This window comes from Acanthopagrus latus, chromosome 17 (genome assembly GCF_904848185.1).
Source record: "Acanthopagrus latus isolate v.2019 chromosome 17, fAcaLat1.1, whole genome shotgun sequence".
NCBI lineage: Eukaryota > Metazoa > Chordata > Actinopteri > Spariformes > Sparidae > Acanthopagrus > Acanthopagrus latus.
The window spans coordinates 11,107,239-11,165,940 of record NC_051055.1 but is presented as its reverse complement, the minus strand read 5'-3'; the positions used below and the strand labels follow the sequence as shown (position 1 = coordinate 11,165,940).

General features: G+C 41.3%; 3 protein-coding genes and 1 long non-coding RNA gene across 4 annotated transcripts; 2 read left to right on the top strand and 2 right to left on the bottom strand.

The window, feature by feature from the left end:
* Window positions 1-9,248: 9,248 nt before the first annotated feature.
* LOC119006849 lies at window positions 9,249-13,077 on the bottom strand. Its single transcript, XR_005070909.1, has 5 exons — window positions 12,976-13,077; window positions 11,841-11,979; window positions 10,492-10,801; window positions 9,993-10,088; window positions 9,249-9,449 (listed from the first exon to the last, which is right to left on the bottom strand). It is a non-coding gene; the product is annotated as an uncharacterized LOC119006849 (long non-coding RNA).
* On the top strand, window positions 10,795-16,375 carry LOC119006848 (eomesodermin-like). Its single transcript, XM_037075997.1, has 7 exons — window positions 10,795-10,975; window positions 12,337-13,046; window positions 13,175-13,329; window positions 13,676-13,797; window positions 14,225-14,383; window positions 14,674-14,735; window positions 15,035-16,375. Exons 2-7 carry the CDS (start codon window positions 12,523-12,525, stop codon window positions 15,819-15,821), a joined length of 1,809 nt encoding a protein of 602 aa, XP_036931892.1. The 5' UTR covers window positions 10,795-10,975; window positions 12,337-12,522; the 3' UTR covers window positions 15,822-16,375.
* Window positions 16,376-17,463: 1,088 nt separating this feature from the next.
* ankib1b (ankyrin repeat and IBR domain containing 1b) lies at window positions 17,464-49,376 on the top strand. Its single transcript, XM_037073363.1, has 20 exons — window positions 17,464-17,697; window positions 20,208-20,492; window positions 21,582-21,882; window positions 23,142-23,324; window positions 24,075-24,192; window positions 26,814-27,022; window positions 30,892-30,980; window positions 31,078-31,222; window positions 31,810-31,976; window positions 33,291-33,379; window positions 34,144-34,274; window positions 37,152-37,286; window positions 38,186-38,272; window positions 38,630-38,696; window positions 39,334-39,479; window positions 40,013-40,191; window positions 40,339-40,390; window positions 44,125-44,236; window positions 45,004-45,047; window positions 46,047-49,376. The coding sequence occupies exons 2-20, from the start codon at window positions 20,305-20,307 to the stop codon at window positions 46,965-46,967; spliced, it is 3,363 nt and encodes a 1,120-aa protein (XP_036929258.1). The 5' UTR covers window positions 17,464-17,697; window positions 20,208-20,304; the 3' UTR covers window positions 46,968-49,376.
* zgc:110410 (uncharacterized protein LOC553618 homolog) lies at window positions 47,761-57,647 on the bottom strand. The gene is made up of 11 exons (XM_037073364.1): window positions 57,499-57,647; window positions 56,459-56,604; window positions 55,945-56,113; window positions 55,415-55,493; window positions 54,875-54,928; window positions 54,497-54,587; window positions 54,322-54,359; window positions 53,603-53,690; window positions 51,786-51,875; window positions 51,103-51,150; window positions 47,761-50,499 (listed from the first exon to the last, which is right to left on the bottom strand). Exons 2-11 carry the CDS (start codon window positions 56,561-56,563, stop codon window positions 50,347-50,349), a joined length of 915 nt encoding a protein of 304 aa, XP_036929259.1. The 5' UTR covers window positions 56,564-56,604; window positions 57,499-57,647; the 3' UTR covers window positions 47,761-50,346.
* Between the last annotated feature and the right edge of the window lie 1,055 nt (window positions 57,648-58,702).

Here is a 58,702-nt window from a genome sequence, read left to right as displayed (position 1 = left end):
TTTTTCTTTTCTTTTCTTTTATTCTATTTTCTTCATCGCAAAAGAAATTAATGCTTGAAGAAAAACGGCTGAATCCTCATTCCTCTCCGTCATCCTTAGAGAGAGATGTTGCTGTTTAATCGGCTGTCAGCGATCTGTGTGTGTGTGTGTGTGTGTGTGTGTGTGTGTGTGTGTGTGTGTGTGTGTGTGTGTGTGTGTGTGCATGTGTGTGCATGTGTGTGGGTGGGTGGGTGACCTGCTGACCTGGGAGGAAGTGTCATCTCGCGCTGTAAATGGCCTGTAAATATTTTCACACGTTCACGGGGGGGAGAGAGGTAAAGCTGGGACTGCAGTATTCCTCTCGTCGTAAGGCCATTCACACCTTTAAAAAATACACGCGTTGTTCACACAATTAGAAATGTGTGTTGCACAGCCTGGACATAGGTTATTATTTCAATGTGCATGTTAGCGAGGGGACACAAAACCTGGGTTCTTGTAGACGTGTGCAGTTCTAACTGTTTGATTGACTCTGTCTTTTCTGATAAGCAAAGATCAGTGCGCAAAAGATTTGCATTTATACATCTGAAAAATGTGCTATTTTATTATTTTGGAATGTCAGCAGTGAGCTAGCAGATCACAGCCAACTGAACACCAGTCATCTAACCCTGCTCTGCCAAGCGTGTAGGATTACCTATGGCGACCACGAAACTCACAGATAATGCAAAAGTCCCCTTTAGTGTCACTGTTTGGTTTGTCCTTTCTAGGAAACATGGTGGGGAAACATAGAAGACTAAATGGGAGACGACCTGCTCCCTCTGTAGATTATGACCTCCTTTGGAGCTGGATACAGTGACGCTGCTCAGACTTGAACCAATTATGCGCCAATCAGCAACTGTCAGGGCACATACTTCCACATAATGTTTCTTTCTTGCAGTGCAGTTTGGGAGCGCCCGGTCAAAGCGCTAGTGCAGTAAGTGAAAAAAAAAAAAAACCCCTGCATGTTGGTTTCAGTTGACTTTAGCTGCTGCAGTGGTAACAGAGAGCTGACTATACACCTAACAACAAGCTGTCTCTGTTTCTGATTGTTCCTGTCTGATAAAGCTCAGGATAATAATGATAATAACAATACATTTCATTTAAAAGCGCTTTGCTAAATACTCAAAGACACTGTACAGATAAAGAACAGCAAATCAGCAAGATAATATAAAAGAGTACACTAAAAACACATTAGACTGAGCTAAGCTTTAAAAGCCATTTTAAAGAGGTGTGTTTTTGTCAGTGGTTTGAATGTTGGAGGGTCGGTACAGTCACGGATGTGTTTTGTCTCCCCAGGTTCGGTGCTTGGTCCTGGGAGGTGGAGTCAGGAGGTTTGCATCAGATGAGCGGAGGCTGTGGGATGGATTGTGGCGATGGAGCAAGTCAGTGAGGTTAAACAAACAAAGTCCTGCCCTACCTAAGGTGTGATTGATAGCCAGAAAAAGACTCACAGTGATGACCCTAGCACCTTTCTGAAAAGTCCCGAAATGCGCTCAGAGCAGCCACACAAAAAGGTGCTGTACTCTGAAAATAGACACCAGGTCGAGGACTTTTTCTGTAGGCAGCCACATGAAACCCAGTGATTCAACATAACCACTGGGAATAATGATGCTGGTGCTCAGTTCTCTAATAAGTCTTTGCTGCAGACACTAAAGGGTCACGTCAAAATCGGGCTGTTCGAATCATCTCCTCCCACAAGTGTTTGCCGTTTTGTTTCGCAGTCTCATGTTGCTAACGCTAGGTAGCTGCCAGTATACTCAGATCCAGATTCAGAATACTTTAACCAAATTTAACCAAACTGTTTTGGTTCCAAATGCTCCCTGCAAAGTAAAAATAGCAATATAGCATGAATGGAAACAAGAGATAAAGATAAAGATATAAATAAAATTGTGAAGTAGACAATAAAAAAAAAATAAATAAAGCAGACAGTCTCGAGTGTAAATTCAAAATGTGTATTCTCCTAAATCCTACGTACTGGACCTTTCAAATTATTGACTGCTTAAATGACTTGAAAAGATTCATTAAGTCAATTCAATGCTATATTCACAGTGGATGTAATACTATCCAACCCCAATCATGGAGGACACACATATTACACATACCTCATCGCCACAGCCCAGTTTTATTTTTTCGATGATCCTCACTGAGAAGGTGACTGGCACAGAGCTTGTGAGCAATTGACAGTGCTTTTATAGGATCAGTAGGTGTGTGTATGTCTGTAACAAATTACGCTAAAAATGGTGAAAAGTAGACCTAGCAAAGGATGATGCAAATCAGGACAACAACCTAAAAGCAGCATGTTTATTCAATATGGGCTTGTTGATTCAACGCTGTGTGTGTGTGTGTGTGTGTGTGTGTGTGTGTGTGTGTGTGTGCGTGTGTGAGAGAGAGAGAGAGAGAGAGAGAGAGAGAGAGAGAGAGAGAGAGAGAGAGAGACGGGGACAAGAGTGGGGGTACGGAAGAACACAGGCCTCACACCGGGGATAGGTGCTAAAATATACAGTGAGAAAAACTCAGTGAGAATGTGACAGCTGAGCAATAGGGAGGAACAGGGCGGGTATGGAAGAGTTGTGTTTTGTAGACAATAACAATCTATTTTTACTGTCAGTAGTGGTGTATATTTTCATCGGAATACAAATGTATGGTCTGAAATGAAGAAAACAGATGATGATTTTTTATTTTGCTCTGAAGGCGCTGCAGCATTTTGCATTTCTGTTTCATTAAGCATAGGCCTTCGGTATAATCACAGGAGACGTGTGAGGGTATAGTGAAGTGTGAAACGCAAGTGTGGAATGGATGAAGTTAAAGCAGCAATAGTTGAGTTGAAATACTCTGCTACAAGTTTAATAAGCCCTGCATGTAAATCTGATTTAAAAAATTGTACAAATTCGTGACATCTAAATACCTCAAGGATCAAAATTAAAAGTATACATTTTCTAAAATCCAGCAGGCAAAGCTGGAGCTAATTTTATATATTTTATATATTTTTCATCAAGCAAAAAGTAACATTTTTAGTCTAGACTACTATAAGATGCTTATGCTCAAGTAAAGTACCTCAAAATTGTACATAAGTACAGTATTTGAGTGATTGTACTTAGTTGCATCCCCCCCATTGCTTACATATGTATACTGTAAACAATTTTACTGACATTTCCAACTTTTTGGAAGATTTTGCTTCTTTTTTATCATGTCAGTTTCTCTACAGTTCATTAAATAAGCATACACATAGACATGCACACACACAGATACACATGCACACACACACACACACACACACACACACACACACACACACACACAAATGCACACACACAGCACAGGGAGCACGGAAGCAGCCTCTCAATTATCAACCTCTCTCCACTCCTCTCAACACCTCATGTTTCTCTGTTAATGACTGGATTAAAGCTCTGATTAAGATGCACTTAACCCATAAACAGCAGTCCCCATTCACATACTGTCGAAAAGCCAATTAAAGCAAGCTGGGACTTCAGTTATGACCGACAAAGGCCAAGCAATATCAGAGGTGTTTTATGGGTGAGGGGAAACGGAGACGGGTGTGTCACTTTTAGCTCCAGCCATGAGCACAGATTTGGGTCACAACATAAACGTGGTATTATTAAATTCTGGGTTGATTGTACTTCAGTCGAGAGGAGGAATACTTTTGACTTTTTTCAAGCTGCGGCTGACACGAGAATAAAAGCGCACACTCAGTCTAGGTGTGAGAGCACACTGCTTTTGGTTGTAGTTATTGTAAAATGTTGCAGAAGTTTTGATTTAAAATCTTCACTGCATGTCAGTTTTATTTACAATCTAAACTGATTTGGTGTTAATGTGTCAGCGTGTAGTTTGTGTTTTGATGGGGTTTTTTTTTGATTGACTGATGACTTTTAATGCCGGATTTGTAGCTTTTACCAAGACACCATAGACTGTGTCCTCTGACACGTGACAAAATCCTAAATTTGCATTTGACAAGAAGAAAATTAACGGGGGAACAGATGAATCAAGATAAATGCAAAAGACCCAGAAATCATCCAGACATAATTATGTCTGTTTACCTGCTTAGTTTTGAGCTTTTGCGGTGGTGAACACGGGTTCGTTGTCACAGGGACCGTTGCCTACCCGGCGGTTACCAATTCAGACGGGCCCTTCCAAACTTCTAAACAAAGCCGATTAATTAACTCTCGGGCTTATACCTCTGAACCATAAAGAGCTTACAAATTACCTCTGGGGAAGTGATTACAACCATGGAAAACAATAAATCAATCAATGAATCTAATGAAGCCTGCGTGCCACTGCTGGCATTTCGCTCTTACTCTCAGTCATCTGTGGAATAACAATGGGAAAGAAGGGGATCATAGTTAAATTGTTAATCACAATGTGATACCAGAGTCAGCAGATTCCCCATATGAGAAAAAAAAAAAAACATGCTCGGGGTCCTGCCTATCGGCTCAAAGAGAGGACATAATGCAGAAAATATTCTTTCCACCCCAGTGGAGAGAGGGCCACTCTTCCAAACAAAAACAGAGAATGTGATTGTTCTTCTGCCATTGCTGGGGTATTATTATATTGATGCATTATTACTGCTGGGTCAATATATAGATCTATTAAACCTCCAGGGTGGGGAGAGGCATATTCAGAATTTGAATACAGCGACTGAGACATAATGTGTCCTCCCTAAATCTCATCTTTATATGTATGTTTACAAAGCTTATGTGACAGGGATCGGAGAGGGGGAGCAGTTGTATATGACTGTCATGATAACAGAATGTGATGCTCAGTTGAAGCCTATACATTTGATCGTCCCTTAAGTAGGCCTTTCATATGATCACTGCATCAGTATGTTTGATATTACGTTCGACTTATATGTAAATGAGTTTTCTCATCAGGGGGATGGAACACCAGCTACCAGCCAGGCATGATAAGTGAGAGGCCACTGTTTGAGACAACTTTAAGACCGCTGTTCGCTTCCTGTTTCAGCTGACCATACCGGGTAATTTTAGCGAGGCGTCAGGACATTTTATAGACGTGCTCGCGGTGACAAACTTTCAAGTGTTTGTGCAGAAAATTATCCACACATTAAAGCTGACATTGTTATTGCTGAGGGTCCTGTTCTCTGCTTGTTCACGAGCAGACAGGACCGCCTCTTCGTGGAGTTATTTGTCCTGACTGGATAAACCGGGCAGGGATACCAAAAAATGTATCTGCCCCTTTACTGCATGAGTGGAGAGAAGACAGACGTGGGTTATGACAACAGGTTCACTATAACAACAGCAATTACAGTTGGAATAAAAAGCTATTTAACACTTTAAAGAAAAATCTTAATCACTTACAGCAGCTTTAAGCTCAGGTTTTAACATTGAAAAACACTGTAAAGTTTGCCAGCATTCATCCAAGTGATTGTTTTGTGGATATGAGCTACAGGAACTACAGCCTGTGCTCATGCAAATCAAGTAGAGGTTCATTTAGGAGTCAAAGGAATTCTTATTTTCCATTTTGTTTTGTAACTTAACCCACGCACATGTTCACAGCTCTTCACGGGTGTGTGTTCGTTGCCCTTCTCCCTTGTTATATGCCCTTAAACGTATCACTTTACTCTGAGGGTCCTCTTGGTTTTTATCGACGCATCGGCTCAGTACTGTGACCTGAGATGGATTTGTGAGTTTGGGGACAGTGGCAGATTGGTGGGCAGGAATTCTTAACAGTACAGATTGGGTGATAACGACTAAGTGCTCTGAGTTGGCCCTGATTGGCCCAAGACTTCTATAACTTCCCCTTCACATCCGTGATTTTGGGAGTCATGGGTCTTGGCTGAGGAGGGCTTCTGGGAAGATGAATCTCTCGTGTGAAGTTGTGATCAGGGTGAACTGCTGAGGGCAGGCGCACACACTTGGTCATCAGTCAAATGGTACGCTCTCTAGTCGTGAAGACAGAGAGTAAAAAAAAAAAAAACAAGAAAGAAGAGTTGTATTTTTGGTTTGAATACATTTCAAAGACAGCATGATTGCATCAACCTGTCCTTGGCCTGCATTGAGTGCCAGCATAAGAGCTTCAACAGTATTACTGTGAAGTTGTTACAACTGTTGCTCCACCAGTGACTCAGTGTAGATGATACTCCAGGATGCCAATGTGGGTCCCGTACTATATCAAATTTGATGATCCATAGCAAAAAAGAATGTCAAAACAACTCACAAATACCTACAATTTTCCTTTAAGTGTTTTATTTTTCAGCATGTCATTGGCCAAACCTCACTTTAAAGAGACGCCCCTAATCTCAACGGGACTAATTGGTTGATGGGGGTTGAATAAATAGGACTTCCTCCTCCTTGTATATTTGTAAAGAGATATTCAGAGAGATAGCCTTCTTGTATAAAGTCATGCAAACAGGATCTCATTAGCAAATGCAAATGAGAAAACACCAAATCTTCACGGAGAGGCAGAAGTGTATCTCCATGGGATAGCTGGAACATGACAGCTCACCAACCGCCCCCACGCTGAGCACCAAATGTGATGGTCCGCTCCTGCTGCTACTCTTAACAGGATGTAGGACCAAACCATAAATGTAAGCGTGGGGGGGGGGACAAGGAAGTGGGTCACAAGAGGCCTTTACCTTCTGCCGTTTAAAAAAGAAAAAGCTCACTGGTGACTTTAAGTCTGTGGAATAAGGATCCCAGTGGTACTTGTCATATCAGCTATGTTTTCAAATGATACTGCACATTACCGTTTCCATTTTTGGCTCATATATAAACTTCATTACATATCGCTACACTAGATTCTGCATCGTCTACTGTCCCTACCAGTCTCCAGCGTTAAAAAACTATTCTAATTCTAATGTTGTCAATCGCAAAACTCTCACAAGAAAAGTTTAGTTTTGATCTGGCAAGAAAACCTTTGCCGAAAATGAAATCTGCTCTTTATGCACTGGTAACTAATTAACAAAAGGAAGTAAAAGATGAGTTGTAAGAATTTTAATCAAGAGCGGTCAAATCGTGTCAGAAAAGGGGGCCGATGTGTCGCTGGTTGCCCGCGTGACCTGTGGACGCAGCTCATTGGCCATGAGGGGCAGAAACGTGAGATCCCATTCAATTAAAGGCTACTAATTGTTAATTAATTAGGTTTGTATGGCTGTACATTGTTGAGAGGGCATTTCCCAGGATGCAAGAAAGGCGAACCCTCACAGCCAATCGGGAGTCCGGTTCTGAGCGCGTGTCTGTCGTGACATCACAAGCTGCGGCGGGCAGAGTTCCTGGCATGGCGTCAGACCAACAGACCTTCTGCTGCCAGCGGGGCGGCAGTGGCCTAGGGCAGGGCGGCGATGGCCAGGTCACCAGCTTTTCCTCCTGCCTGGCATGAGCGCGGCGGGAGGGGTGGCCGGCAGGATGGCAAGATGTCAGAAACAGCCCTTTAGACGTGTCAAAAAGCAGGCACAGCTAGGGGAAGCTGCTCATCGAGCGTGATAGAGTGAGGAGAGAGGCCATTATACAGACCGGCTGCCCAATAAACACATGAGAACCACACAGCATTATGCGATGGAGGAGCTTTCCTCTCTCCTTGTTTTTGGTAATGAGACAAGCCAGCTTATGAAAGAAAATGCATGTTTTCGTCACCACTGAGAGCGACGGCATATAATCAGTGAGGCAATGACTGCTTGAACCAAATAGCACTGGAAATGCTGGAAAGTCTGATTTAAAGATCCCTTCCAGACATGTTTAAATATGCGTTCAAATGCTCTGCTGTGAATGAGTTGTACCTGATATGTTTTTGTTTTTTTAAATTACACCCTGTTAAGATATCTTAAATGCACATTTTATAATGTCTGCTGCTAGGGGTCACTCAGTCAAGACAATTAAAACAGAAGAAGTAGATTTAATGATGTCATGGCGTAATGTGGGATCATGGGAGTCGGTGTCCTCATTGTTAAACAACCACCAATGCAACTGGAAATCTATCTGACATTACTCAGGCAGCACGGGGTTATGTATTGAAGATTTATTGATGTGTGGGCTTCTTTCATCTCTCTCTGGTGCACCACCTGAGCAATAGGTGACCAAATTAAATGCACAAGTTCCCCTGAGTAAAAGTATGGAAACATTTGTGGCAAGTATACAACATAACAAAAAATATGACAAAGGTCTTGTTGTTTTTATACATATCAATGCCAAAATGTTACGTATACTGTCTTTAAATCACATGTATTCTGTCCTCCTCATAGAAAATCTATGAATCTATGAACACATATATTGTTTTATTCACATATTTGTTACAACCTAGACATTAAACAAAGGACTAGTTGTTCTTAGACATACTGATGCAACATTTTTACATATTATATCTTTACATTACATCTCATACAATTGCATCTCTCTCACTGAACAACTGTGAATGTTTTATTACACAGATATGGTTCATTACAGAGGTTGGACTACCAGACACAACATGTCTCCTGAATGACAGAATCTTTCTCAGTGCGTGCACTGGCAGGTTATAGGCCCTCGTGTTGTACTCGTGTGAAGTTGCATGCTTGCCCCTGATTGCCTCTACCAACTTGTGATGAAGAGATCGTGCCAGTAATGCTAGTAAATTTGAGTGATAAACAAAAAAATTCAAGGTGAGCAGAGGGAAACTTTCCCTCCTTCTGCCCGTGCATCATTCTGCACAGTGACAGCCTAACATCCACGAGGCGCCACTTAAAAGCAAAATGCATTTCTGAGTGGAAGGGGGACTTAAAGATATTTCGAAAAGGAGAATGTGAATGCAGCAAATCTTGCACAGCGCCTGACGTGTGAGCGAGTGTGCGAGCCCCTGCGCCGCCGGGGCAAACAGAAGCTTATATAGACACTTTTAGAGGCTCCACCAGTTCACACTTCTGACTCACTGGTTTTACCATGAAAAGCACGTGACCATATGTGTTTGTGTGTCAGAATGGAAGTTCGCTAAAAAAAGAAAGAGAAAGTTAGATGAGGGAGGGGGGGTATAGAGTTTAGCGTGCTTGATACTTGAAAGCGAGTCTTTTGTTATATCCTCTTGTACTCACATGCAGAGGCAGAAGACTCACTGATAAAAGAATAGCGGTGCAAACAAACAAATGAAAAAATTGTCTTCAGTATAATGTGGAAAGAAAAAACACTTGGAATCAAGAGTAAAAATGTTAGGAGCACCGAAACCTCGTGTGCACACACAGCTCTGCAACCCATTACTCTACATTCATGACTTCCTGAGACGATCAAACAACTCAATCAGTTTATCTGCGCAATCAGCAGAGGTGTATTAGCTTTAGACTGTTTGCCCATTCAAACAGTTTACCCAAACAGTTGATTTGTCCTGTTTGATGTGCAGCGTGTTTATTTGAGAGGTGGCGGCCCTGCTCCATTAATCCTGTCACTGTCTTTGTCATGCAAACCGGTCTGCAGCAGCAAGTAGATGAGTGTCGTCTGGCCCTGGAGGAGAAGAAGAAGAAGAAGAAGAAGAAGAAGAAGAAGGTCTTTAAGCTGTTGAGAGGCAGCCCATCAACACAGGTAATGCAGCACAGTTAAAATCTGAATCGGCTCGGCTTTGAACTGTGGAGGGAGAAAGACTGAAAGAGGAAACGGGCTGAAATGGGCCCTTTTAAGAGTCAAAATCATCTGTGGATTCTTTGTAGTTTTGTGGCCAACGTACATGCATATTGAGTCAACTGGGGTGCAACATTCGTCACCCTTGAAGAAGAAAGTCAAGTAATATAACAGTTTGGATGTCATTTCAAGAGCTAACTTCTTGATTTATGTAGGCATCATATATGTTATGTGAATGAATGTCTCTGAAGTGTCAGTGATGATGAAGACACATCTGTTTGCTTTTGCCCACTTCAGCCAGCTATGGCGAATTGGCAGAGCAGGCAGCGTAACCATCTTTTAACGGCAGTCCCTTTTCATGCCTTGGCTTCTCACTCTCGACAAGCCATTAGCACGGATATGGGAGATTCATATTGATTGTATAGCTACCTGCGCTAGTCAATGACCGGGACTACAAAGACAGGGATGCAGCCCAGATTCAGTGGCGACAGGTTCCATCCGCAGGGCCATTGTGGCAAAACTGACCTGAAAATTAAAGAATTGTGTTTATTATTTTTTTATTTCTGCGTCTTATTGTCGGCGAGGTACATTTACTCCACCAAGCTCTTATTCCACTGTCTGCCACATTTTGTACAACATGTTATTGTGGGTAAAGGATCACAATGAGTCTCCATCTCTCTGAGTTATTAGGGTTCATCTTGAGACTGAAATTAGCAGCAACTTTTTATGTGGTTGATTTGATGGATTTTGGAAGATGACTTTGTGCTGAGAGATTTTTCTTTTTTTCTTTTTTCTTTCTTTTTTTTTTTTTTTTTCTCTTTTTAAAGTAGGCAGGCAAACCCCAGATCTGCACCACAGGGACGACTTGATATCTAACAATATATAAGGGCACCATCAGATCTGCACTATTGACCCCCCACAGACGCACCTGGATGGGACTGTGACTCTGCTGATGTCTCTGAGAGGTTGATGAGATGCAAACGACTCACAGATGGATCTTTGGGGGGGTGGGCAGCCCCTCTCCCGCACACCTTGGCCGTGATGCCGAGGATCCCCCGCCCCTCCCCTGGAGATCAGTGGAGGATCTGATAATAGGCTGCTATCTGTGCGTCACGGCCACAAGGAGAGAGCAGCGGTGGAAGCGGGAGTGCGCTTCTACACCGCGATCGGTCCGCCTCCACATGGCTCAGGCTTCTTCTTCTTCTTCTTCTTCGTCTACTTCTTCTTCTTCGTCCCTCCTGAACCCAAAACACAACATGATGTCATGTGCTGGTGCAGGCTCATCCTCGCAGCTCACTCCGCGCGCTGATGTTGTCTGAGATAGTTTTCATTTAGTTGAATTATAATTTTTTTTCCCCCTTCTTCTTTCTTGAACTTGTTTTGCAAACGGAGGCATCAGGGAGAATCGCTTGGTGAGTTGATATTTTAAATGTAAACCTTTTTATTTATTTATTTATTTTTACAGTATCAGATAAAAAAAAAATGTTTTGTTTAATTTCCCACTAAAACTAAACATTACTCGGCACAAATTCAACAAAAAACAAAACAAAACAAAACACTGCATTAATTATTTCAGTCAAATGAAAAACGAGAAATCATTGTGTCGGTACACAGATTTAAATGTCTCTCTCTTTAGATATGTTTTTTGTCAATGTAGAACCGATTAGATGTGTTTGTCTTTTTTTTTCCTTTTTTTTTTTTTTTTTTTTTTTAAATCGGACTGTCTGATCCAAGAAACATCACAGGTTTCTTCAAACGGAAAAATAATTGGCTATTTCCCTTTTTCGCGTCCGGGATCCCGTTGGGACCCGGAGCCGCATCACAATTGAACGAATGCAAATTCATTATCTCTGAATAATAATATCGGATTAACGGCCACGAGAAAATTACTTAGAAAGTAAGTACATTTGTTCAGTTTTCATTCAGATTCTTCCTGATGTATTTGTAAACGATGAATGCATTGTTAAACTTATTTTTAGCATTTTGGGGGATTTTTTTTATGGGGGGAGGGTGAAGATGGGGTTGCCTCCTTGCAAAATATGTAAAGCAAAATAACGCAGTTTGTTTTCACCGAAAACGCTGCGGTTTACCTTCGATTGTTGCAAAAGACGAAATTAAGAGTCGTGGGTGAGCTTTCATTTTAGTTTGACACCGCGAAACTATCCCCCGTAAATCAGTGCCTTGCTTCAAGTTTGTCATATGATTTACAAGAAATTGCAGGCGATTCCTCCTCTAATACCACCACAGTGCTCCACCTGAGGTCAGCACTTCACTTACTTTTTTGTTTTGATCATCGGCAGTGACTGGGCCAGAGATCCATTCAGGTGAAATTATAAATCCCACACTGTTATTTCTGACATCACGCCGCCTCATTTTCTGAGGCTGAATTAAGTGGAATGATTCCCCCTCGGCTGATCTGAAACAGAGAAAAATGAATAAAAGAGAAAGAGAAAGGGACGCTTGTCGAAGATGACTTGTTAAGTTACAGTAAAGCCCACTTTTTTTTCTTTTCTTTTTTTCTTAAACACCACAATGACTGAGATGTAGCAGTTCAGGTTTGATAAGCGTCAACGCCACACCTTGATACGCCTACAAAGATTTTCGGCTTTGATATGACAGACACTTTCCACCAGCATCTCAGTGCGTCTTCGTTTACGCACAAGTTGCCGGCTCGCCTCCTGCGTCAGGCCTTTCAGGTGCTGGGGACTCTGGTAGATATATGGTCCAGGCTGCCCTTATTAACCATAATCTTTCCTTTTTTTCTTCCTCTCAGTAATTCAGACCGCAGTGGTTGCTGGAAGAAGAAGTTTTTTTTGTTTTGTTTTTCATCAGATATAAAATCTCCTTTGGTGACTCCTGAGGGGAAGGGGAGAGAAAGAAAAAAAGCAGTCTCAACTGCTGGATCAAAGAAAGTGATCAATTTCTGTAACGAGACTGAGTAAGGACGAGAAGAGCAGTCATGCTGGGCGGTGAGGGAGAAAGCAACACCTTCTCCTCTACGAAAGAAGCAGCAGACGATAGGTGCAAGTCTCCGGCTGTGGATGGGGACGACCCGGCGGCAGGCAGCAGGTACGCAGAGCACGGGATGGGTGCTGACCGGTACTACATCCCCCCCACGGTCAGCAAGCAGAGCCCAGAGACAGCGAGCCCCTGCTCCTTCATCCCTTATAACCCCGGTGGGGCGGTGTACACCCCGGCCGGCGCCGGCAGGTACCCCTCATCTCTCCACCTGAGCTCCGTGCTGCCTCCCGCGGGATTCTCCCCCTCCGCCGCCGGCCGCAGTCACTTCAGCTCGGCGTACCAGCTGGGCCAGAGCCCCGGCTGCATCTACCCGCCCTACACCGGCTCTGGGTCGGCGCTCGGGAACATCTCCCTCCCCACCGGCGGCCCGGGGATGAGGGCCCAGGTCTACCTCTGCAACCGGCCGCTGTGGCTCAAGTTCCACCGGCACCAGACCGAGATGATCATCACCAAGCAGGGCAGGTGAGAAGACACGACTTATTTTCATTTCCGTTGCTCTGTAATAAAATCTCGTTCATATTCCAGTGTTTTGTTTTGTTTTGTTTTGTTTTTTTTCTCTATGTGATTTTTTTTTGTACGTGTGCCCGCAGACGGATGTTCCCCTTCCTCAGCTTTAACATCGCCGGTCTCAACCTGACGGCGCACTACAACGTGTTTGTGGAGGTGGTGCTGGCCGATCCAAACCACTGGAGATTTCAAGGAGGCAAGTGGGTCACCTGCGGGAAGGCGGACAACAGCAGCCAAGGTACTGAAACTATAAGCCACCCGTGTACATTTTTTTTTCTTAACATTTGTTTTTCTCCATGATTTAAATTAAGTGTCAATTGAAGAAACATCGAAACCTGAACTGAATAACTGATGGGAAATAGTATGATTAACTAAACGTCAGTTTTTATTTTTTATTATTATTATTTTTTTAATTGAGATGATGAATGTGTTCAATACAAAATATTTGCACGCGTATTCCTTTTCGAAATATATGAAGTCAAATATAAAGTGTGAAATTTGAAACGCCCCTTTTATTCCCCATCCTAAAATGTTTTGTTTATCGTTTTAAAATGTTTTTTTTTTTCTTTAATTATTTATTTCAGGAAATAAAGTGTACATCCACCCGGAGTCTCCGAACACGGGGGCCCACTGGATGAGACAAGAGATCTCCTTCAGCAAATTGAAACTCACCAACAACAAAGGCACCAGCCACAGTACTTCACAGGTGGGCCACACTCATACATGTAACCTCACCATGAATTGTTTATAAAGAGCTTTTAATAATCAGTACCAAAATAAAAAATAGCCTCTCATGGATTTTTATTTATTTATTATTATTTTTATTTTTTTTTTGCGAATGCGTAAAAGTGCAATAACACGATTTGGAGGTAATTGTCTTTCTTTCTTTTCATGTTTTTCTAAATTATTTTTGGGTTTGAAATTCAATTAATGCTCACATGATGCTCTTATCGTCATCGCTTATTCAAACGAACGCTTGAATAAGCTAAAGTGAAATTGAAGACACTACTGATTAAGCTAAAGGCCAAACCACTGGCAGAAATGTAACCAATTTGCACAAATTGCACAAGCTAAAATTAAAATCACTATATATATTTAATATATTTAACTAATGGGTGATTTCTTTGGTGCAGATGGTTGTCCTGCAGTCGCTGCACAAGTACCAGCCGAGGCTGCACATCGTGGAGGTGACGGAGGATGGGGTGGAGGACATTGGCAATGACCTAAAGACTCAGAGCTTTAACTTTCCAGAGACCCAGTTCATAGCTGTCACTGCCTACCAGAACACTGATGTAAGCACTGTGCCACCATATGGTTTGAATCCACAGGCCTCTATATATTATCATGTACTCAGACAAATATCTCTTTTTTATGCAGTATTTAGATTTGCATGTTATCTCATTTTGATTCCATTTGGATTTTCCATCCATTTAAATGCATTCAACAGAACTGAACAGTCATTTTCAATGGTCTATTAACTTAAACATGCATGTGGTTAATAGTTGTGTAACTGCATGGTGCTTCTATTCATTTGTTCTATCTGCATCTTCACAAAGCATCCCTCCATTTTTCTGTGTTTCAGATCACGCAGCTGAAAATCGACCACAACCCTTTTGCCAAAGGCTTCAGAGACAATTATGATTCGTGAGTATTCTGTTTCATTGTCCTGCATTGCTCCCCTCGTTTTACATTCAGCCTGAATAACAAGTGAGGAATAATTACATTATAAGCATCGATTGCATCAGCAGTCATACTATGTTGCGATGATCTTTCTTAATTTACCAAAGTAAGAAAGCCTTGTGTGTGTGTGTGTGTGTGTGTGTGTGTGTGTGTGTGTGTGCATACTCATTCTGAAAGACATTTTCACACACCTTTTTTTTTTTTGTCATTGACCTTCCTTGACCTCAGGTTCACAAGTACATGTATTTTTATATTTATTCCAGGATGTACACAGCTCCAGAGCATGACCGCCTCACCCCGTCTCCCACCGACTCTCCCCGGACCCACCAGATCGTCCCCAGCGCCCGCTACACCATGCAGCCCCTCTTCCAGGACCAATTTGTCAACAACCTCCCCCAGAATCGCTTCTACAACAGCGAGCGAGCAGTGCCGCAGACTAACAGCCTCCTCTCACCTCAGGCAGAAGACGGAGCTTCACAGAGGTGGTTTGTCACCTCCATGCAGCAAGGGGGAAACGGCACTAGCACCAGCAACAAGCTCGATCTCACACCCTATGAGGGGGACTACTCGAGCTCCCTGCTGCCTTATGGCATCAAATCCCTTTCGATGCAAACATCTCATGCTCTCAGCTACTACCCAGACTCTCCTTTCACCACCATGTCTGCAGGGTGGGGGTCCAGAGCAGCGTATCAGAGAAAGGTTACCCCCAGCTTGCCTTGGTCTCCCAGGCCCAGTCCCACTGCTGGTTTCCCAGAAAACTCAAACAAAGTCAAACCACAGATAGAAGAGGAGGTGAACGGCGGCGGAGGCCTGATCTCCTCCTGGACAGAGGCCCAGCCATCAGCCCTGTCTCTAGAGAAGGCTGATTCTTATTCCACGGCCTGCAAACGAAGGCGCTTGTCTCTTAACGGTCCCAGCACAGAGGACTCACCTGCTGACATCAAATGTGAGGACTTGGCCTCGGCTGCCACCAACGGTAGCCCATATAGCAAAGAAGCCCCCTCATCCAAAGGCATGGCAGCTTACTATTCCTTTTACACAAACCACTGAATGTGTTCTCTCGCCACTGTTTTGTAACTCATTTTGACCCTTTGGTTGTTTTCATCTACAACTGTGAACGAGACATATTATTTAGCTTTTTGTTATTGTGTGCACACCCAGAATTTGTCTTGGTGGTGATAAATGTTCTCCCTCCTTTGTTTTTGTTTTTTTTTTTGTTGCTGACACAGGACACTTCAAGGACACATTAAAATAATGACATCAAGTCATGGGGCATGTGACACACAATACGCATTATCAGCCTGAGACTTTGACTTATTCCATCTGATGGACTATTTATTGTTTGAACACCCCGTTTATGTATCTCTGTATTTTGAATTTTGAAAGTGCCAAAGCATTTGTTTAAATTGCCCCATTTCTTTGAACAGCTCTATGTATGTGTCAAGTGCATACATTGCTGTACAGCCTCCACACTGAGGTTATGTGTTTACAGATTATTTATTGTTGATATTACATTCGTGCACTCATAAATGCGTGATCATTTGCTGTAAATACCTTCATGGCGATGTTCAGATATTTGATAATAAAAGGCATTATGTGTTCTATTTAGTATCTGGGTGGTTGTTTCAAGGAAAGACTCTTTCGTCCATGTTTAGATACCTTATACATGACAGGCTAAGTTTCATATGAGCATTTTTGATTTGTGAATCAACCTGTTAAAGATTGTGTGTGAATACTCACAACGTTCAGAGCTTACATACATCAGAACCACATCATGCACAGGATGGGGTGTTGAGCCACAAATCCAGCTGACCCACAATCTGCACTGTACAACACATGCAAAATGAAAATCGATTAAAGTCAGATCAGGAATCGATTGTTCAAGCGATAAAAAAAAAAAGCACAACTTCACGTCCGGAGAAAAGCATTATTTGTTTTGTGGACTCTGTCGCACTCTAGTGGCGTCTTATTGTACTCACAGCTTCCAGACCAGTCACTACAGAAGCCTGTTGAGTTGAGATGGAGATCGAGTGCATATAACACTGAGCTAAATCTCTTTCATTCAACAGTTGGATCCTAACAGTCTCAAATCCAAATAAGTTTCTGTCATTACTAACTTAACTTACATTCTGTCTACTCTCACCAACTTACTGACCACTTACTTTCCTCGTCAATCAATCCGTTGATTGATCAATTGATTATTCGTTTGGTCAGAAAATGGTGAAACATGTTGATCTGTGTTTCCCAGTGCTCACGATGCTGTCTCATGTGTCGTTTTGTCCACAATCCAATGGCACTGAGTTTACGTTAACAGAAGAAGTAAATTAATAATACATTTTCACATTTAAAAGCTGGAATAAGTAAACGCTGATTTAAAACTAAACTCCTAATATATCAGAATATTTGACAACTAATCGATTAATCGATCGATTATTGCGGCTCTAGATGGTATTTCCTTCATACTATCATATTGCACCATAGATAAACACAAATCAGATGCTGCGTCGGGGAAAGATTAGTGAAAGACAAAAAAACACAAATTATGCACTTAGTTGGCCAGTGCACGTCTTCAGTCCAGAAATATGACAACGTTAAAGCTTAACAACTGACGTGTGTGTGTGTTAGTATTAAGTTCAGCACGCACGCACGCACGCACACACACCGTCTATACTACCCCAAACAATAAGCCACGTTCTTCTCAGCCAGTTTGGTGGGTTGTGCTGAAACCTGGCAACCCGGCCATGTAGCAGTCAGCGGAGAGTCAGCGGAGAGTTGACATGAACAACATCACTGCTCCGCGCTGAGCGCACAGTATTAATGGACCGCCTCACCTAACAAGGAAAAAAAAAGCCTCGGTTTATTGCGCTGACGAGTTGGCAAGTGAATTTACAAGAGCGGCTCTTCAACAGCGAGATGTGCCATCTGTGTAAGTCTGAGTACTTGTTACTCATTGTTTACTGTGAGTTTATCAACTGTGCTAGCTAAGTTGGCTAGCAGCGCTGCTCGCTTGCTAGCTGACCCGCTAGCGTATGCACTGACGTCTAACCAACGCAGATGGTAGCGTCATGATGTTTTTATGTTTTTGAATAACACAGCTAGCAAGCAGGGTTGTGTATTGTGCTCAACACAGACCCTGCCGTTAATGGTGTGCAGCTCGCGTTATCTAAGGTCAGTTGGCTGCTGAATGTTTTCATGAAGCAGAAATGTAACAAAGCCTTGTCGCGGACTGGTTATTAACACAGCCCAGTGCAGTCGGCTTGAGCTAGCGAGGACGGTAAACAGCACACAGCATGGGGAAAGGCCTGCATGGAGGAGTTTGGTGACAAGTGGCAAGCTACGGATACAAACTGTTAACATGTTTATATCCTTAGCTGATCCTGGCAGACAGCTAGGTTATAGTTAGATGTTTTTGGCGCAGTCGTAGACAAGTGTCGTTAACTATTGTCAGGTAGGTTAATAAGTTATACATTTATAGCGTAATAACTATGTGTTACCAGCTATGAGGTTATATAATCCAAGATAAGGTGTTTGCAAGTGTTCAGAAAGGTGGGACACGGTCTGCCTTTCCCCCTTGACTGTGTAGTTTTGAAGCTGTCGCATGGCACATGCCTGACACAGATTTAGTGATGCAGTCAAACTGTCAAAGGTGTGTGTGTGTATGGCTCCTATTGCTATAGTAGGTGGTTTATGTTATATTCTAATATTGGCAATAGTTTAACAGTTTTGATTCACATATATGTGTACTATTTATGTTGGCTGAATATTGAACAAATGACAAATGATCCATGTAAACTGACTTGTTACAAGTTGTTACAGGAATCTTTGTCCCACTCCACTCCGGTCCAGCCTCTGTTCCACTCACCTCCAGCCCATGATGGAGGGCTTCTCTCATCGATCTCCCTAAACAGTTGAACATGATAGTGTTATTATGGTCATATTTTTAATTCAATGAATATCTGTTTCTATACTCGATTTTCAGCATGTGAGCACCTCATAGCTTTATTCCACTTTGTTATTAAACAGTTTCAGCAGAAACTGAACATTACAACCTCTTAAAGGAGAGTTATGTCATGGCTGTCATATTAGACTGCAATCATATGCCAATTATACTGGCAACTGAATGTGTTAAGATTAGGGTTAGCAACAATAATGAAGGCAATTAATGATAATTACTTTAATTATTAATCGTCTAGACTATAAAATGTCAAGAGATTAGGAAAAATGCTCATTAATGCTTGAAAATTATCTGATCAGTCGATTATCAAGTAATTGGCAATGAATTTTCTTTCAGTCGACTAACTGATAACTGATGATGAAACATCTAGTTGTTGCAGCTCTACTGTTTACATTCATGTATGCATGTCTGTGTTTATTTATTTTATCCTCGGCTACTTATTCTGTACATGTTGTTTGGTTATGAGGATAACACTTTTTCCTTGAAAAGAAAAAGTACTTGGTATTCCTTCCTTTTACATTCCTATTAGGCACACAAATGATGATGCTTATGTAGTTTTAGATTACTGATATTGTGTAAAGATTAGATGAGTGAGTCAGATCCATCCACAGTTTTAACTCTGCTCATGTAATCTGCAAAAAAAATCAGTTGTCCTGCAAATGGTATTTTGAAACATTTGATGACCCATTACATTTTCATACTAAGGGCAGTTGGGCATCTGGTACGTACCTGAAAGGTGTTCAGGAAGCATTGTTTTTCTTTCTATTATAGACATACAGTAACTTGCCTACACCAAGGCATCACTTTGCAAAGGATTTGCAGGTTGGAGAAAATGAATCATGAATACGTTTTATGATCATGAAGTAGGAGACCATCCTGTGTTCTGGTGGTTTGTGCTTTAGCTGACCAAAAATACATAAAGCATCATATTGCACAAACAGTCATGACCATATGGTGCTCTGGTGGAAGCGAAATGCTGACGCTCTGCATGTTGCTCTTGAGTTGACGATGCCTCGCTTCACAATGGCTCCTGGCCTCAGTGGGATGGTCAGCATTGGCAAGGAGAGGCGGAAGCTCCTGGTGATGCCAGAGGAAGTCTTGTCCTTCTCACTGTTTGAGCTTTGTTGGCCCTATGTTTAGTTATTCAAAACAAAAAAATAAAAAGAGAAACACAGGGAGGTGGTTTACAATGCAGTGGTGATGCTGACACAGGGGCTTGGAGCAGAGCAGTCTGAGCATCCTTGGAGATACAACTCTCACCCTTGTGATTTAGAGGGAGCGGAAGCAATATATACTCTTGTGACGCAGGGCTGCTTTTTTCTTTGAAGACTTGTGACAATATGTCTGGTTTATTGAGAGAATCAGTTTGAGTTTGTATGACAGACAAGCTCAGTCACCTTTTTTCTTTAGTTATCAAGGTGTCATTGGACTTGGACATTGCCATAAAGGAATTTAACTCCAATTATTCTTATTTTCTTCAGGACATTCAGTATGCCAGCCTGTTGGACTTGAACAGATTGAAGACGAATTAAACGGCTGTGGTGTCAGTCAGAGCTTGAACCTACGTCAGGGGAAGAGATGGGGAACACAGCGACCAAGTTCCGCAAGGCTCTCATCAATGGAGATGAGTTGCTGGCCTGCCATCTGTATGAGAGCAACCAGCAGTTCAAGGAGGCTCTGGATCCCAACGCTACATATGGAGAGTCCTACCAGCACAACACTCCACTGCACTATGCTGCCCGGCATGCCATGACACGCCTACTCAGGTCAGGATGTGGCTCAGATAAAATCAAACAAACAAGGTAGCATGCAGATAGAATGTACTCTTGAGTGTCCGAGTGGCTTATTTTTGGATTGTTTGCCGTTGGTGAGGGAAAAGCAGATATCCAAGGGTTGGTAGATGAGAGACCAATGTGTTGTGTTACAGCTTTTTGATATGCAGCAGCTGATTAATTAATTGGATTATTGTTAATTGATTTCATATGGTCTTATGGTGATAAACATCAAATGTTCTTTGAGCACTTTTCTTATTTCTTTTGAGCACTGTTACCGATCAACTTGTCCTATTTAGTGCTATACTGTTGTATCGTATGAGAAAAATGTTCATGTTTTGTCTCTATACGTCCCATCTGTCTCTCCACATAGCCATCTGTTAGCAGCTCTCAGGAATGCAACATGCTGGGACGGAATAGGAAGGGGCTCCAAGAGCTTCCCATCCCACGAGCTACCAACCTTGCCTGTTTTCATCTTTACTCCTCTCAGGCCCTTTACTCCTCAGGCCCCTAGTTTCTCTGCTAATGCGATGCTTGCTTAATTTTACACTTCTTCCCTGACTTAAAGTAAAATGTCTACTGGGTAATAGCAAAATAAAGTGGAAGCAAGAAAAATTACTGGATAAATGGATGGATGGATGGATTTAATTTTGATGATTATAATTTCCATCTGAAATACTGAGACTCAGATTGATATGTTATTTGGATGTTGATTTAGCTGAGCTGCAATATGCATTTCCACATGGGTTTCGAGTGTGTACCTCTGTATTTAATTTTTCAAACACTGTTAAGTGCAGTATTTAAAATGCATATGTGAGTATTATATTCAAACTCAAACCAGTTATGCATGATAAAAATAAGGGTCATATAGGTTAGGATAGGTCAGCCCTTTTTTTTGTTTGTCAGAAGATAAAATGCTTATTTTATTAACTGTGCTGTGAAAAACACTTTGTTGAACAAAGCTGATATAAAATGTAACTAAAATTTGGTGGCTTTCCCCAGACAGTAGCCAAAACCACTTCTGGACCAATGAGAAATGTTTGAAATCAACTGTTGTTCCTGTCCCTGTCTTTATTATTTTAGGTTTTTTCTCCTAAACAAAGATGGGAATCCTAACAAGCGTAATGTGCACAATGAGACATCTCTGCACCTTCTCTGCATGGGGCCCCAGATCCTGACCTCAGAGGGAGCACTGCAACCCCGGATCTCACGGCCATACGAAGACAGACAGCGTCGAGCGGAATGTCTACAAATCATCCTGGCATGGACCGGAGCAAAGCTGGACCATGGAGAGTATGAGAGTGCTGATGTCAATGCCACTGACAACAAGAAGAACACCTGCCTGCACTATGCTGCAGCTTCAGGAATGAAGACTTGTGTTGAGGTGAGATTCCAAAATTCTGTGGATAGATCTATATGTCTCTCTGTATATTAAATGTAAAAAATCTGAAGTATAACATTTTAGGTATAGATCAAAAGACTCCATAAATGGGAACTGAAACCTCACTAGGACAGGGAGCATTTTGAAGATGAAAGGGCCCAGAGTAACCCTGATGTTAACAAATTATTTAATATCAGCCCTTTCGTACTATAAATATCTCTAGAATAGTGGCTGGTGTGTCCAGCTGTGCCAAAGAACAATTTATGTACATGATCGCATCTATTATATTAATTTGGTCAAACCACCCCCTTGTGAGTTTTAGGAAAATTCTGTGCTGCACAAAACCCATTTATTAATCCCTGGGGTGATACATCACATACAAAAGTCAAAGAGATAAATCTATATCTGCCCTTTGCAAAGAACTGAGTTTAATTTTGAAATGGATTTCGTGTATAACCAAGCTGTGTAATCCCCATGATGAAGGATTTAGTGTACACTATGATCAACCAAAATTATCAACGGGATTCAGCTATGGTTTCATTACCAACTGAAGTTAATCGTATCATGCTTTTAACATGGTTGCAGCTGTGTAATAACATAGTTGTGTAGTAATAACTACAGACTAGTCATGGGTCACAACATACACATTTTGATGGGCATCTTGGCAAGTGTGATCCAATCCCAGGATGGTCTCTATCTTTCCTTTTATTTTAATTTCCCCAGAAAAACAATTTGCACCATGTGAAAACTCAAATGTAAAAGCTGGGATGCAGGTGAGTCTGTTGTGATAGAAAGAAAGAAACTTGACATAGAACTTCAGAAAATACAGCAAAATGCAGAATAGAATATAATAAAATTGGCAAATGTTTCAGAAGCTGAAATTACATATTCATTCTGGAGAGAACAATTCATTCAATTTTCCTAAAGTGGCTCCAGCATTGGTAATTTCAGAATGCACTTATTAAGTTTTTTGTGCTCCACAGTACCACAATATCCGTCAAAAGTGTGCTCTCTCTTTCATGCTTCTTTTAGAAATGCTACAAATATATGTTGAGATGCATAAGTATAATCCATTCATGGGTCCTAAAACTGAGAAACTGTAGATAATAACCGCCATCACAGAATGTATACAAGTAAATGGGATCAGCTTGTCTGCTATAGGTTCATAGCCTTTCCATCGACTGTGATTACCAAGTTAATGCTGTCCCTGCATATAGTGTGTTCTCCAAAGCCAAATTTTCCTCTTGTTTTCACTTGCTCAGTTCCTGGTGCAGAGGGAAGCAGACCTGTTTGCGGAGAATGAAAGCCGCGAGACTCCATGTGACTGTGCAGAGAAGCAGCACCACAAGGAGTTGGCCCTGTGCCTGGAGTCGCAGATGGTCTTCTCTCTTGCCCCTGAGGCAGAGGGTATAGAGGCAGAGTACGCAGCCCTCGACCGAAGAGAGGTACAGAATAACATACCGAGAAGCAGAGGGTATACAGCTTGTTCAGTTTGTCACCCTCAACTGGTGTTACTTAGAACAAAGTCCTACATAATCTCTACCGTACTGTTGAATAATCAAATTATTCCTTTAACATTTTTGGTCAGTGTTGTTGTCATAAAAATCATCAATCATCATAAAATACTATTTGTATTATTATTGCAATTAACGCCTGCTCTGTCAGTGGTGTAATAAACCCCAATGCTTTCAGGTAGATTGGTCATAAACAGAGGCATATTTTCAGTCATATAGTTTATAACTCTGTATAGCTCTGGCTCTCCCTCTCAGAACCAGACACTACAGCCCAGTGTTGCCTCTGGTCAGGCCCACACATCACCAAGCAGCTTCGGTTTGACACAAACAAACACACAAAGTAGTCACACATAATAGTCTGTCGTAAGGCATGTGACTCCTATCATCGTCAGTGCATTAGCTCATTGGGCTCGACTTAGTCATGTGTCAGCAGTTGTCTATATTTGATATGTTTTTAATACTTCTATTCTTCTTCTCTTTTGCCCAATGTTTCTTTCAACTCCCAACCTAATTTCTTCTGTTCCCTTCACCCGTTTCATTACTTGTGCTGCTAACTTGCCCTTTTATTTTTTGCCACTGTACTTTCGTTTCTTCTCTCCCTTCTTATTCTCCTCTTATTATTATACTCCTTTCCTCCCCTTGTGTCTTTACCCTTTTCCTCTCCCATGCCCCCGTCTTTAGCTCTTTGAGGGCCTGCGGCCTCAGGATCTTCGGAGGTTGAAGGACATGCTGATAGTGGAGACAGCCGACATGCTGCAGGCCCCTCTCTTCACTGCCGAGGCGCTGCTACGTGCCCATGGTACTATTAGACTTACACATACACAATTGCTTGTTCTTAAAATGGTCAGCACAGGCAGTGTCCTGGTGGCCTCGTTCCTAAAACAGACATCATATATTTTGCACATCCCAGGTTTGATTCTGGCAAGGGACCAGTTGTTGTATCTCCTTTTCTGTGTCTCACCATGGTTCCTTTGTCACAGAATGAACAAGATCACTTTAATGATAATAATAATGAGAATGAAAACAAAAGTGCCAAAATCAATAAAAAGGAAAAATCAAGGCTATACACAAGTGTTATTTTTTTGTATCGAGATCCACTTACAAAATCTTGAAACAATTTTTATTTTGTTTCCCTTGTTCCCACAAAGTGCTTACTCTTGTTAAGCAAACCCTATCCTACTGTTTACTAGTAAAGAAAACATTTATTGTTAGATTTGTCTTAGATTTAGTTTGTATTGGGCATTAGAGAGGCAATATCTCATATACGCTTCACGCTACACTCTAGGGATTTCCTTGCAGACAAAGAGGTTATTTGTGAACAGCCTTCATTATCTGAAAGAATTTCACTTGTAAGACTTTAAGTGGAGAGTACCAGTGTCACATTCTCTAAATGCTATTTCAGTGGGCTCGTCCTTTCCGCCATATGTGTGAAGAAACAGTGATACATCCACAAATTGGGATACAGATACAATTAGCATTTATTGCAAATGACTCTGCTTTGCATAGAGTCTCAACCAAGTCCACAGTAAGGCTGCACCTTGCATTAATATGTACTATTACACAAACCTTATTAATAGTACTAGTTCAGAAGGTGCCTGCTCAGAATTATGTACTCGTCTACACAGTTCAAATGATATACGATTGACAGTACTTATGATGGTGTCATGTTATCACCACAATCTTGGATACATGCATCCAAGAGACAAATGTTTTTAATAGGCTCAATCAGTAAAAAGACTTCAGTCACTCATCCTGAATGACTCCAGTAATGCTCCTGTTACCATAACTTCTGGCCTTAAGCCTTTAATTCTTAAACTTAAGCTTCACTTAACCCAGCTGAGTTAATGTGTGTGACAAACTTCAGATCTTTAAAACAATGTAATTTCATTTGCAGCCTTTAATTATAATTTCCCCTCTTAATTTAACTTGGCTTAGATTCTGTTTAGCGAGGACTTCAAAGTATTTGTCACAGTTTGGGGTTGATTTTCCGTATTTAAATACCCTATTCACTAATTCAGTGGGCTGAGTGACTGGCTGTTTTGCTGTGTGCGCTACATATTAGACGAGGAGAGAATGACCCCAGATTCTTGCTATATTTATTCACCTCTATCAGGGGAATGCTGTCTGTGTGCTTAATAGGCATAGGACACTTCAGGATTTTTGTTCAGCTACTGGATGAGAATGTATGCATCATTAATTTGCTGTGAAAACTTTTACACATTTTCGGACTTTCTAACTTTTATATTTCCATTTTAGTCTTTTTCAGTTGTCTTATCACAATGATTGGTTCTTTCCTGCTGAGCTGCCAGCCTGCCAATCGGTCTGTGCGTCTGACAGTCAGTATTTCCCAGCTAATTTTTTATATTTAGACTAAATGTGATGCCTTTTAATTCCAGACTCTTTTTAATGGCCAAAAGCATTAAGATAGGGTCATATTCATTGATGAGTTTTAATTGAATGGAGATGGGGGAAATTGTTGCAATATTCATTATCTAAACGAGGCCATTTAGAGTCGGAGACATTCGATTGGTGTCGAAACGTGTCTTGAGGCTGATAATGGCCTAATTGCACAGTTGACCGGGTCATGTTCCTTATTTTAGGAGGGGACTTTTTTCGTCAGAGGAAATTTGGACTCAGGCACAGTCCACAAGTCATTCAATATTTATGCTCAAAAGCTCTCAAACCTGTTCTAGTGTGCTAATGTAAGATTGAACAGCTATTCTACAACAGAAAACCAGATGGCAGCACGTCTATGTTGTTGGCTGTTTGAAAAGCTTGGGTTGTTGTGTTGCCACAGAAGTGGGATTTGTGTGGGCTTTGGCAGACTCAGGAATGTGCTTACCAATTCTTACAAAAATATAACACAGTATGCTCTTTTTATGTGGATAAAATAAGAATTGAGTTGAAAGTGAATCTCATTAAATAAGCTGAATGGAAATTCTGTCACATGTTGTCTTTAGTGTTTATCCATGCCGGTTTAAGGCCTGCATTTATGAAGTTTTGTAATATATTAAAAAATATTACACAGTTTTTATGCTCTTGTGACCAATTTGGAGAATATAGATTTGAGTATTTTTGGAAGCGTTGTGTTACTTGGCCTGGTCTGCTTGCTCATCACATGGCTTATTAAAGTCTATGTAGTGGTAAAAAAATTGTGGGTGCTTTTTTTTGTTTAAAAGGCTGACCCAATAGGTCATTCAAACTTTATGTTCCAACTTTTATAAGAACTCACCTTTAACTACAGTATACACTTCTCTTAGAGTGAGAATTTCCCTCTCCCCTTCTCTCAGCATATCTTTCTTTATACCTCATTTGCTCATTAAAAACATTAAGTTTATCATTTACTTAATTTTTCTTCTCTGTTTAGTTTTATGTACTGGTGTGTCTTTCTCTTTAACTGTGTGTACTTTTTGGCTTCAGATTGGGACAGAGAGAAGCTTTTAGAGGCCTGGATGACCAATGCAGAGGAATGCTGCCAACGCTCAGGGATACAGATGCCCAACCCACCTCCAAGTGGCTACAATACCTGGGACACCTTGCCCTCGCCTCGGACGCCACGCACCACCCGCTCCTCCATCACCTCCCCAGACCAAATCAGCCTCATGCCTGCTGATGAAGAGTCTTCTCTGGTGAGGGTTCCCTTTGACTTATGTTTGCTGAATTAATAGAATGAGAGGATGGGTGAAATTCTTAGACTTTATCTTTTTAGCAGCCAAATTAGAAGTAAGTTATACTGAACTGGTGGGAGTCCAGGTTTGACAAAAGAGAAGTTAGACAGTTAGCTCCAAACACTTGTTAAGTTCTCCTAAATTTTAGGTTATAGGGACAGTTTACCCCCAAATCAAAAAGTATATTTATCCTCTAATCTTTAATGCTACAATATTTATCCTTCTAGGTTGTTTCAGTGTGAGTTGTAGTGGACCATCTTGTTCGATTATATTTGATAGAAGGCAGACATCTCTATGGGTGATATATTCAAAGCTCTGCAAGTCACTATACCAATCAAAATCATATATTATTGATTGTGGGACTGTCCCTTTAATAGGAAAAGAAAACTTTAAATGGCAGTTGTAGACATGGTAGATAAAAATGTCATTAAAGTGAAGTCTATCATTTACCTGTACTTCTCAAGAGCCGTCAGATGAAATTAAACCATAGGATGAGTAGCCCCAGGGAGCTGCATGTTTTCCTGGCCAAGAATCTCCTACAGCAGCAAAGGATAAAGCTAGCATGGAAGCTCACAGACTTATAGTAATTGGCAGTATAACTCTAAAAACTGTATTTTAATACGCATTTAAATTTAGTCCCTGCAGTACCACAGATTTCCTAAGGTGTTTCTGTTGAATTCTTTAAATCTTCTCTGCCACGCCTGTCTTTCTGCATAATGTTGAATTATTTCCCAGCATTATATTGCTAGCAAACATTAGTATTCATGCCAGTGGTCTGACTCACAAACATAAAAAAAGGAGGATTTCCTCGACTCCAAGGTGGTTTGTTAATTTTAGTGTAGACAAGCTCTCAACATGAGAGAATTTTAAAATACTTTCTTCAAAAGGCTATTAATGTATGAAGTGCATGTGCGTGTGACTATAAAAACAGGTGGAAAGAATATTCAATTGCAACCATACTCCTCTGTGTCAAACATCAAGAAACTGGTAATCAAACTACACCTCCACATTAGTTTGTTCACTGTTGAAATGTCATGTTCATCATGCTTCACCTCGATTAGATGCTACATTTTCAGAATTCTGTCTGCTAATTGTTTTTGCGCTACGGTAAGGTGAGGCTTAGGTAAAGAGGTATTATCTGCAGAGTAAATTGTGAGAGTCTTGCATCTTCTCACAAAGATAAAATGATTTCATGAACTTGTGACAACTACAGCTTTCATGAGTCATGTACATGTGGTATGTGCTGTCAAAAGCTCAGGTAAGGTCAGTTATCTACAGCTGTGCAGTGTTTCCCCTAGGGTGAAGTTGCAGCAGCAGAGGTGTCACAAGCATACATTTTTAATTTTTTTTTTACGTTTGCAAAGTGCTCCGTCAGGGAGGTCTTTATGTGTCTGCTGGCAGCAGAGAGACTCATGAAGTACATGTGAGGTGCGAAGACCCAATCTTTTAAACTAATCTGAAAATTTTGATATGCACGGGTGAAAATCAAATTTCACCTTGGACAACTACATGAAATTTTCACAAGGACACCACATGTAGTGGTGTAACTGAAACTCTCCAACACCATGCCAGATAAGAGAAAGCACATTAACTACTACAAACACTGGTTGTTCTCACCTGATGTTGTTGAGCTGACCTTTTATTATTACAGATGTGTTAATTGATTGAGTTATGAAGCGTCCATAGCGCAATATGATATAATGTCAGAGATCAACGCAGCCCTCTATACACTCTCCTCTCTCCCCCTCCTCTCTTCCGACTCAGCAGCGATGGTCAGATTTCAACAGAGGTGCACCGCTGCTGCCATTTGAATGTAGGGGAAACACTGCTGTGGTCACAAGATGTGCGTGTCCACAAGGCCATTATGACCCCCCTGCTGCAAAAGGGTCAGCGCACATGCTGCTTAATTGCCTACCCATTATCATGACCTTGTCTGAAAAGTCTCGATAATTATCAAACATGCTTGACATTTCCTGAACAGTCTTCTTTGTGAGCAGTTACCAAGATGAAACTCATGCCAGGTAACATGAGGTGTCCTTGGCAGATGGAGCACTTGCTGTAGTAGACTGCCAATGTTTGTCCTGTTTGCCAATGTATTAAAGGGAATCTCCACCAGTTTTACACATTAAAGGGGTGGGAGGGTTTGGGTTCTTTTAACTATCTTCTCCTTTTTTTTATTTTGCTGTTTCTATTTTTCTGCTGTTGTTTGTTTATTTCTGTGAGGCACTTTGAGGTACTTTTTTCTGTATGAAAAGCGCCATATAAATAATAAAGATTGATTGATAAAGTATTTTTGCTGCAACTGTGGAAAAAGTAAGCCTTTTGAAGCACCGTGTAATTTGATAACTTACCTCCAGTGATGTCACTCATTGATGTCGTTGCACTGTGGCATCGAATAAATCAGAGATATCTGTGGTTTAACTTTGTTGATTTTGCTCATGTGTTTCAAAATTGTCCATACAGAGTCCAACAGTGTTAAATTGCAAGAGTGCAATGCTAGACTAGTGGACTGGTTTTGAAAACCCGGATCCTACTTTACTTTTGGAGCCACTGTCCTGCACGTGTGTGTCAACTTGCTGATGGAAAAAGGAGGGTGAGAAAGCTCAGCTGGTCCGGGTGTATTGATACTCTAAAAAATGAGTGTTAAAACTGTCTCAGTATCTCAGAATGGATATGTACTTATACTTTGATACTTTTGACAACTCTACTGCTAAATATGTTAAACATAAAAGTTGAAACTTTACAGTAAACATGAAAAGGGCATTTTCATCACTATTCGATGTATTTAAGAATTGAATGTTCTCTATCATGATGGAAAGCTGATCCGTTCAGTAAGTACCCTCTACAGCACTTACGTATGAGTATTTTCCAGAATGTTTTTGACACCTGATATTGGTGACCAGGGACTTGTAGCTTTTGAAGTGACATTGCTACCTGTGGGGAAAATCTGACAGTTTTTGTCAGTCCCTGAAAAGTTTAGTGTGAGAAGACATAATCTTTTTCGATGAGTGAAGATTTGTCCTCTGGTGGATGTTTCAATCTAGTGTTTGTCGGTATGTGAATTAAACTGTTGATAGATGATAGTTGAAGCTGACGGACTTGATTTCTCAATTACCTTATGAGAAATTGTAGGTTGTGTTTGTCTGACAGTATCTTTTGTTGTGGCTCTGAAAGGCATGCCTTGAACTGCACTGTGCCGATCGACCGGGTCCACTCAAGGGCCCATTTAAAGGTTACAGTTGATTATATCACATTCTGCTCTTTCACAAATCAATACTTACATTGTTGAAGAACACTGCCTCCTTTATGTCTTTTGTTGGGGTCAGTCGTTCACTGTAACAAGGCCTGCGTGTGTGAGTGTGTGTATGTGATTGTCACATTTGTGTTTTTATGTGTATCAGGTGTCTGTGTAATGTGAGAAAAAACATCTAATGACAGAACAGGAATCTGTGAGACACATACTACTGTGAGGTCATCATCGTGACCTTGGCAGGCCTCTGGCACAGTGTTTTTTCATTTATCAAAGACTACCATTGTGTGTAGTGTATGCACACTGACTTATGAGCTTATTAAGGCATAGTTTCCTTTGCCTAGTTGCACCATGAATATTAAAAATTAGGCCACCCATTATCACCACATTTTGAGCATGCCTACTCTCAAGATTCACATTCAGATGGCGATGTAATAATGCATGAATTGTTCTGGAGAGCTTTTGGAAACAGTTTTAAGAATTGCAAATCAGAAAATGATCTTTCACAGCAGGCTATATAAATCTAGACTACTTACTGTGGCTGTAATACAGATTGTGTCTTTTTTCTCTTGTATCACAGTGTGGTATCTGCATGTCTTCCATCTCCATCTTTGAGGAACCTGTTGACATGTCCTGTGGCCACGAGTTCTGCAGAGGATGTTGGGAAGGGTAAGTCCTGTTTTGGTACAGCCTGCGGATTCTGCATATTAGGTGTACTTAATTTTCATACCTCATAGCTGTCTGCATTGTATGAATGTCTCCTCAGGTTTCTTAATCTAAAGATCCAAGAGGGTGAAGCCCACAACATTTTCTGCCCAGCCTTTGACTGCTACCAACTAGTGCCTGTGGAAGTTATTGAGAGCGTGGTGTCTAGAGAGATGGACAAGCGCTACCTCCAGTTTGACATCAAGGTAGTGAGATCTGCAACAAACAGATGTTTAGAATCTTCTTCAAATAATATTGAAATTATATCGCCACCTTCAGAGGTAAACACTGCTTCTGTAGTTAAGATTCAATGTAAAGACTTCACTGAATATAGATGTCAGTTGTATAACAAGAAATGGCACACAGGGAGCAAGCACTGACAATAGTAGAGATATGGTGGTAGTTTAGTTTAACTGATCAATCAGTAAGTCTTTACTTGGAACCACTACCAACCAGCAAAGGACATTCACTTTAGTTGGGTTTCAACATAAGTACCATTGTCTCTATCGTATTTTAACATGATTGAAAAGTTTAAGAGGCACAAATCTCACATGAGTTACATGCCTCTTGTTTAGGTATCATACAGACATACACCTTTATTTCATTAAGCTGTACATGGCCACACCATTGTGTATCTCTTTTCAAATTTGGATTGAGACCGGATTACTTACAAAAATAATGTTGTGGTAGAGATGGGAGTATTAAAGTCAGCCTCCTTAAAATACCTATAGTTGAACAATAGAATGTAGATTTCCTGACTGATTTAAATTGTCTTTGTTTCTTCTGTTGACAGGCATTTGTGGAGAACAATCCAGCAATTCGCTGGTGTCCTGTGGCAGGTTGTGAAAGGGCAGTGAGGCTGAACACCCAGGGCCCTGGGACCTCCACCTCAGACACTCTTAGCTTTCCCCTCCTTCGGGCACCTGCTGTAGATTGTGGCAAAGGCCACCTCTTCTGCTGGTAAGTAATCGGCACCATACCATACATATAAAAATGTTACACATTTTGTGATCACGTATATTATAGTTTTATGGAGATCACATAGGCATTTATTGTTTCTACAGAAAATTGTGCCTGCCTTTATCTGAATTTCCCAGGTGCTCTGTTACTGTGAAAAAGAAAAAAAAGGTTGAAGACTCATGAGAGAGTTGGGTGTCCAGTCCAACCCAGTAACTAGGAAATGGGGACCATTTTCAGTGAGCCCACCGACAATCTAAGGGCCTCTCAAACAGAGTGCTCTGATGCTCTGTGTGAACCATCTCTCTAAAAAACAGCACTCCATCGATTATTTCAAAATGATAGAGTGACTAGATGGAGGGCACGACAGAGTAAAAGGCACATGATAGCCTGCTTGGAGTTTGCCAAACAGCAGTTTAAGAAATCTGAGTATGAGGACCATGATTTCCTGGTAAAAAACAGACAATGCTCATGATTTGGCATTTGCCAGCCTTCATGCTATGCTAGGCTAAAATCTCTCAATCTCAAGATTTGTATTTAATGATCAGACATGGGATTGTTGTTGATATTATACATTTTAAGTATGTTTTCTACAGTGCTGAACTATTTGTCTGACTTACAACACATACTACACATACTTTGTTAAAATGTTTTGACATCATGGAATATGTTTGCCGATTCGTCGCCAATGATGCAATGTCATCTGTTTTTATTGACAACAAATTGTCAAAACTATATATGTATTTGTATAATAATATTATATATGCCTATGAGTGCATGCGTATCCATTCATTCCCTCTGTACACACCAACTTCACTACTTGACCACTACTTGGTCGACCACTCAAGGGTAGAGGGCCTAGTTGCTGTGCTGTCCTCCACCTTCTTCCCTCTGTAATCTTATTCCCAGAGCCCTGAAGAATGCCCCAACAGCTTACTCACCTGCTTATCACAATCTCCACCCCACCTCAACCATGGCTACACACCTCACTGCACCTCACCTCACTATATAGTTCCTGAAAATGGCCGTTAGGTTCACTTGTCGGGTTTACTCAACAGTTCAGCTGACATGAAATTAGAACTGACACATAATGGAACTGGATGTAACATGGGTCCGACTTTTATAGTTCCCTTGATACGAAGAAGGCATATGGTTGAAAGGCAGATATGGCCACGGGTTGATGGTTTTGACAGCATCTCTGGCAGCACTGTGTGATTTGTGTGTTTATCATTTGTCTTAATTTCCATGTATAGTCACGGACAGAATGGGAGCTTTGACTAGGTAATTGAATCTGTCATCTGTCTGTGTATATTCCAGGGAGTGTCAAGGCGAAGCCCATGAGCCATGTGACTGTGAGACCTGGAAGTTGTGGCTACAGAAAGTCAATGAGATGAAACCTGAGGAATGTGAGTATTGACACTAATGTACAGATACAACTGAATTTCTGATTTTATACTGTTTCTATCTAATGTGAAATGGTTTTAAAGAATAATTGTATCGTCTATGTGTAGTTTATTTGTATTTTATTGATTCGAGTGGCACCTAACTTTGTCTTTATTCCAGTAAAAATTTGTGAAACTACATGGCAGAAAATTGCCCAGATCTTTTTTGGGTTGCAGTCAAGGGATTGATTCTAACTAAAATACTTGGAACTCAACCACAGTAATTACAAACAGTTTAGCGCTAAGCCAATTAAACCCACCATGTTGATGATAAATTATTAATTAAAATGAACAACACAGTCATTGAAAGTATGCAATGTTTAGAAGTGGTAATTGGACGCTGTGTAATCTAATAGATGATTTAAGATGGCCCGAGTCGCTCCAAAGTGCCACTTCACTGATTTGACAGTTAAAACATAAAAGCAATTATTTTGTTGAGGAACCACCTTCCCCTTCGATTTCCCCAGATTCTGTTTTATCTTGGCGTTTCAAACGGCACATCAGAGGTGCTTTGATAATAGCCAATTACTCTGTTTGTGTGTGGGGGGTAGGGGGGCACGAGCATCTTGGGAGATGTTAGCAAACTATATAAGCAATACACATCAGTCAGGCAGGACGATTTCCCACTTGCTGCAGTGGTCTGTTTAGAGGCTGTGGTAATAGCCATTCTCATTCTGTCTCATTATGCCTTTATTTGTTCTGTTTACCTCCCCCTCCTCCCATTGAAGTGGCTGGTGTGAGCGAAGCTTACGAGGATGCAGCCAACTGCTTATGGTTGCTCTCAAACTCCAAACCCTGCGCCAATTGCAAGTCCCCAATACAGAAAAACGAGGGTTGCAACCACATGCAGTGTGCTAAGGTAAGTGAGGATGGGAGGTTGCACACACCTGTCTTACTAACACACTTTGTATTTTGATGTCTCTTTTATCTCGGACTAATTCTGATCAGCACGTTTTCACTTATTGATTAGTTTGTATTCTGATTGGGAGAACTATCTGAATGAACAATCTACAGGTGTCACGTGTATTGGACAGAGTGAACTGCTTTTTACACTTGAACAAAAAATAGCCAAGAAAAAAAGAGTTTGGTAAAAAGATTTTGATAAGTAGAAGGTGCTTGATTATATTTAGAGCAGTTTTAAGCATTTAAGCAAAATTTTTTATTAAGACATGACAAATCAATGTTTACATACTTATTTTTCAAACAGGGTGTTTACACTTTAGCCAAGAGGCGGTGACGTGCTACTATTTTTGGCACCACAGTCACCTTTTTAAGAATATAGTATTCCTTAATATTTCCATTATTTGTCAGCGAAAGGATGGGAATTGTGGTTTGTGTGTCTAAGAAAAGCTACAAGATTGACATGCTGCAATGACTGACAATATTTGCACTGCTATGTTCTGTCCTCAGTGTGAAAAAGAGAGAACAATTAAGTCTGTGTCTTTATATAAAGTGCATTGTAAACACCATAAAACATAGTAACATAATAAAGCATCCAATTTGCACTGATCACCATCTAAAAGCAACACTCTGGTCCATCACTGGGTGAATTGTGATGGTTCTGAGTCCACTAGCCATCAACGTTTCCCAGAAGATTCAGTGTGTGATTGTTTTAACTTGAAAAGGGAAGCTGTGGGTCCACATGTATCATTTTAGAAACACACAGATGGTTGTTGTGACTCAGTGAAAAAACTGACTTTTAACTTCAGACGCCTCATGAAACAAAAGATCTAAGATAGTGGCTAATTAAATAGTTTCCTGTAGAACAGCTTTTGTTTTGTTGTTGCTGTACTTTGGATTCTTGTGATGTTTCCCCATATTTAACTTTCAAATACCTCACAACACTTGTGATGAATTTGTTATTAAATAGATTGAATGAATAGCTCATGACACAATATGTTCCAGTGAGAGCAGTCTGTTGGGTTATCATCTCCACCTTGAACCCATCAGATATATATATGATTAAACGAGTATGACACAACTGTTCTGTTAAATGTCTGATAACATGCATTCCACACTTGAGCAGAATGAGTAAGTACTCATGTCTGGAGGAAGGTATCCATCGCAAAGGTGTGGTAATGTGATGGTGAAAGTGAAAATGTCTAATCACAGTCAAGCTGCAATCAGCCTAGTTTTGCTATCATTATAAAAGGTTATTTTACAAGGGGCGGTTATGATGCTGTCACGCTCATAAACAATCCATCAAACATCCAATAAGCCCCGCAGTTAGTCGGAGGCCTCTGTCTTATTGAGATGGACAAGTGAGAGTAATACAGAGGTGATTGAGACAGTCAGTGGTGGAGGGGGATTGTGAGACTGATAATCACATAAGAGTCATGTTGCCTGACAAGTGTTTCTGTCGCTGGAGGGCAGCCCATGAAAGGAGCTCAACCAGGCTCCTTTGTCTCTGTGACAGCATTGTCACTGTCCTTATCCTGGTTAAACAGACTGACTAGAGATGGAGATTAGTTTGAGTTGAATGGGGCAGCTTTCACAAGCTGAGGGGCCGCTGAAGGCTCAGCCTCTTGACCTGTTATTACCTGGTAAGAAATGGCTTTACCCCTGTTGCTTGGAAATACAGGACTCAGTGTTGCCAAGGAACATTTCTTTGTCTTTTCGCTGCCATTTCCTTCCCTCTGGTCTGACTTCACACTTTTTTATCTTAAGTCCCTCCAATTCGCACACTGTCATTTTGTGTCTCTGTTCTTCCATTCATTCCACCTCCCACTCTTTCATTTTGTATTGATTTTTCTGAAGTGTCATGTAGGCATGGTGTGTTTAGGACAGCTGAGGTTTTAGCCCGTAGGGTTTTGTGTTGCTCCAGCTAACTTGTCACCCACAGAAGTACTATGTGTCACAGAGAGAGAAATCACTTACACCTAAATAGGCTGTGGATTGGAGTGGCTGTAGAGTTGTTGTTTTGTTCTACAATACCCAATGGGACTTGCTTATCTCAAATGTTTTCTGCATGCCTTCTAGTGGCAGCTATAGCCACAGGAATTCTCTAGGTTCACTTCTTTAAAACTGTTCGTAGAAGAAAAAAAAGAGATGGAAAGAAGACTGAGATTGAGACATCTTGAGACAAGTATATCTTGAGGCCTAGTTTAAGGACCCTTAAATGTATCATTCACCAGTAATTATGTTTCTGTTACGATGGTGAGAGCAGTTGAAAGGATAAACAAACAGATCTTTAAATAAGACTTTCTGAGCTTTTCAGATACTTCTCAGCTTTCACATCCTTACAGGTTCTTGCCAGAGAATATTACATGTTATACAATGTCAGCTGTCCTGAATAATTGTGTGTATTACTCATGGTGTGGGGAGATAAACTTGTAGACACTGTCGCATCGTGGGGACTTACCTACTTTCTGGGTATGAAATGTAAGTCCCCATGATGTCAGTGGTTACATATTAGGGTGAGGATGTGGGCTAAGATCAGGTTAGGTTAAGACAAAGCACCTCAGCACCTTGCATGGCAGCCACCACCACCAGTGTATGAATGTATATATGAATTACTGTAAATGGCTTTGGACAAAAGTGCTAAAATGTAAATGTAAAATGTATATGTAAACTAAGCTAAAGTAAAAATTAGGGTGAGGCTCAGGAAATGAATGTTAGTCAACAGAATGTCCTTTTATCATGTCATTTTGCTATGTGTGTATTTTGGTATCCTGCTTTTGATGTGGCCACTGGGTGGAGCAGAATTAAATCTTATCTTTCTGTTCTCTCCCTCTAGTGTAAGTATGACTTTTGCTGGATCTGTCTTGAGGAGTGGAAAAAGCACAGCTCATCAACAGGAGGCTACTATCGCTGCACCCGTTATGAGGTCATCCAGCAGGTAGAAGAGCAGTCAAAGGAGATGACTGAGGAGGTATACACACACACACACACACACACACACACACACACACACACACACACACACACACACACACACACACACACACACACACACACACAAGGACTCAGGTGAGTCAGTGTAGGTTACTTGAGGCAGTTCACACACACACACACACACACACACACACACAACACACAGCTCCCTCGGGATTCACCAAGTACATCATTTTTCACATAAGCAGTAGTACTCCCTAGGATGTGTTAACACACTTCGATGGATAAAATGAGAGGATTTCCTTTCAACACATTTAGGAGTAATGAATTACCACAGCAGAATGATAAGGATGTTCATACAGTTGATTAAGACATTTTGTCTCACCGCCCAATGAATAAAATCTTATTAAAATTGGCAGGAGCCCATCAGCTTGGGGCTTATCTCTTCAGCCCTAGATAATCTATTTTTCAACCAACCCACACTCCTTTTCATTCTTTAGTTTCACATTTAAAGGTGCAAAAACAAGGATGATAGTGTAACGAACCACTAGTATTCACAACTTATCGAAACATTATTATGTATTATAGAACTGTATCAATTCATTCACACTCTTAACACAAAGGGGCTTTGGAGCATACATAAGCAAGACGGAAAATCCACAAATATACACAGGCACACACACTTAAGCTTGGTCTAGAGTCTAGACTCTTGACCCCGGAGCCATCCACAGTCAATTCCATCTTCCTTCATTCAAGGTGAAAATAAGTTTATTGTCAGTTTTCACACGCAATGCTCCCAGTCACACTGATTTCACCTGTGGCACGACTCACTTACTTGAACTGCCCTCAACCAGAGTACCTACATTCTCCAGTGTGGGAAGACACCATGCTCAGGAGTTTATTGACTTTGACTTGTCTCTCATCACCGTTTTGCAGGCAGAGAAGAAGCACAAGAGCTTTCAGGAACTTGACCGTTTCATGCACTACTACACACGCTTCAAGAACCATGAGCACAGCTATCAGGTAAACAGGCCTGGCTTTGCCCTCCGCTGATGTCTGCTTTGCATTGTGTACAAACAGTCATGGATGTAACCAGTGGCAACCTGTCATCTAGTGTATAACTGGCACACAACCTCATAGGTGGGCATGCTCTGTAATGCTATACACTAACATGATGAAAGCACTGTCTGTATTCTATCTACAGTAATAATATTGTTTTTGTATATACTGCGGTTTGTTGTATTGTGAGTCTTCTGCTCCCACCTTTATTTATTTAGCCTCATATTCTGGCATCAACTTCATTGTTTGGTTGGGCAGGTCTTCACAAAATGCTTTTTACTCAACAATAAAACCTCACAGCTTCTGTCTTCCTCACAATAGCTGGAGCAGCGCCTGTTAAAAACAGCCAAAGAGAAGATGGAGCAGCTCAGTCGAGCTCTGAGTGGACGTGAGTGTGCAGTTTGCCACAACAGTGTCAATCTTTATTACACATTCAGACACATCTTAATCTAGTCCTCTGAAATTGAGCTTTTGGAAGTTGGCAGGGGGAACATAAAACACAATGGTGTTCTAATATTGTTTTTACAACAGTGCAAGGTATGGTTGGTATTCAGCAAGCATTTCTAAGCTAGGAGAAAGCAGTGCTTTGTTAATAAGCTTGTCTCGAGTCCTTCAAAGCCCCATCTGTACAGGCAATTACAACCTGTTTAGCATAGCCAAGTTTCAGTGGATTTTGATTGCGGTGGTGTTACTAACATGACTGGGTGTGTGCCAGCTGAATGGATATGTCCATAACTCTGTGTTTATGAGTCTGACTCAATTAAATGTTTACACAGTACATTTGCAGACAGGTCTTCTTTAACCAGATGTGTATTCTGAGGCAGATCTGAATGAGTCATAATTTAAGCATGACTTTCACCTTTTATCCAAAAGTTGTTTTACTCTCGTAAACCGTTAGGGAGATATTCTACAGGTAATGTATGTAATATGTAATGTAATTTAGGCTCAATTAAATTATCTATTTTCAAAAGTATATTCAAAAGTAAAGCAGATGCTCTCTTTTGCTATCTCTCTCTTTCTCCCAGGGGAAGGAGGCCCACCTGACACTACATTTATTGAAGACGCGGTCCTCGAACTACTAAAGACTCGCCGCATCCTCAAGTGCTCTTATCCTTATGGCTTCTTTTTGGAGCCCAAAAGCACAAAGAAAGAGATCTACGAGCTTATGCAGGTTTCAGTTCAACTATTAAGAAAAAGGACAAATGTTCACAGCAGCCAGTCTATTATGGGACATTAGAGATGAGGGACTAAAGCTTTTTACCTTGTGATCTTCACCATCTGCCCCAGTTATACCTGCACACCTCAGCTTTTAGTTAAAGATCTATTGTTTTATAATTTATGATCACAGGTATAGACAAAGAATGTACTTACCTGCTATTTTTTTATGTTGTGGCCTTTTAAATCCTGTAAAATGAATGAGCAAGGCTCCCTTAGGTCTTACATAAGGGCTTTCTTAAAGGTGTGTAAAACTGATACATTCTTAAAGTAGATGTATACGCAGTAACCCTTTAAGCAGGTCACTTGTAGGACTTCTTCTAAAGTCCTTTTGTCCTTTAACATCCCTGTTTTGGAACAAATTGTTTCATGAGACAGTAGAAGAGAAAGTAAAACATGAAATTCTGTATTCCTAGCTTGAAATCGCTCGCTTACTCAGTTTCCTAAATAAATAAAAAGTCGCTCAGCCAACTGTCTTTCTGTCCTCAGACGGACTTGGAGATGGTGACTGAGGACCTCGCACAAAAGGTTAACCGGCCTTATCTGCGGACGCCGCGGCACAAGATAATTCGTGCGGCATGTCTTGTGCAGCAGAAGAGGCAGGAGTTCCTGGCCTCAGTAGCAAGGGGAGTGGCCCCCAATGACTCTCCTGAGGCCCCCAGACGCAGGTAACTTCACTGTGTCAATGTGTTTCTTACAAATGAAAGCGTGCAACAGAACTGTTTGAAAAGATCAAGAGTGACTCACGCTATCATAATTCAGCAATTGATGACATTCTCATACTGACAAAATCTCTGTAATTTCCTCTCTTGCAGTTTTGCTGGCGGAACTTGGGACTGGGAATATTTAGGCTTTGCATCGCCCGAGGTAAGAGAACAAGCCTTCATTAGTTTTTAGTGGAAGCTTGTCATTTAAAATGTCAACTGTGTTGTTTGAACCCCACATGAATACAAAATCTGCATGCGTTTTTTGACACTGTAAATTAAAGCCTGACTATCAGATTTTAAATCAAATGCATGTATTTATATTCAGGCTCTTACATTTGATTTTGGGTTAAAATAATCACAATTGTCTATCAGATATTCATAAACATGGGTGATTTTTCACAAACAAAACATTGTAATTGCATTTCAAAACTGAAAGTGACAGAAAACAGCCTTAATTTTTTTTTACCTCTGATTTGATAAATCTCTCTGAATTATAATTGCATAAAAAGTGTACTGTTAAATCTAATTAAACCCATTTAAATTGGTCTTAAATAAAAATGCACTCAATAATAACAGCCCTACCACAGCACACTGACAAATGGATGGAATAAAAACTTTCAGTCACATTATATTTGCAGCACTCACCAGCAATCATCTATATTTGAGGCTAAAAGTGGTTAATCAGTGTGTCTGAAGCTGGTATCTGTGATTTGGAGGACTTTCATCTGTTAAAAGAGAGCGTCTGGTTTGATGTATTAATGCTGGTACTTCTCTGTTAATGTGACATCTAATCAGGTTTAATTGATTGCAAAAACTTCAATCCTGATTATTGTATAATTAAATGATGCATCCCTACATTATACCCTCCTTTATAAAGCCCGTGTGTATATCTAAACCCTTGCTGGTTTTATTTGGCAGTGTAACAGCACTGACAAACCATGCTGACCCAAAGATCACCGTGTTATTCAACACAGTGGAGCAGGCCAGATGGTTCAGTGTCCCTCTGTGTACCCAGTTGGAATGATTTAAAGCACAGTTCTCTGGCAAACACCTAAGCAGGTTGCTCCCGATCATTATGCATTAGCAACAGGCGCTTGTAGTTAACTTTTACAGTCATAAAACTGTCGACCACATAATGGTTTGATTATCGACCTGCCTCCTTTTTCTGCATAACTTGATGCATGCACTCGAAAGAGGTACATAAGTCAGTATGCTGCAGTTACTGCTCTAAGTTCCCATTACTGTTTAGTGTACTGCAGCAGTTTTTACACATGCAGGCTTTTCATCTCAAAACATTCCTTAGGCTCCTTACTGTTGCAACCTTCTGATGTGTTAAAAACACGACACAATTATGCAAATCTGAGATCAAACCTAAGCCTTCTTAGCTATTGTGCACACCTTTTACCAGCATGAAGCAGGCATTTCCCTGTTGACAGGAAAACAAATGACAGCATCAGTCTGCCAGTTTGATAAATGAACCTCGAAATCCTTATCCTCCTGCTCATCACCATGCAGTGAGTCAGGTAAAGCTTTTATTTACGTCAGGTTTACTGAGTAAACGGCCACACAGAGTATTTGTTTTATCCAAACCTGGAACCAGTGTGTTCATTTTTTTATTTTTATTACGCGTTCCCACTTTAAAAGCAGCTGTCCGACCGGGCTAGCATACCTTACTTGGTAACGTGTCGGCAGGACACTCTAATTCCGCTAACCGTAAGATGTGCCATTATCTTTTACGGAGTACTTTAGAAACCAGTCCCATGATCCAGGCAGATCCTCTGTCGTGTGCAGATTATAATGAAACGGGTTATGTTTTCTCCTCTATACTGTTCTACCTAGGACATGAATGGAAGCTTGTGTTTTCTGCCACACTGTGGGTCTTAATTAAAGTAACTACAAATATCATCTCTGTCAGACCTTAATGTGTATCTATTTGTATAAGACACTGTGCTATAACATTATTGATTATTCAGACAAATGCTGTAGAAAAGCCAACTGAAGCACACACAACCTCTCAAGTATACAAGCCTCAAGGAAAGATTTAATTAAGCCAGGCGCACACTACAAAGACCCGGCTCTTCAAAAGAACAAATTATCATTGTGAACCTCAGGTGAGATGCTTATCTCAACCTCCGTCAGAATTTAAACAAGCTTGAAACAGTCTATTGTTGTCAACAGTTTATTTTGGGACATGTATCTATGAGGATATTCACAGCAAATGCTGCTACCAGATGCCACTCTAAAAACCTGGGTTTTTATTTTTGTCCCCTAATTAAGAGCCTCTGTCTCTCAGCTGCAGTAGTTAATGGGGAAGCCATAGTAATAATCAAAGCCTGATGACACTGCCTCGCAGGCACAGCTACAGATGGTCTGCTCCCTGGTTCTCACAATGCCTGCAGATCATTTCATAGTGGGCTATTTTTAGAGCTGTGGAAACATGAAAGAGAGATTGGGTGGCAGGCTTTTGATTATATGAATGCGACTCAAACACTTTTTCTAATGCATGAGATGACTGAATGGAGAATGAACTACTTCCCAAGGTATTGATATGCAGATGTGATTTCTCAGTGTATGTAACCTTTTCATGTTGGTCTCCAACCAAAGTCTAGAGTAGCCATGCATCACAAACTCTAGGTCTGCAGCGGGACTTAAAGTTGCACTCAGTTTGCACTTGACCTATACAAGTTTAATCCCCCAAAACTATGATTCTTACTTTGTAGAATTAACAGTTTGAAAGACAATGTATGTTATATATGCCTAAACAAGGTTTACAAACGATGACTTAATTATATATACATATGGTAATATCAACATCATTAAATCAATACAAGGAACTGTCTCTCACAATCAGTTAACCATAGATATATTATAATTACAGACATGTGCATATGCGTACACACCTACTAAACTGAGTGCTTTTTTTGGTAATTTCGTTTAGACACGCTGTGTGAAATACAGTGTGTTAATTGATTTTGTGTTTGAACTCCCCTTAGTCAGGACGTGACAGAAATACCAAATTAGAGTTTTGCTGTTCATAATAATGATGATAATAATAATGATAATAATAGACTGCGCTCTCACTACCTGCAATGCAGACTGCTTATAGACTAGTTACATTATTTCATACCCATAATAACATAACCTCTTTGAATTTTCCTTAAGCCTGTTTTTAAAACCTGCCAGTAAATAAATATTTCATTGACATGACTTTTTAAATTGCATCACTTTCACTTTTGATAAGGCATTCTGATTGCTTTTGAGATTAGTCGGGCAAACACACGTATTTTCAAACATCTGATCCCCAATCTTCGTGTTGCTTCTTTTCTAATTCCCTTCAAGTGAGTGTGGGCTCTGCTTGGATTCAGTCTATACTGAAGGCTAATGAATGAAGCTTGGTCTGGAGATGAAAGAGGTTGAATGTGTCTCTAGGTGCTCAACTTTCCCTTGAACACAAGACTCAGACCACATTTGAAGCAAACTTTTTCTTTACTTCTCAAAATCAAAGTTTACAAATGTAGCCTAGTAAATGTTTATTACCAGAAACCTATATAGAAGCAAAGAAAATATGCAACTGTAACCACAATTCAGCATTATGTGGCAATTTTTCTGCTGGTCAAACAGCTCATACATAAATGTTTTATTTTTATTACTTAGTAATTATGAATCAGTTTATATATTTTCTGTTTTAGTAGTTATATCAAGGGACAACAGACTGCATTTTTCTATTCGACCTCTTGATAATAAATAAATCTTGTACATGTTGTTTAGAGTTGTGCACTTTCTAACTGCTGGATTAGAGCATCGTTGAAATGGAGCAATAAAAAGGAAAGTTGTCAAAAGTGTCGATTAATGACATGTGAGTTTTCAAAATGCTTTTTTTGTGGCTGTCTTTAGGAGTACGCAGAGTTCCAGTACAGACGGAGACACAGGCAGCGGAGGCGAGGTGACATGTCCAGTCTCCGTAGCAACACACCTGATCCTGATGACCCCAGTGACAGCACCTCAGGTACTGCAGTGGACATAGAGGACTTTTTGCACAGGGGATTCTAGTTTTATTTCTCAATGGTGGATTTGGTCATCTCATGTGAGCCATTACTTGTTTGTTTATTAATCTGCAGTGTGTGATTTAAGTTAGTAAGCCTTATATATAGCTATACATATGAGCACTTGTCAGTAATTCAGAGCAGGGTGGATGCAATGAACATGGTTGGTGTGCATACAAAAATTCAATGTTAATGCAGTGTACAGTATACTATTGCAATTACTGAGTTTTCTAATCAATGATGAAATAGTACATATCCATTTAATTAATCTACATTGATCCAGTCATCAGGATCACACTTTTTGATACACTGAGCTGTACAGAACCAATTAGGGTCCTGGCCCAAAATTGAGAAAATCACGACTGCTAAATTTCAGCAAGCCATTATTTCCAATCCATCAGTGTCGTCCATCAGCCAGCTACTCAAGGTTTGGCTGTGCTAAGCAAAGGATCGACATAGTTTGCCGTTCTGAAGCCAGGTGATGGGTGCTATTGTGCCAAGAAGGATTAATTGATTTCCAATACTGAAATTATGAATTTCCTGGGAAGATGCTGAAGGCCCATACTCTTTCAGGTGGCTGATACTTTATCATTTAGCAGTGTTCACTAAAATGAAGTGGATGTTCGTAAAAGTGGTCATTATCAACAGATTAAATTGCTATTCAAGTGATTCATTCTAATGGCAGTGTTTTTGATGGCCTGTGTTTTTGTCCAATTCTTTCTCTACAAAGACACTCAGGATGTTGGAAGTGGACGCAGACAAGGCCCTCTAATGGTGAGTGAACAGGCACCGTTTTCATCTCAACCCCAGGTTTTCAAGCTTTTGAAACTTTTCAGACAGTTTAAAAAAGCACAGCACCAATTTAACCAAACTGATTTATGCAAGGCTTTCTTTTCCTGCACTCACTGTGGCTTGATAATGATGTGGTTAACAGAAATGTACTTTTAACAGTTTTGGGGTTTTGTTTTATGTTCTGTTTTTTCTAAAGGCAATCTTAAGAGAACATTTGTAAAAGTCTAATAAATTACTTACTATTGCAAGTTGCACTTTATTAAGTTAGACAAAAAACTGAAGGTTTAGTCAGAAGTTTGGAGGCCACAGAATCCAACTGATTCTTTGAAATTGTAGCATAGGCATAAAAAAACTACAGTACAAATTCTGATGAATGATCATCATAGACATTTAGACACTGTACCCTGGAGTCCAAATGTCCGACATGATCACATTAATATCAAGTTACTGTGGTTTCGGTAATTTCCATAAAAAAGCTACAGTTCTAGCTATTTTAGGTTGATTTTTTTTATTAACCTTTCATCTATTCGCACAAAGGTTGTAAGCCTTCATTCAGCCTACATTAAAGTACTAAAAGACAAACTATATCACTGTTGTTATATTAATTAGATCGCATTACAAATCACAGCATTGCCTGCCTTATATTTTACCACTGTTTTTGACATTTCACCTTAAATCCCACTGACCAAACAAACAGAAATACACCAGCTATTTAAAAAACAAAGAAACAAATAAACAAAAAACAGCCATGGCCTGCAGGTGGCACAAGTGTCAAAACAGCTGCAGCCGATTATTTTTATGTGTGCCACAGCATGTCTACATCTGCAGCTCGATCCTGCAGCTGCTTTTACTTTCCGCACCAATAGGTGTAGCTCGTACAGGTTGGACATGAACTGCTGGTGTGTAACTTCTTGTTCGCTGTGACTGGATAATGTTTGCTCATCCTGCACCATTGACGCTGTCTTCTCTATTGTCTCACAGGGTCTGGGTTCTCTGGATGACGATGACCCCAACATACTACTGGCCATCCAGCTGTCACTCCAGGACTCAGGGATGGCAGGAGGCGGGTCAGGCCATGACGTCCTTGCTAATGAAGCTTCGCTCGGTGCTATTGGCACCTCCCTGCCTTCCCGCCTCGAACAGAGTGCTCCAAGTGTAGAGGTCCTCCACAGAGCTTCCCTAAGCAGCTCAGAACTGCTGGAGGTGGGAGATAACTTGGCTAGACTTGGCAACACCAACATCAGCAGCCAGTACTCTGCTGCCACCGGTGTTACTGCCTCTGTGCAGCACTGTGAAAGTCACAACCGGGCCTACAGGGCTTCTGTGCCAATACCAGTGGCTCCAGGCGGCAGCAACTCATCGACAGGCCTCTTCTCTTCCTCCAGTGACACTATAGATTCAACCACATGTGGCAGCCATGACCCCTCCTCATCCTCTGCTTTAGCAGCAAATGCAAACCTGCTGGGCAACATTATGGCTTGGTTCCACGACATGAATCCTCAAGGCATCACCCTGGTCCCCTCAACCTCTTCTGACACAGACTCCAACATAAGCACATTCCATGCAGGCGGAGGTGGGTGTCTGCAGGATGACGAGAAAGGTGGGGTTGTCCTGCCTGAAAGCAGGAAACCTCATGAAGTGATGGCAGACGTGGCTTTCTGCTCCCAGAGACTGAGTGACGTGGAGGAGAAGGAGTGTGCTGTCGCAGAGAGGCCGACCCAGTTAGATCTAGTGGGGCTGGACACCATGCCGCGACCTTACACCCTCAACACAAGTGGAGAACATACTGAGCGGGGGGGCCCAAAGGTCTGCCATGTCGACACTCCCCAATGTGACTCCATATCCGACCAGCTGCCCAGCACTAGCTCATCTGAGTGGGAGGACCAAGTGCACTTGGTATGAAGTGACTGGCTGAGAATGGAAAGAGCTATTTTGGAAAGGCCAAAAAAAAAAAAAAAAAAAAACCACCAGAGATTGCAAATGAAATAGAACTGAGGAATTAGCTATTCAGGTGGAATGTATACAGAATGAAGAATGTGTTTGTAGAAAAGTGGGGGAAGAGGTATTTAGACTCGTAGCTTAGTCTAGCACTGCAGTTAGATGGGTCTCCTGCGTTTACTGTGTTGTCAGCCCCCCAACGACCAGCCCTCCTGCAAAGAAAGCACTAACTGAAGGAGAGATTACATTTGATAACAATGTTCCTACATTAGGTATTTCATACAGTGTTTCTGTGCTGATATAAATATGAATACGTTGCTCTTTCTGAAATCAAATTTAAAGGAATTAAGAGATTTAGAGACTTAACGTAGTGCAGGTATATATATATTTTTGTCTACTGGAGTAAAAGCCTACTGTATGTGTCTGAATCAGGTTTTAAAGGATGTTTTTCAGCTGTACATATGAGCAGATTAATATTTTGCTCCAATATTGAATCTGTGAAGTACAGGCAGAGAAACAGCTCCTCGCTCCTGTCCAAACCTGCCTACTTTCTAGTTGCCAAACACTGACTAGCAAAAGCACAATTTGCAGTCACCAAGTGGATTCTTTGAAGTAAATTGTGCCTACTTATTACAATCTCAACAGCTCAGCTGAACCTAAATGTGAACGTCGTGAGCCATATTTTTATTCGAGGATGCGGCTGAGTGATATTTTCCAATCTCACTAGTGTGCTGTGTAAATCTGTAGTCCAAGACCATAATGGTTGTCAACTTTATTATGTGAAACATTCACACAAAACAGTTGAGATAAATCATTCAAATGAAAAGTTGGTGGCCTGCTGGAAAACATTTCAGATTTGAGTTGACAATGCTTATTCATCTCAAAGCCTCGATCCAAACACACTTTCAATGGGAAACACTGTCTGATCTGTACAAAAGAGAAACGCTGACAGGCCCAGAGGGGCTGCTCAGTGTCCTTCAGTTCAGTTTATTCTGAATTCCATTGTAGCTCCCTTAAAGTAATGTTTGAGTACTGCAGCTAAATATGGAGCTTGACAGATGATGTAGACAGGGAGTAGTCGTGTTTATACACTGCGGGGAAGGCCAAGTGAGAGAAATGATCAGGCAATCACATTCAGACTTTGGTGAATTCATTAATCCAGCCCAAGTCACTGTAATTTATCTCTGGGTTCTGTTCAAGTGTAATATAAGCAAAGCCTTCTTGGAGCTCTGCAGATGTCCCGGGCTGCAGGGTATATAATGCATGGAGAATTCATGAATGTGTGTTGCATCTCAAACACATGGGGAGCCCATGTGTTTGAAACAGTTCTCTACACAGTTAGAGATACAGTGCCTTTATGTCGATCGCCGTTATTTTATTCTTTTTCACACATTTTTTCTGAGTGCTAATTACACAGTATTTATAGTGTAAACAAAACAAACACCTGTTACCTTAAAGTTTTTTCTCTCATAATGTGTGCAAACATGAGATCTTGATTTTATTTTCTCCATCAAAATGTTTGTAGCATGAGGCTTTCAGTTGGTTCTGGTAGTGCTATGTTAAAGGTTAATACTGATTTGCTATGATTTGGCAAAACGGATGACGGTTAATGTCGTGCTCTTGATCCCCAAATATTTAGAAAAAAAAAGGTTTTATTTCTATGTGCAGAGTGGCTTTATGCCCTACACAGCTGATTCTTTCTGTGGTTTAGAAACTAAAATCACTATATTGACTTTGGAACGAGTTGACCTACTATATGTGTATCAAGTACCTTACCTGAAGACACTAAAATGGAGGAAAGTTGCAATATAAAGTAGGTATTTATTTGAAATAGATCAGATCCATTAAAGAAAATGGATTGTGAATAATCAGTTTGAAGTGAAACACATTGATTTGTGTTTTACGATTAAGACTAAATGTTTTCGTGCAGACGAATGTCTGACAGAAATTAATTCCGTTTTTTTCCTAGCAGACATGTAGAACCACGTTAACCTAAAGATAGTGATTGCTTTGAAAAGTGTCTTGAAGTTGTGAAACTGTGAGTGCCATATGGTTAGTGGATTGGTTAATGTGAAGTGGGTTGAACAGAGGACATGAGATGTGTTTCCCTCTTTTGCGTTACAGTTTGCTGTGCATGAAATGGGTAGAAGTCTAAATGGAGTTTGTACTTCCTTTGTATTTCACCTCTGATGTCCAGGTGATTTATTTTAAAACGGCATATAACATTTTTTTTAACTCATTGAGATTTTCTATTGTAAAGCAACTAATCCTTGAAATGCTATTTGCACTTTCATAGTCTATACTTGATACATTCCCTCTTTATATGAAACATGTTTGACGTGTGATGCCAATAAACTATGTGTTGAGTTTTAATGTGTTGTTTTTCATTGCCCACTGAGACACCCACGTTCTGAGCAAAGATACCATGCCTGGTTCCCTGGGAGTGCAAAGGCTGACAGATTCTGTCTTTTACTTGAGTTATGTTTGGTTTCTGGAATCTAGTTTTGCAAAAGCCTCCTTCAGGCTTCCTTTAAACTGTAGGACAGAGGATGTAATTTTACCAACAGCAAGAGTGTTACAACTTTTAAATGTGGCACAAATCACAAGATGAAGGGACAGTTCACCCAAAAAAATAGAGTCTAACTAAGGACTGATGCAGTTTGCAAGTTTAGTTCAGTTAGAAAGAAAATAGCTCCAACATGAAACTGTTCACAGTCTGTAGATTATCTTGAGCAACTGGGTCATAATTTTTGGAAAGAGACATTGCTGTTGAGTTTTTGTTTGAGTATTTTTGGCGCTTTGAGCATCACAAGCTGAATGCCATCTAGTTCTGTTATATTCAGCAAATACAAACATCTCGACGGCCGATATCTATAAAACTCACTCTGAAACAGCCTAGATGGACGAACAGCAGTGCGGATAAGAAGAAAAATATGTTTTTGATTTTGGTGTAAACTGTCTCTTTGAGTTTAAGTTCAGTTCAAGACTAAAACTAACAGTAATGTAAAGCTAAAGCAGCGTATTTATAGAACCATCTATTCAGCACATAATTTTAGGGAGAAACACATGCAAATACAGTGCGAAAATCTCATATTGAGCATCCCTCAAAACATTTAGCACACAGCAAATCACAGTTCATAACAAAATTCACCCTGATGTTTGACAATAAAAACAAAGCTGTCTTTTGGACACATCACAGTCGTCTCTAATTATTTAAATATGACATCCTGAGTACTAATCAGTGTGTGGAGAATCGAGATACATGATGCACTAAACTGTTTGATATTGTGTGTCAGAGGCGTTTCAGTCTTTCTGTAGGTGGGCCTGTCATCAGTGCTTAGTGTTAGCGGCAGAGGCCGATGAGCTGCAGCAGGAGGAGGAACAGGGTGACAATGTCCAAATAAAGGTTGAGAGCGGCGAACACATATTCCTCGGGGGAGATCTCATACTTCCTGTGTTTTCCACCCAGGATGAGCTGGGTATCGAACACCAAATACTGCAGAGAGACAGAGCGAGAGAGTGATGAGACGCTTCAACACTGACATCTGAAGGCAGCGTCTTAGTGGGATGAAAGAGACGGAGAGCCGGTTACAAGAATCAGTCTGAAAAGAAAGCACGGGCTGTGTTTCTTATCGTTGAGAGAGAGGGGGGACTGCGCTGATAAACGGGCCATGTAAATAATCGTGTCGTCGGAGTTGTTGCAGCTGAAAATAAGTTGTGACTTGCCGCTGACAGCCTGTTCGGCTCTGTGTGCAGTCGCAGTTTGTTCCACTGGCTGACGGGATGGGTCACAACATTTGCTGTTAATGCCAAAGGCACGCAGAGAGGTGGCTGTGAAAATGAAGCCTACTGCTGTTAAGCGGTGCATAATTGAAATTAAAGGGCACGAGGACATCAGAGCCTCTCTCTGTACACTAACTACTGTGACAGACACCGGAGTGAAGCTGCTCGACCCTGGGATCTTGACTTCACGCCTTCTTTCAATGATGGTTTCTTTCATTTTAAAAGGTTATGATCAGTCTGTTTTTTCAATTCAACCTGTGCTGCTGCTGCTGCTGCAAAAAGCATTCCATCGTTAAAGTACTTTCAGTGTACTTACTAGAGAAAACAGCAAGGTTCCCAGGCAGGCGTACAGGATATAAGCATACTGTTGAAAGAAAGAGACAAAAAAATCAGGGGAGGCATTCAGCAACATAATCGACTGTAAACTGATCTGTGATTACCCATAAAGGGAGGTAATATGTAGCTTAAAAATACTGTTTCAACATTTAGAATGAAGCGCTGGTTATTTTCTATCTTGAGATGATACAGTGCGCTTCCTGCGGACACAATAACTCAGGCCCATCCTTTATCTCAGTTGCTGAAAAAGCAGGCATACTTAATCCTTTTTAGTTGTTCTGTGGGGAAAATATGATAGTAAAGGCTGATAATGGGTGCACACAATATGCTTTCAGAAAGCAGTGTTGATTCCCTGATTCAGGTCAGTTGTGGCTGTGTATAAACAGCACTTTGAAATCAATGGGACGCACACACTATCAGCCGTCACAGTAGACAGCAGTGTACATTTAAATGCATCAGATCAGTGCAACTCCCGAGAGAGCCGAGAGCATCCGCACTCCTCTTTACAGTCTGCTCAGTACACAGGTCAGTGGCAGTACATCCTGGTGATAAAAGCTCTGATGCTTACGAACTGCCCGCCTCCAGCTGCACGCCACTGCAATTCATTTCCAGCATGCTCTCACTGCAAACACAAGGTGTAAACACAGCCGCTCCTTTGTCTACCTGCGATCGGAGAATTGCACAAAGCAGTGCAAACGAGAAGAGGGTCCAGGCAAACACCCACAGGCTCCCACTTTTTGCGGTGAAGTCCCACTGGTGCAAGATAGGGAGGGAGAAGAGTGAGACACGGTGAATGTGACAAGCCTCTCAAACAGAAAACAGTACATCTCTCATTTACACTCAAGACAGGGCGCTCAAGGTCGTCTGCATTGCAGCTGTGCTCCGAGATGCTGCGGATCGCTTAATGATGAAGACATATTGTGGTTCAACACACAAGAAAAGCCTAACGATTCCGGATATAAATATGCCAGATAATTAATCAACAAGCTGCGACGCAGGCAACGGAGAAAGGGAGGGGAGGTGGCCTTTTGGCCCGTGTGCCCTTTTCAAAATAGACAGCGAAAAGATGGCAGTTGCTATAGAGAATCACTAGCACTGATCACCTGAGGAGCAGTGAGCTACACATCCAAGGCAGTCTGTATGACATTTACGTTTATCACAGTGACAGCGACTAAGACTCTCGGCACACGGCGTGCAACTGCGGCGCAAGGAGACGCAGAAATCTGCAAGATGAAGTCATCAGATGAAAATTCAATGAGGACACTTATATTATCTATTTATTCCCCTCTATACAGGCTCTCTCTTCATCCATTCTACACATTACATGAGCTGAAAGCATTATGGATACATTCTCGGGATAATCACTTCACACATGCCTGCAAGGTTTATCCCATCTAAGCAGGGGGGAAAAAAATCTGCTCCATCTGATGCATTAAGTAGCAAAAAATTTGTGAAATGCCAAACTGCATTTAGAGGCAATTAAGAGGGACTCTGAATGCAATTTGAATTTGGCCTACGTCTGTTTCACTTGTCTAATTTTTTCGCCCCACTGACTGTGATTACTTCCCCTCCTTTTATGAGCCTTTTATTGAAGCAGCATGCCAAACTATCGGTGAAGAGATTCTCAAAAGGTCTCCTCACTTGTGCTTGTTGACTCTCGCTAATAAAACATTGCAACTCTTAAATGTCACTTACACAAGCATAAGCTGTTATATAAATCAAGTGACATCACTGTACAAATATTAACAGGCTTTGTTCGCACCATAAAATAAAATGGAAATACTATTGGTGGAGAGAGATCTTCAGGGTCCTGTATCAGAGCTGTTTAGTTATTATTGTAATTTCCAGATTTGGCTTTTGGTGAGAGATCAGGGATGCAGGTTGATTCGTGTACGCACCTGCACTAAAGGCAAAAGGAATTACCATTTCAATATTACAGAATACCCTGCTGGGCGATCGTCATGTCTCCCAGCGTGTCAGCGAAAGAGACCTTTCAAACATTAATCTCAGAGCGTGTTTGCCTTATTACACAGTTCATGCTGAAAGGAGACATCCCAAAAAAAGAGGAAGAGGGGGTGTTTAGCAAATGACAAAAGGCTCCAGGCCATTTCAGAACCCAGATTTATGATATATGCCCCGGCCAGCACGAGAACAGCCCGCAGGTTTAACTCTGTCCCACCACTGGACACAAGGAATTAACTTGATTGACAAATGCACTGATCTCAGCACTAATCATAGTTTTGCCTGGACAGCAAACTCATCTGAGTTTTAAAACCTTTCGCTGGTGACTGCAAATAACACACACTGCACGAGGAGACCTGGGCCATAGCTCAGCTTAACACTTTTCCTTTGACTGCACAGGAACGACAGCTCAGTAGACGGACTTTTAGCACCGACTGCATGGAAAAGTCACCGCAGTTTATGAAATTTCCCTTTTGGCTGCCCTGCAGATTGAGTTCAGAGTGTGTGGCACATCTCACCTTTGACTGCATGGCGAACAGAGTCAAGGCGAAGGACACAAGCGCCGTCGCCCCCACAGCCCACAGAACTGCTTCAGCGTCATAGTACCTGCAGACAGAAATATCAAACGGCTGTGCAGAGGGAACGGCACCCCGCGGCATCGCGGCAAACTAATCAGCAGGCAGAGTGCAATCATGAGCAGTAGGGTTGTGTTCTATCCTAAAAGCAACACATTACTTTCTCATAAGAAATGTGGTCCTTTTTTATCTAATAGTCTGTATTATGTGTCTCAAGTCGAGTGATGGCAGGGACCCCCCCCCTTTGGAAGGGCATTACATAATGTATTGCCTATGTTCATATCAGTTACAGTGCAGCTTCAGTTAAGGCAATGTCCTATAAATATGATAATTTGAATGTATTATTGATAGTCAGGTCTTTTTCTGTCCCAGTGACAAGCTGCTAAAAAGAAACGTCTCACAGATGGAAAAGGTAGCTTATGTGTACACAGGCCCCGCTGCAGAGAAATTGGTTTTTAAACTATTTGCGATGCTTCTGATTTATCTTCGGCTGAGCAAAACCCCCCCCACCCTTTTAATTTGGTAAACCGGCGAAGATAACATCTTATCAGATTTGATGGCTTCATCGCTGACATCCTACATGCTATCAGATATGGATCAATTAGGGTTATTATTGTGCAAATGAGTCAGCATCAGGTGGGGATTCATCCTTGGAAACTCACGCCGACACAGAGCCGAGCATCAGGCCCTCCGCTATAGTCTGAGACAGAGAGGGAGAGACAAAATCGAAAGTAAATACATGACACAGAAAAAAAAACGAAAAAAAAAAAAACAGTGAACTAGAGCAGCTGAGGTGGGGCTTTAATTTGATGCCTGGCTGGTACTGCTTCTACTCACAAACAGGCCCAGGGTGATGAAATTGAGGGGGACTCGACGACGGATGTTGTCGCAGCAGGACAGGACCAAGATGAGCACAAACACCACCACCCTATTTCACAGAGAATATAGTGTACCGTAAACAGCAAATAAACAGGCTATAAACTGGAGAAAAAAAGTTTTCACGATGTGAATTCACTGAGTGAGTGCATTATTTATGCACAGCGCAGCTGGCAGTTTCTTGGATTGGGATTCAGACTGAGGTGACAGTTTGTGATTTGCATCAGTTGGATATCTGTGAGAGAGATTTTCACTGAGGAGATCTGCAGGGGGGCAAAACTGATTAAAATAACAAATGTGTGCATCACCTCCATAATCTGACTGTTTTTGAGAGCTTACATCATGGTGTAGGAGAACCAGTAGTTTTCCCATGTCCATCTCCGGAGAGTGTCCCTGTTATTTGAGAAGCAAAAAAAAAAAAAAGGGAGGGGGAGTGTTTAATAGAGGCACCATTTATGTGATAGAGGCAGTAGAATGATTTTATTAAATATTAACAGAGGACAGGGCATTGTGCACATGGGAGCTGGATACGATTTATGAAAAGAAATGACTGGAGCAGTGTTCTACCACATCCATTATACAAAACATAAAGCTTTCAAGCAACTGCAAGCAAAAATATTATGCGGCAGAAAATGCACTTTTATTCTCCACCATCTTGTCTCGCTTCACATATTTATGCATTCGAGCTGCGCCAGGTTGCACGCTCAAAGTTCCTACAGGGGGGAAGGAATATGCTACTCGTGCTCCTGTGTGATGTTGGGTGCTCTAACAACGCCGACGACACTAAATGCAGATAGATGGATGGATGGAAAGATGGGTGCCTGACTTGGATTAATCTCCTTTGTTGGATGTGTGTTCCCCTGTGTGATGCTGCCTCACCAGTAAAGAAAAGCGCAGATGATCCCAATAGTCACCAGGAGCTGAATCATCAAGGTCAAGTAGACTTTCCTTATGAAACCTTTTCAGAAAGAAAGAGGGCACACAGCAGAAAGTCAGACAACAACAACAACAACCATGAACAAAGACAGTGAAGCAGAGAGGCAGGTAGGATTGTTTTTATTTTTTTTTCCTTTCTTTCTTTTCGTTGCATTTCAAAATGCCTTCTGTGTTTTCATCAAACCCACATTTCATCCTCTCATTTAAAATGAGCTGTGTTGCGTGGGTGGAAAGCTGAGGCAGGGTACAGCAGAGATCAGGAAACAACTTTCAATTTCAAATCAATCTCAAGAAAAACACTGCGGGAGCAAACGAGGGAGTAAATATCACTCAGCCTTTTTTCCAACTCCGACCATGCAGACAAAAAAAAAGAAAAGAAAAAAAAAAAAAAAGCATATTCGCCTCTCCCATGTTCTGTCTCTCCCCCTGTCAGAGTCCGGCAGGGGGAGTGACAGTGACTAATCAGTGACTACCTCGTCGTACGGCGGCGTCACTGAAGCAGTTGTCCTCCAAGCCCCGGGAGTAGTCAGGGGGAGCCTGGCCGTACTGCTCGCTGCCTCCCGCCGCTGCCGCCTCCTCGGGGTGGACCATGTTGTCATAGGTGGCAGGAGGGGAGACCACCGCGACGTTCCCCTTCCCCACCTGGCCCGTCCAGACATCATCATCAACAACAACAACAACAACAACAACACTTGTACATCAAACAACATTCTACTCATGAAGAAAAAAATCACAAGCATTGTTCCTAGTTTTCCTTCTTGAAATGCATTAATTAAAAGGAAATCAATCGGCCGTGTGTAATTAAATGTGCACACAGCGCTTTGTTTTGAGAGTGTTTTATGATGATCAAAGGTTGCTGGTGTGCGAGTTTGGCAAAGACAAATAGTCGCTCAAACCAAAATTAGTGGGAAGAAAGACATGGTTTCAGCAGCTCACTCCCTCCTCTGCTCTGAGCCGACACGCAAGCGTTTGGATTCTGCTCCTGACCTGGTAGCTCATCCCCGTGTACGGCTGGCTCGCACAGTCCTGAGGGCTGTACGGAGGAGGGCGAGGGCCATATCCGTCCCCGCTGCGGTCCTGAGTGCGGTCCATCGTCCGTCTTCAGCTGAGGCACACAAACTGACGGAGAAGACCTGCCAGAGAGTCACAGGTGAAAGGTGACACGCCAGAGGCGTCAGCGCTCCCATCACTGAGTTAAACTGAGGTCGGCGGGGAGCAAATAAACGGGTAATTACAAACTGGTGCATCGCACAAACGCTGAGAGCCATTCATGATAACATCCATAATTATGTCCTTGAGCCCTCCGTCTGATAGCACTGTATGTATATTTAATGGCCAAATAGGTTGCGGTTAATTGATCTCAGTGGAAATTCAGTTGTCATCAACGAGGACAGACAGACCGGTGCTGTTTCATATAAAGCGAGGATGTGAGAGGAGAACACGTTCATCTGAGATGTTCCTGGGTTTTTTGGATTAATCATTAAAACAGATGAGGGCATAATTAGCCAGGAACACTGACCTGCTGTGTGTGGTATAAAACTGCTGCAAAGCGATGACTGCGCAGAAAGCCCACACTGTAACAGTATCAAACAACCATCTGCACCGCATTTAAATCTGCCTATCAGTGGTTTGAAAAAAATAAATAACATCATACACTTCCTGTAATATCAGTGATAAGCAATGACTTTTGAGATAAGTCACCTGCCACTTACAAAGACATTTTCTGGCTCCAGTTCCCAACTCCCTAACTCTAAAACCCCTGAACAGATGGAACAAAGTCATAATACGTTTGAATATATTCTCAAGTTCTTGAATGACCTGAGGTGGACTTTGTTTCTGTCTGCTTGCATACATAGCCAAGACTGTTTCAAACATCACCTCAGAGACGTGATAAACAAAACACACGAACAAAAAGCACCCGTTGTGTTTTTCCCAAGTGTTTAACAAGTGATCAATTGCTGTTTGACTTGAGGTCTGTTCACATAAATCAATTAATTACAGCCCGGATCCCTTACAGCATGTCTTACCTCGTCTGTGACGGCCAGGAGTCTGTCCTGCTGCTCTTCCTGTAGTGTTAGTTCCCCCTCAGGGCAAAGTCTACCTGCTATCAGGCGGTTCCCACAGAGACAGGACTTTAGCTCCAGGGGGAGAGGATGTATCCCCCATGAGGCTCGATGGGATATTCGGATGAAGTTCTTAAAATGTCATTAAACCGCCCAGGCTGACACTTTGTCCGGGCAAATGATGTTTGTTGCCCCCTTTTTTTTTTTTTTTTTTTTGCAAATGCTGATTCATGTGGGCTCTGAGAACAAGTTCCAGACTGAGGCCTTCTCAACACCTCAACAAAGACAAATTCAGTTTCCTGTGATGATGTATCATTAACCTGCTCTACATGATAACCCTGCATCCTTTCATCCTGTATCGAGCAAAAAGCCAAATGTAACACAGTGGCACCCTGTAAAATCCTGCGAGGGACATGAACTTCCTGACTCACCTTAGTTACACATTGATAACAACCTGGGCGTAAAAACCAGCCAGTGACAGGAGGAAGGCAAACGCGCGTTGAGTACGACAAATCCAACCCAGACAAAGGGATTATGGGTATTGAGGCACAGCTGGGAAGAATAGCTAAAGACATACTCTGAAAATACATGAAGTAATGTAGGTCAATACAGTCTTAGTGCTTCTCCATGAAGAATCAACACTGAAAGGGATCTATGAAGACTTCATCCATGACTGAGAAGCTCGTCTGGGATAAATCTATTTGTTATGACAGCTCAAGCAAATTGTGATTTCCTCTTCATAGCTTTGATTACACTTTAAAGTGGCTGCGCCTCAGGTACATCATTAGATTTGCTACTTCTTTCGTATCACGGATGAAAAACCCAAGTCCAGCAGACCTCCAGCTTCATACACAAGCACTCAGCCACTCTGCCTGGGTTTTGTTTCTAAAGTCAATGACGTTGCACAGGACACTTAAAAACAAGCGCATCAGCAGTTAAAGGTGAGATTTCATGCCAAAAACTGAATACCAAATTCACTGGATCAGTGCACATCACAAAAGGAATTTCACATGGGCATACAGAAACTAATCACACTGTATACTGAGCAAACACTGGGGGGCACTAGTCTCCTGTGCTTCTTCTACTAATTGCAGTGATTTGGTTGTGACTCCATCCCTTCTGCTGCTGCCACCTCCCTGCCCAACCAGCAGCACCATAATCCTCCAGA

Bases quoted from the DNA above. Each gene is read 5' to 3' on its own strand.
- LOC119006848 (XM_037075997.1), top strand. From the start codon at position 12,523: ATGCTGGGCGGTGAGGGAGAAAGCAACACCTTCTCCTCTACGAAAGAA. The intron at 13,798-14,224 runs GTGGGCCACACT...TCTTTGGTGCAG, and splicing joins CCAGCCACAGTACTTCACAG to ATGGTTGTCCTGCAGTCGCT. The intron at 14,736-15,034 runs GTGAGTATTCTG...TATTTATTCCAG, and splicing joins TTCAGAGACAATTATGATTC to GATGTACACAGCTCCAGAGC.
- ankib1b (XM_037073363.1), top strand. From the start codon at position 20,305: ATGGGGAACACAGCGACCAAGTTCCGCAAGGCTCTCATCAATGGAGAT. The intron at 20,493-21,581 runs GTCAGGATGTGG...TTATTATTTTAG, and splicing joins GCCATGACACGCCTACTCAG to GTTTTTTCTCCTAAACAAAG. The intron at 44,237-45,003 runs GTACTGCAGTGG...TTCTCTACAAAG, and splicing joins CCCCAGTGACAGCACCTCAG to ACACTCAGGATGTTGGAAGT.
- zgc:110410 (XM_037073364.1), bottom strand. From the start codon at position 56,563: ATGGACCGCACTCAGGACCGCAGCGGGGACGGATATGGCCCTCGCCCT. The intron at 54,929-55,414 runs GTGAGGCAGCAT...CTCAAATAACAG, and splicing joins ATCTGCGCTTTTCTTTACTG to GGACACTCTCCGGAGATGGA. The intron at 54,588-54,874 runs GTAAGCTCTCAA...TCTGTGAAATAG, and splicing joins TGGTTCTCCTACACCATGAT to GGTGGTGGTGTTTGTGCTCA.